Source organism: Netta rufina (assembly GCF_964035555.1).
Source record: "Netta rufina genome assembly, chromosome: 2".
Classification (NCBI taxonomy): domain Eukaryota; kingdom Metazoa; phylum Chordata; class Aves; order Anseriformes; family Anatidae; genus Netta; species Netta rufina.
The window spans coordinates 148,335,181-148,407,269 of NC_140124.1; the positions used below are offsets into that span (position 1 = coordinate 148,335,181).

The 72,089-nt window shown below is 41.9% G+C and overlaps 1 protein-coding gene across 1 annotated transcript; it reads right to left on the reverse strand.

Moving 5' to 3' along the window:
* Nucleotides 1–38,999: 38,999 nt before the first annotated feature.
* Nucleotides 39,000–45,551, reverse strand: LRATD2 (LRAT domain containing 2). The gene is made up of 2 exons (XM_084281332.1): nt 45,453–45,551; nt 39,000–45,083 (listed from the first exon to the last, which is right to left on the reverse strand). The coding sequence occupies exon 2, from the start codon at nt 45,076–45,078 to the stop codon at nt 44,176–44,178; it is 903 nt and encodes a 300-aa protein (XP_084137458.1). The 5' UTR covers nt 45,079–45,083; nt 45,453–45,551; the 3' UTR covers nt 39,000–44,175.
* Between the last annotated feature and the right edge of the window lie 26,538 nt (nt 45,552–72,089).

Genomic DNA, 72,089 nt, shown 5'->3' on the forward strand with positions numbered 1-72,089 from the left:
GTGAAAGGACAGTATGGGCCCAGGCTCCAAGATGCATCTCACTGGAACAGAAAAAAAATGTTATGAGACATAGGTTATTAATTCTTAATCTCTCTTACAGGTTCCAAAGACAGTGTATGCATATCTCTTTGCACTCTCTTATTTGCTGTGTGGTTACACCTGTAAATGTATTGGGTTTATATGGCAAGGGTTTGGTAGTGGGGAACTGCAAGCCCCATGTCAGATCAGAGACAGCTCCAGCTGCTCCAAAAGATCTGCTGCTGGCCAGAGCCGAGGCATGAGTGATACTGATTGGGCCTCTGGAAGAGCTGATTTAAGAAAAGGGGAATACATGTGCGGTGCTATAGCAGCTCGGAGAGAGGGGTGAGAAAATTTGAGAGAAGCAGCCCTGCGGCCCCCCAGGTGAGTGCAGCAGGAGGGCAGGAGGTGCTCCAGGCACACAGCAGCAGTTCCCCTGTGACCTGTGGAGAGGCCCCTGGTGGAGCAGGCTGTCCCCCTGCAGCCCATGTGTCCCACATGGAGCAGATCTCCACGCTGCAGCCCCACCATGGGTGGAGGAGCCCCTGGTGGAGCAGGTGGATGTGGCCTGGAGGAGGCTGTGGCCCATGGAAAGGGTGACCATGAAGGAACGACTGAGACGAAGTGTCAGGGACTGACTGCAGCCCCCATTCTCCATTCCCCCATGACACTCGCTACTCAAGGGGAGAAGGTGAGGGGGGGTGGGGAGGAGGTGAAGGTGTCTTTTTTTATTGTTTGTTTGTTTGTTTGTTTCTCAGTGCTCTAGCCTGTCAGTAATAGGTAATACATTTTATTAATCTCTCTATGCTGGGTCTGTTTTGTTTGTGACAGTAATTGGTGAGCAATCTCCCTGTCCTTATATCTACCCTTGAGCCTTTTCCGTCATATTTTTTCCCCCTTTCCCTTTGAGGAGGGGAAGTGACAGAGCAGTTGTTGTGGAGATCAGATGCCCAGATGGGTAAAACCACCACAGTAAATAAAATCACTCTAACAGGACCAGGAAGGCTGGTCCTCTCCAATACCTGCCTACAAGGTAGCTGCTCAGCCAAATGAACTTCCCATGATGGTTCCTGGTGCAATAGGCATAGTGTTTCTTGAACCCATGACAGAGTGCTACAAGTGAGATAAAACCATTGTTTTTTTTTATCGTTTTGTTTTGTTTTGTTTTCCTTTATGTAAGGTGAGTTCCTCATTCACTGTTAGAATAATTTGCTCAGTGATGTGAAGCTTCCCCTCTGTTTAGTTACTTTGTAGATTTAAATAGGATGAAGTTTTCATCCAAACTATTCCACTTTGATGCAAAGGAAATATCTATAAAATAAGACTTTGAGAAACAGATTTCTCCCCATTTTGGGCTATTCCTATTCCAGGTTATTGGGGCCTCAGGAATTGATGCACTGACTTTGGCTAAGGCTGGTGCCAGATATCACTGTAAAATACTGTCCTCTCTCTGCTACAGATAGGAAAGAGAAACAAAGAATGCTTCTCCATTCTGCATTCTGACAGGGTTATTCACCTAATAATGACTTTACAATGCCAGGGAAGAAAAAACTTCCCTGAAAAAAAAGAGGGGGAGATTATTGCCTTCATCTTAGTAGGCCTTGACCTACCTAGAAGTCTAACATTAGAAGGTTAACCCAAAGTCATCAATCAGCTTATCATCAAGTAATTAGTCACTTATTGAACATGGGATCAATTTGATGACCCCAGAAATTATTGCCTCGGGATCTATTTTTGATACTTTGATTAAACTTACTTAAGTATGACAAGAATGGAAATTAATAAAGCTAGCATTCTAGAGAGGACCCTGGAGCGCTACATCATTTTTCAGCACAGTAGCGAAAGCACTTATTCTTTTCATAAAGCTAATTAAAGTAAAATGCAAGAACTTCAATTGTTTCCAAGTAGTTTATTTCTCTAAATTGTTTTTATGCTTTATAAGGTTATGTCTTTCTCCAGGTTTGTTAACCAAGCATGGGCAAAACCAGAAAGTTGGATCTTGAAATTCCTCAGATATATTAAAAATAATGAGAGATTTAAATGTATATTCTTTCTAGTTACCTTTTGAACTGTTATAATAAAGGATTTTGATCTTTTGGGATTTTGTATCTAATTTTTCCCACTACAAGCAAGAACTTGCATGACTACAGGAGACAGTGCTTATGTTATCAAGCCCCACATAAAGGCAAGAATATAAATGGAGTTAGCACTGGTGTCGGCAAACATTTCCACCAGTGGAGGACTCATGCATGTGTAAAATGAGAACTACAGACAAGAAAATTCTGGTTTCCCATGCTGCAGAGAAAACAGAATTTCACAGGATTCCATTTCACAGGACCATTGAAGTTACACACATATTCAGAAGTGACCTTATGCACCTTCGTCACCTTTGTTTGATATATTTCTAATATGTTAATATATGAAAGAGGAGTAGATATTTTATTTAGGTTTTGTCTGAAAGGGAAAGTAATGTATTAAAATGTAAAAGCAGATTCTTACTGTTCAAAGCCTTTTGGAAATGTCTGGAAACGGAGGACGGAATCCGTGTCAAGAAAGCAATGCCTGTGTGACTGTAAGTAGTGAAGACTTGTACTAGTGAAAACCCTTTTTTCTTTTTCTTTTCTTTTTTTTTTTTTTTTTTTTTTTGTAACATATTTGAGGAGACTTAGAAATTAGTTGAGTGAATCCTTGCTGATATTAGACCTTAGCTCTAAATATTTGCCAAGTACCTTAAAGCCTTATTTTTAATGGGACCCTGATTTTGTTCATTATAACTACACATCAGCACCTTCAGTTTTAGTAGAAATTCGGGAGTAAATTGCCATGTTGCTTAAAATTGCTTAAATGCAATCTCATCAAGCTGCAAAGACTGCTTGTCCACAGCCTGACAGCTCTGGTTCTCAGATTGCTTTGGACTTGTCCATTTTCTCTCCTGCTTAGCATCATTGCTTCGCTGACAGCCACTCGGATGTGCAGCTCCCATCGTTCTGTCACCTCTCTAACCAGACAGCAAGTGCTAGCATTAGTCTCTGCACTGAAAGACAGGTAATGTGACATCTTATTTTCACTCTGTAGGGAATACCTGGGAAAGGAATTGCCTTTCAGTGTCATCTTGATTGTTGTCTGAGCCATTTCTGTAGAAGGAAGAGGATTTTGATCCACATTAGGACCTTCTGAGGTCAGATAGAAACCATGGTTCATGACCATGGACATCTACGTGGGCTCATTTCATTCTCCTTGTTTCAGATGCTTTCAGGGAAACAGCCTCAAAAGGATTTTCCCACCACCCATACTGCTGTTTTGAAACCTGTGTGCTTTGAGCAGCGTCTTTATTCTGCATTTTCTCCATGGTGGTTGTATGTCTAAAGATTATTTTGGCATTTGACAACAGAAGTGGTGAGCTCCACAGTGTGAAAATACAAGGGGTTATTTAAACAGACTGCCTGGTGCCTTCTTCTTGTCTGCCACTGACCCCTGCAATGTGCTTGTCCTTGTCTGTGCAGTCACTTGTCCCTGACCCCCAGCACTCCGTTAATTAAATACATGTAATTGCAGAACTGGGGGTGATCTATAGGGTTGGCCTTAAAGAAAAAAAATTAGTTTCAGTCTTGACATGGAAACTGATGTCTTCGGGGGCCTTATTAAGATTTCTCAAATATTTCACTTCATTTGCATTGAAAAAAATACCATAAGACTAGTATATACTAGAAAATACTATGGGACTAGTTTGACAGTTCATGGAAATTCTGAAAACTTTCTTCATGGAAGTTAAAAAATTACAATGAGAGAAAAGGCAAAACATGCAGAATGAGCAACAGAAGGGTCAGAAAAGAAACACATCTTGGCCCTTTGAATCCCACCTTAAAAACTCCTTTACGCTTTACCAGAAAAGACAGTGCCAAGAGTTAGGCTGTTGCTGTGATGCTCTTTGTAACAGTGACCATCACAGTGCCACAGAAGCAAGGTTTTCTGTCCCTGTCTACCACATCTGTAGTCTTTGCTGGTGAATTGAAACTATTTAGGGCATCAAATACCTCTGTATGGTGTTCTGCTTTTGTTAAAGGATTTTTTTTTTCTCTCTTGAAATTGGCACAGCTGGCTATTTTACTTCTTGCTTTTACCACCAGGACATGGGGCAACAGGAAAGATGTCTCTCCTGAGGGGGGTCTTTGGGAGGGCTGGGGAAGCTGGGATCAGGCCAGGTGATAGAGGACATGTAATCCCAGTTCTTTAACACTTTTTCTTTTGGAAAGAATGTGCAATCTCCAACTCATTAGCCCTGTAAGGATCCACATAGTTTACGTTAAATATTACAATTTTCTTCCTTTTTTGATTCCTGATTTCAACAGTTTGTTGCTTAGAAATATATATTTATTTTTTTTGCTACTGTGTTCTGAAAGGGCTTAATTTGGAAGTTTTTATATATATGTATTTTTGTCTGCACCAGATTCCCATTAGACCATTATAATGTCCTGTAAAGTCATGCAAAATGCAATTCCTTTGATAAAATGTTTCATAGCATGCGCTTATAAATACAGGTACTCTAATTGCCTCTCTAACTGTTGTGACAGTCATAATACTCTTACAGAGCATTGGAAAGCCAACTCTCTGACCTCTTCCCTTAAACTGCCTGAACAATCCTATTAAGAAAAGCAAAATCTTGGAAACCTTGGATTTTCAGAGTTTTTCAGACATGCTATGGTGTTGTGACCTGGGACGGTCACAGATGGTGTATCAAGAGGGTTAATGTATGTTTATGAGAGAATTAGAGATTGCTAGGGGGAGTCCACTGGGCATAGCAGGCAGTGAGGGATAATTCTTGTTGATTCCCAGTGCTGGTAATCAGCTCAGTGTGGAGGTTTGCACCCTGAGAGGAGCCGTATCCTGGTTGGGTCTGGTTCAAGAGAACCAGCAAACAACAGGGTCAAAGAGAGCATGGTGCTAGAAGGTGACACCAAGGCTTGCTCCTTGACAGACCTTGCCAAAAGCTTTCAAGCATTATGGGAATAAGTGGCTTGAGAGGGTTTTCTTGTTTTTGTTGGACTGTTATGTGCTTTCTTGTATTTTTTTTTCCTCTAAATAAAAATTTTGTGCAGCTAAGCTGAATTATTACAGGTTAAGCAAATCCTTTTCTTCTCCCTGAGGAGAAGTAGTGTACCAGTGCTTGAAGTAAAACCAAGGAATGGCAATAAATTGGGAGAGCTGGAGTCACAGAATCAATCCTGGAAGGAAATTTATTTAGGAGTAATTCAGAAAAGGGTCTGCAAATCCTGCATTCTGTATGGCCTTGCTGAGAGGCCAGGAATCATGTCTCCAATACCCCCATGTGATAGACCCAGCAGAGCACTGGATTCAGGTCCAGAACCACCCGTGGCTTCAGTGGAGCCAACTCCAAGGAGTCAAGTTTAACAAAATCAGACCATAAATTTCAAAGAAAATGATTACGGTGTTTAATCAAGCTCCAGATTTGAAACATAAGCTGAACTGTATGAGCAGAGTTAGTCTACCAACCTCAATGACCTGCATATATTTCATCTTTACCTACATATTTTATGCTAAAGGAAAAATGAGTTTACCAAGCATTTTTATTTCCACAATGTCATTCTGTTTTCCAGTTCATTGGAAAGAAAACACCCTGACTTAAGAGTGTGTTCCCCAGAACAAGCAACACGTAAAGCAACACAAAGCTATACAGTGCATGGAAAATGATATTCTTTCATGCTGTGCCTTGGCTTTCTCTTTTAAACAATGATTGATGGGTTTTTGATTGAAGTTCAGTGGCTTGATATCAAAGACAGCAGCTCATAAAATCAGAAAGAAATTATGACTGTGTATTAGTGGCTGGTTATTATTTAAAAACAAAGCCTAAAACATATTGGTTACCCCTTCATCAAACACACTCTCGTGGGTATTCTTTTATGATTGTTCCATTTTCCGAGTCTCACAAAACAATTTAAAGTTAAGCATAGCAGAGCTTATTCTGCTTAAGATATCAAGGGAATTTACATAATGACTAATTTAAAAGCACATGCACAAATTAACTAAATTCACATGTAAAGGAATATGCTTCCAAAGTTAGCACATTTTTTGCTGGCTGGGATTCAGTGGATAATTAAAAAACCTCAACCCTCTTGCTGATCATCAATCCAGAAAACGTGTAAGTAGGTTTATAGAACAAAAGGCGAAGGCCCTGCTCTTGGCACCCTGTCTAGACAAGGAGTTGACCTTATTTAAAGTGTTGCACGGGGCGACAACTCCTGGGACTTGAAATCTATGAAAGTGAAGAGGCTAATTGCTTGAGATAGATCAGAGATGTGTGAATCACAGTGTCCAATAGAACAGATATCCAAAATTTGTATGAGCTTTGGGAATATTTTCAAAGAGAGAGAATAGAACTGAAGAACCTAGGAAAGAAAGCTGCATAAACTCACTTCTGCAATTGTTGTCCTGTACCTTTCTTGCTCAATCTTGCTTGTTCTTCTTGTGCTGTTATATGCTGGAGCAAATCTTTGTACAGTTGCGTTGTGAGCCATACTGGGGAACTAATCCAGTCAAATGCTAAAATGATTATTTTTTTCTTTGAATCATTTTCTGGACAGATCAATTCCTCAGTCTAACTTTCTGTTGGACCATCAAAACATCCTGCATTTGCACAGCTCAAGGAATGATGCTAGGACAGGCAGGAATAGAAAATAAATTTATGTGTAACTATGCCTTTACTGACCATTTAATACATCATACATATAAACCCATGCTGAGAAATATGTTTATTTATTTATAAATTTGCTGTCTCCTTATCTTTCAAGCTGACTTGTAACTACTTGTAATAAACTGGTATAAGGTTTAATTCTTTCCTTATCTCCAGCCAAAATGTAAAGGCCAAGATATTCAGCATACTGAGAGAGGAAGAGAGACTTTAAAAAAGCCTGCTAGTTACCTCATATCTCAATAGTTACCTAAGTAAACTGCTTATTTGATGAGGCCAAAACTGTGGTCAAAGTGGCTGTCACCAAATTATGCACTTTTCAATAGCATTTTAATAATATTTATTATCTGCATGACATTGTTTATTTAGTTTAAATTTTGGTCATTTTTTATTATTTTTTTTTATGAAAGCTGTGATTATAGGAATGTAAATAAAAATCTTTTTCTGCTTTTTCACTCTTTCTGTTTCAAAATCAGATTTATAATATGGCTGTATGGAAAAGAAAGTGATTATGATAATAATCACTTTGGACTCCTTCTAATTATTCTCTGTTGGGTACAGTTATTCCACTTGGTGAAAGTGTGAGTCTTGGGATGATCTATAGTACCATCGTGAAGATTAAATATCAATTGGAGAAGTAATAATGAAAAGTTTCACATGAGGAAGCTCTGGATGTTTTGATTCAGCAAAAAGCTGCAACACACAATTTCAAAATAAAATACATTTTAATACCCTGAAAAGTAATTTATTGCACAAAATAAGCACTAAAGCAGTGTGTGTGTGTGTATACATGTATGTGAAAGTACTCTGCTGATTTCTGAAGTTTTGTATTCTATTTCAGATTAAGTCTTGAGGAAATTTGGGTGATAATTTTAATCAGTATTTCATAAGGTAGCATTAGTCTCTTTGGGTTAAGTAGTAACAGAAAAATTCCAAAATATGTAGGTTTTGACTTTAGGCTACCACACACTGATATTGTGGAATAAATTGTGAATGTATTTACATTTATAAGGAAGCAGTTGTTCCAGACTTTTGAGGTTTTGATTCTGTATCTTCTGAGTCACTGTCTTCAATAATATTCTTTCTTTAGAATCAATTTTTGAAAGCCTAATCTTTACCTGGTGTTCACCCTGTGCCTTCAGGTTGCTGCCTTATTCTCCGTATATATCTGTAATAAGAATTTTTGCTTACAGGGGAGATTGCTTCTTTTGTAAGCAAAAGGTATTAGAATTAATGCCCACCCTTTGAGAAGTCAGACAGCTTCTGATTTCAGAGACTTCAGTTCAATTCTCTGCTCTGTCACCAACAGTGCAATTATTTGCCTCCATAAATCGGTATTAGAGTACTTCCCTATCCACTGAAGTGGGAATAGAACAGGATTCAAAAATCTATCCAACTCTCCTTTCAGCTTTTTTTGCTACCTAATTGAATAGGAGGCTGAAAGCTAGGAGACCAGGAAACAGGAAACTCACCTCAGCTTGCCTTAAGATAAAATCCCAAATCTATTACTGATAAAATACCTTTACTTCAAGGACTTCTTCCTGCAATGTAGCTATGCTAGGTCTTCATACCAGCTGGGATCTCCCCCCTCTTTTCTCCCACCTTTCTCTGCCCTGGCTGCTGTCTTGGTTTGCATGGCCTGGGGAAGAGCTGTTTCGTACATCCTTGTATCATGTACAGTGTAGCTGGCCCCTTCCACTGGCTGAAGTCTTTGGGGGATCTACACTGCATGATCTGAAGCATCCAACTGATATATTTAAATCTGATAGTTTTTTTTCCCCTTAACATTGAAAGAAGTCAGGGCAGGAAGAGGAGCTCTGGCCTTTCCAGACTTATTCATACACGTAAATTGCACTCCTGGCTGAATTGCCCTTTCTCTCCTTTTCTCTCCATTGACCACATAGGGAACCTCTTGAGACCTACTTCCTGCCTTAGGCATCAAACATCAGATGACTACAAATTGACTTTGTCTGCTATCATGGTTACATTTTTTCTTCCCTCTCCAGCTATATTTATAGCTTTAATCATTTCATTTATTGTTTATGTAGTTTCTATGACCTCTCTCTTTGATAGTAATATGCTATTTTAGTTTTGTTACCCTGGCCATCTAGGCAAATTTTCTCATTCTAATAATTCACATCAGGTGAGCCTTCATCCACATCTGCCAATCCACACTGCAAGCTGCTCTTAACTACATCCTCCAAAGCCTCTGTGAAGTAGGAAGGGAATGATTAAGACCAATATTGAGACTATATCACTGAAATTATCTACATCTGAGATGGAAAGTGTTGTATGTTAGATGAAAATACTGTGAAGTTACAATTTCACTGAAGTCCTGCCAACTTAAAAAACACTGGGGGAGTGAGAAGTGGGCTTAAAATGAGATTGCTGAGAAAGTCAATTCATAGTTGAAGTTAATCTGAGGAATTAGAGTTAACCCTTCTTTGCTTATAAAAATGGTGCTGAAGCTTCACTGACCAAAGATCCAGGACATCCCAATTCTTGTTTGCTGGCTGGTCAACAAATTGTCTGCAGACACAATTTTATTTGATGTATGCTATGCCAATGCTGTTCCCAATTTCTAATCTGCTTGATGGTTCAATCATGTATAAAATAATTCTCTCCACCTCTCTTAGCACAGTGGAAAATTACATAGTCTTATACACTGGCCATTTTGGAATGAGTTTTGTCCATGTGTTTTAGTTACTGCTTTCTGGACATAAGCTTGTTCTTAGACTTTTTCACGTTGAGCGGACAAGCTAGGCACATCGAAGCTAAGTTGGTGCCTGGCATTAAGTGCCGCTCCTGAAGTTAGTGACTGTCAATAAAGACCATTGTCAAAAAGCCCACAAAGCAACAAACGCCTAAAGTCCTTGATTTCAAAAAGGTGTTTGCAAATAGCTATCAGGTATCTGTTATTTTATTAGGGATCCAAGTCCAAAACAAATCCATACTGTCCGTTCCAAGAAGAGCATGCCTTTGTGTTAGTTAGCTCTTTGCCAAATGAAACAAGAACGTGGTTCTTCTTGAACTCAGCCATTTTACTGTCCTTGAGAAACAGGTGCAACTTTTTCTGTTAAAAGTGATGTGTGATTCATGTCATTACATTTTGGGTAGGATGCATTCAAATGTTTCTATTTAAGGTCCAAACAATGGAAATTAGTTCCTTTGTTGCACAATAAGGGTTTACATTCTTTATGGTTTTTGCACTCTTTAAAATATGCACACAAAAATAAAAAGTACCCACATCTTCTGGTCCATTTAAAACAAAAATGAAATTTTCCTATTTTCACACACATCTTCTTATAATTTTAAGACATTTGAATGTCGGTATAAAGATTTCTTCTGGAATAGAAGGCAAGAAAAAAAAACAACTCTAAGATGCAGCAGATTTTTTTTGACGTTCCTACAGTTCATTTTTGTCTTTCATTTTTTGGTTATTTTTAGCAAGAGTTCTTTGGCATATGGTTTCTAATTCAGTAATTATTAGAAGCACATTTCTGTTCATATCAGTCTTTAACTAGAGAAGAAGTTAACCACTCTGTTCTGATTACGGCCAACTTTAGGGTCAGCATAAACCCGACACCACATCTTTCCTTTAGCTCCGTGAGACCAAACCAAAATTCTGAATATTTTAGAACCTATGACTTTATGATATTGCCGTGCCACAGCTAGATTTTGCTTCTAGCTTAAAATTTTCTTTACTGAAGTAATAGGTAAAAGGAAATCTACAATTTGAGAGACCTGTCTTGTTCCTTCAGAGTTAAATCTGATGATTGTTAGGACTACAGTAAATTTTAACTTCCCTCAAACCTGTTGAGCAAGTGATTCAAAATGATTAAGTGACAGATTTTATTTTCTTATTAATTTTATTCTTTACTAAGTGTCACTACCAACATGGATAGTTTGTAATGGTCACCAGCTGCATGATGTGATTTGCAAAATCTGCTAATTTTTGGTGGCAATGAGATGGATTTTAGCAGCAAAATCTGTTTGTAGTTCTCTGAGGAATCTTATGCACCCAAATAAGGCAATGTTCAAAAGTTCAATGTCATTTTCAAATAGCATTCTCTTTCAAAGATATATTTTCAAGCTGCCAAAATTATATTTTGTTATTTCAATATTTGTATTTTTTCAATGACAAATATTTTTTTTTGTTAAAATGTTACATCTAATATTTTACATTTTTAATCTAATGTGGGTGAAACTGAAACAAAACATGCTTGATTGATGCTAGCTGTCAACCATATTTAAATTTTTAGTTTGCAAAAGTTCCCTTGTCTTGAATTTTACTATCAATATGTGATGGGAAAAAATATTAAGATCCCAACAATCAGTTACAACATGGAAAAACAGCTAACCTGCCATCTGACAATGTTAGAAGCTAGGAAAAGTTGGTGGGTGTTGTTGTTTAAATATACTTAATCTATGAAAAGACAATAAATGTGTAATGTTATCATGGCATTTTTGTATATTCGGTGTTCTAAAGGAGAACTGTAGTTTAATGAGATCTTCATTAAAACAACAAGCAATGATCTCCTTTTCTTCTTCCTTTCCTAAATTTACAGGAGCTAAATAAAACTAGGGCCTTTCTTTGAACATTTTAAAGATTTTTCTACTCTTGGTCTGTCTGGATGCTTGCTTTTATTAATATTTTATCCAGCCTCTTTTCTTGAATTAAATTTTTGTGGCAATGTTTTAATTAAAAGAAGCTGAGAAACATAAAAATTGTTCTTCTCCAAATCTTCAATGAAATAAAGCTGGTTTTGGTGCTGTCAACCTGAGATTGGATAGTTTACTCTTGAGGTTTAATTTATATCAGTTATAATTACTGTCCCACGAGCATAACACTGATAAATATTAAGTGGAAAATAACTACTACGATTTTTCATATGCAGGTGTGTATAGTTTTCAGACTGTTTAATAATGGGTAGCTAAACAGATATTACTACTGTGTTATAAGAGCCACCTATCTGACTCAGGTTGCAACATGCTATCCTTACTAGGTCCTGTATGTCCTTCTTGCATGAGAGTAAAATGAAGGGAACATAAATATATCTGACAAAGTCATCAGGGATTAGAAAACAGAATCCAGCAATAAATATGGTAATTAGGCAATTTGAGACTTAAAGCACAGGGTTCTTTGAAAATGCAATTTCAGGACTGAGAACCAGCACTGAAATTTTCACCATTAAGGAGAATTATGATAGAACTGAAACTTTTTAATGACATTTAAACATTTTTTATTGGGAATTTAATAACTTTTCTGCTCATGCTAGGGAAATTTTAATGATGAAGCTATGTATAGAGAGTTTTCTGTGCACGCCACTCCTCCTTGCTCTGTCTGATTTCCAGCAGCTGATTTTGGACTCCTCCAACATTTTTCTTTCAATTGCAGTATGATGATGGGGGACTACTCAGTTAGCAATGAGAATATGGAGTTTCTTGATTAAAAGTAATTTTGGACGGATAACACTATAGCTAGTTTAATGGATTTAAACTTAAAATAATGTTTTACCATTTTGCAGTATTATATTCCTCTTTTTTTTTTTTTTTTTTTTTTTTTTTTGTGGGTAGTGTTTTCTGTTATGATAACATATTAATAGAGCTAATAGTCTGGATTTTTGTAAGCAGGTGTTTCCTGTTAAAGGACATATGATGTCTTTTTAAAACAGAGGTGGAATAACAAAAGATGTTTAGATTAATGCAGAATAGTAGAAAGTGTTCCTTTTCATCCATGACATTTTTCTGCCATGTCATTGTATTCCTTCTGGCTCTCTTGACTGCCGTCAGCTGCAGAACTGCTCTGCAGCCCATGGAGAAATCTCCTGGTCTTGCAAGCAATGGCAGAACTTAAATAGGAAACCTGTGTATGGCACCTTTGGGGAACGTACGATGGTAATTTGGTCTTGGTGATGAACTATAAATTCTCTGTACTGGCTGGAGCACTTGTGGGGACCATACTGAGTGTAATTGCACACTTTATACCCTTTCAAGTCATACCAGATTATGAAGGTGCAGAAAAGCCTTTTGCAACTGTATTTGTAGCAGTTTTATGCTTAATTAGGACCCATTATGGATGACTAATGAAAACATAACTAAGAAAACCTCAATATAACTTGCAGAATTATCAAAACCTGCATCGAAGGCTGGGTTGGAGGGAGGTCTGGTGAGTAATGTTCTGTGCAGTTCATCAGTTGCTGTTCCCCTGGGCTAGATTAAGTGTAATCGGAGGTGCTCCAGGCTGGGGAGCAATTGCATTTTGGTGGCGTACCTAATGTCCCATAACAACACCCCATTTTGAAAGAACCTCTGTCTCATATATTAAATGCAAGTGTTATGTATAAAACTTCTTATAAACCAACCAAACAAACGGAAGTTCATCTGGACTGTATGTACAGGTGAGGTGTGCTGTGCCACTTTTGAAATTGTGAAATTAAAGATGGGCACTGATGACATGTTTCCTAGACTCTAACTCTGTAAATAGAAAATATATAGGTGCTCAAGCAAATATTCCATGCAGTTTTAAACCCTTTCACCAGGGACAGGGTAATCAATATATCTTGTTTCCCTAAAGTATCTTATCCTCCCATCTGTCTGTAACGCAGGAGGTGGGATAGAAAGAATTGTGTGCTGGTGACAGTTAATGAATACTTTATATATGCCTCAGAGAACAAACCCCCTGGATTTTTTTAAATCTCTTCTGTGTTGCTTCAGCTCTCCAGACTGATCAGTATCTCTCAGACAAGGCTTTGTCATCAGATTGCGGCCAAAGCATATTTTGGCATACTCAATACCAACAATCTGCTACTCTGCGGATAAATAAACATTTGCATCATTGTGTGTTTAAATACTAATCCTGAAAAGCATTATCTTCTATTTGCAAATGTCCTCATTGCTAGTCTGGGTATTCCTGGTGTCCTCAAGACAGTTTTACTCTGAGCTCCCTTTCCTGGCATATCAGAGCATACATGATTTCTGTCTGAGGAATGTGTGATGTTTTGCTTTTTTAGGTTAAAAATTCCAAACAGAACCTTTGATTCCAAATCAGCTACCTTTGCTGTCACAACTTTCATGCAAAGTCAATGCCACATTAATAAAGATCCCAACTGGACAACAAATCTACAGCTCATCTGATATTTTTGGCTTGCTCTTTCCATTAAAATGCCACTGAAAGTACATGGAACAGTACAGCGATGAGAGAAATAATTTTATTGTTATATATCTACTGCACCATTACAACTTTCAAAGGGGAAACTGCTTTTCCATTAAAAGTGATCACTCACCTAGATCCCCCAAAACCTGGAAAAAAACTTAAATAAACCCATATGCATGTTTATCTGGAGCTGGGATGTGTGTTTCCCCTTGAAATCATCGTGCCTTATTTTGTTTTTGCAGGTAAATGTTTTATAGTGGGGATAATGAACCCAGAGAGGAGAGGATCAACATCAATCCTAGAATGTATTCAGCTTCCCAGAATAAATCCTCATGAGCCAGTGGCGCTGTGATCTTGTGCTGCTTTTTGTCCCTCAATTTCAGCAACACTGCAGTTGGGCTTGCCGTATCCCTGTGTCTCTGTGGGACTGCTGGTTCATAAACCAGTGAATGAATTATATTCACCCATTTGTTTAGTTTTATCGTCTGTGGCAGATATCATATGGGAAATAACTTTGTGTAATAAGAAATTCAGGGCTGATGCTGTGTGAGCTGGAAATCACATGAATGATAGCAGGTACTCAATTTGCTGTGTGTGCATCCCAGTCCAGTTTGGTGCAAAGAATTTGTACAAATGGACCTGTTCAGATTTTGTGTTTTTCAGAAAGGGCTCTTGTGGTACAGCAGGAATGGTCACAATGCTGCGAAGTGGGCTGAGGTAATGGAAAGGCCTGAGTAGTAATGTAGTCTTGCAAAAAGATTTTTTTTTCCCTCTCTCTTTCCTTCTAGCACTTCGACTTCGGAGAGTGAAAATGCTGTGCACCGAGGGAGAGGGAATTAAATACACTGGGTTAAGGAACGTGGTGGGAGGAGGAGGCCCAGGGCGAGGGAGAAGCAGCAGAAGGCTCAGGCCCCAGGAGGAGGAGGGCAGGAGGGGCTCCAGGTCCACAGGGATTCCCCGGCAGCCCTGCAGAGCCCCCACTGGAGCAGATCTCCACCCTGCAGCCCGGGGAGGGTCCACACCACATCACGGGGACATTTCGTGAGGGAGTTGCGGCCGTGGGGAGCCCCCTCAGGTGCTCTCCCCCCTTTGCTCCTTACAAATTTTAAGTGTGTTGGGGGGATTTGGACTGGAGTTTTCACACGGCTTGGACTCACTGAATGAGATTTAATATGCAGACAGAGAGATAATCCAATTAGACATCCACACACAGGACATTACATTGTGCCATGACTTTGCTATTGACGGTAGTTCCAGTGCTGCAAAGTTGAACTTTGCACTTCAATACTCATGTGCTAAAGAAGAGAAAAACTTCTTCTAATATGATGTAATTTACAGCAATACTTGGCATATGAGACCTTGGAAGCACGGTAGCCTGCCTGGAAGCCAGAATAACTTTTTGTTTATATAATATAATTAATCCTGGGCATTTCTTTTGGTCTCCAGGCATTATTCTAGCTGTTTATCATGGGGAGAATAACACTATCCCTTTTGACCAAACCCAAATCACATAGCATTTTATAGGCTAAAACCAGAACCTTGGTTTATAACTGGAAGGTAAATTTCAAGCAGCGAGGATTGTGGATTTCTAATCTTACTGCGTCCCCAGTGAACAACTACACTTAATAATCAAGCTGCATTCTGCCTTTGCTCCAGTGCCTGAGCAATCCCAGTGCAGGGCCCCATATGCAGCGTGTTTCAGCAACCTCGCTAATTTAGTTAAACAGGTGGAGGAGCTGGTCAGTTTAAAAAACAAACAAACAAACAACAACAACAACAAAAATATTGCTGTATATGATTTGGTTGTTAAGGATGGGATTGGAATTTACAACTGCAAAGACTCTTCAATATATTTGCATACATTATGCAAATGTACTTGAAAATATATTGACATATATTACATGCAGTCTGTAATTTGTGGTACAATCCTTTACATGGGGGAATTTCTAGAGAGATGCTAGTTAAGTTTTTCTTTGAAAATGTGTATGGTAAGTATTTATATAATTAGCCAAACATGGAAGCTCTAAGGCTAATTATTTTGATTGTTTAATTTTAGTTGTGTAGCCCAGTTCTTAGAATAATTGCTGGACAAATCTTAATTAATTATTTTACTTCTTTTGAAGGTGTTATTAAAGCTACCTTTCCCTAGGGAACCTTGGTTTCCAAGAGAAGTATATATCACATACAGAAAATGTCCCAGGTGCTGTTGCAGTGCATGGTATTCAGGAACAAGGCACTGCCAGCCCAGGGAGCATTTCTCACCAGCCAGTGCTAAAGGTGTTCAGCCAAGTCGTGTGGAAAACAGCTGCTCTGGCAGTGAGTAATTCTCAAACATCCAAGTGCCTGCCTGGGCCTGGGAATGGCTGAGCAAAGAGCAGAAGCCACTGCTGCCTGAGAACATGTGCGGAGGACGTAGACTGGGGGAAGGCACAAACTGTATTTTCTGTGTAGGAGCAGCCTGAGCTGCATGCATAACTTTACTTAAAATGCAAGGTTGTGGGGAGCTTCACCAAGGAAACAATACTTTTCTCCAGCAAAGTCAACAGAAAAATATTCCAACTATTTGAGTGGTAGCAGCATTTTATCTTTTTATTTTTATCTGGAATCTTTAGGTCATCTTTAGGTCATATTTTTCTAAAATGAGGCAGTATATCTGCCCCACAATTGTTTGTTTGTTTGTGTGTGCATATATACCAAAATTTTCAGAAGCAAAATATTACAGGATCTGTTCTGTATTTCCTGTGGTAATACTGTTTCCAAGTTATTTTATGCCTTTAAATGAATTTAAATGAATTGTTCTAAAAACACAGAGCTCAAAAGTCAGTGCTATGCAGGAAGTTACACACATTGCTCACAGTGGTTTTAATGTTCATGAGACCAACCCATGGATTAAAAGTTGTGAACCTGTTAATTTAATTCACTCCACCAAAACCTTCCTACCAAAATGCAACACTGTCATCCCAAATTACCGTACAAAAAGGAAATTAACATAGATCTATTTATTTAATTTTTGATTCTCAGAAGAATCGTTTTTGTCAAAAAACAGGGAGAAAAAAACAATTTGAGGCAAGAAGCAAGCATGAAATGCTTTAGCCCAACTGGATAAAATGAGATATAAGCAACAGAAAACAGACTTATCACAGAAAATGTTAAGCAACCTTATCTCTCTTCGTTGCTTGCAGCTCCATCTGTTATACCCAGTAAAAATACTGAAACCAGAAAAGCAAACACAGCAACAATCAACTTTATTTATTAAAATAAAGATGCATAAAACAGCACTCCTAAATCAAAATGTCCTAGAGGAAGAAAGCCAATCTCACCAGGCAAGGTTTCCAAACACTGAAAGAACTCTGAAGGGAGTTGCTGGAGGCAAAGTACTGCTGTTTTGTAGGAACTGATACAGCCTGAGATGCAGAGGGCAGGAAGATTTCTGACATACTAGAGGCTTTCTATAAAATATTCCGATTTGCATTTTCTATATCAGTATTGGAGAACATGGTGATTATATTGTCTTTTCATGAAGTGAGCTGTTCTGAAAGTATACTGGTCAAAGTGGTTTGCCCTTTCCCTATATTGTAGAGGAAGAATCCATTTTGATGGTTAATCATTAAATGGAGTCCTTTGCATTTTCAGGTACAGTGTTTCCTAAAAGAAGTGGTGCCTGAAATGAAATGCCACGTATTCAAGCAGCCTTGGCTTGCAAACATGCTGACAGTTATGTAAGCGATGGCACATGAATCAACTACTGTCTTAATAACCAATGGGACCATTTTATTTACAAATAATGAAATGGCACCAGGTACATTAGGAAATGGGCTTCTGTTTTTGTGCAGGATGTTATCTGAGCTACCTAAAATATGTGTTCTGCTACATGCTTGTTGCAGATAGTAACATTTTTTTGTTCTGCGCATTCCTAGACAGCTAACCAAACTTGGAAGTCCATTTATGATGTCAATAATTCTGTGAATAAAAAAATTTTGGTTGCCTGGAAAGAAGGAGTAGGGACTTTACATGAACAGATTGATTAAGCTCCTTTCTCCAGCATTGTCGAAATGAGGTTGCAGAAATTGTAATAAGCATTCATATTTCCATTTGTGGCATCCATTGTGGATTTTCCAAATCAAGGATTTGAATCAAGTCAAAACTTTGCCCAAAGCAAAAATCAGAGAGAAAAGACAAATACAACACTGCATTTGATTTAGGCAACTTCCCATCTTCTGATCAAAAACAAAAAAGAAAGGTCTTCCTGCCAGCCACTTCACACCCAGGCATGATCAGTGGTTTTATAAAATACAGTGCATAGTTATGGTAAAGTTTATGGCCATCTGCTTAGCTAAAGCAAATTTTGCATTTTTTTTTTTTAATTTTTTTTTTTAGAAATATGTACCAAAAGAAATGTATATAACTTAAATGTTTACAGGACTAGTGCGTGTTGATGTTTGTATTCTTGCACAGGAAGTTTTTAAAAAGAGGCTCTGAAATGATATGAGTTCCAATACAACATGCCAGAATACACTGAATTGCTTAGCTGCGTCACCAGCTGTGCTTGTGTGTGTGGATATGCATACGTTTCTGTCCAAAATAATTTAGAAACAGGAAATAACAAGGGTTGACGCACTGCTCCACCATACAGCTGAGCAGCCCTGATAACTTTGATCAACTTCTACTAGGTTTCAAGGTAGGACCCCCATGTAATCTTGCAATCAGGTATCAGCTCCCCACACCCACAGCATGTCTCTGAAGACGTTGTGCTTCCTCTAGTCTTCTGGCACTGGCCTGTGGTCATCATACAAAGACATCACAAATCATGTTGTGAATGAACTCCAGCCTGATTTCCCTGTGATATCATCACAGCTTGAAGAGGTTCTAAAGCTACCTCAATGCTCGTAAACCAAACAGCATCATGGCACAGGGCTGTGCTCTGACCTTCTGGCGGTTTCACCCTGATGGGCGGCCAGACTCCACCACACTGCTCTATCACTCCCCCTCCTAAAGGAAGAGGGGGAGAAAATACGATGAAAAGGGTCTCAAGAATTGATCCCTGCCTCTTACTAAGACTACAGCAGTGAGAAATAAAACTAAACTAAAACCACCTTCCCCTCAGCCACCCTCTTCCACCCCTGAGCAGTGCAGGGGAATGGGGAATGGGGGCCGTGGTCAGTCCCTGACACATCGTCTCTGCCACTCCCTCATGGTCCCTCTCTGCCTCTGCTCCCCATGAGGTCCCTCCCACGGGATGCCGTCCTTCCCCAACTGAGCCTGTGGGGGCTGCCCACAGGCAGCAGCTCTTCAGGAACTGCTCCCACACGGCTCTGTCCCACGGGGTCCATCCCCCAGGAGCAAACTGCTCCAGCATGGGTCCCCCACGGGTGCTGGCAGCTCCCCCCAGACCCCCTGCTCCTGCGTGGGCTCCTCTCCACGGGCTGCAGCTCCAGCCCGGGGCCTGCTCCTGCGGGGGCTCTCCATGGGCCGCAGCCTCCTCCAGGCCACATCCACCTGCTCCACGGGCTGCAGCGTGGAGATCTGCTCCATGTGGGACCCATGGGCTGCAGGGGGACAGCCTGCTCCACCAGGGGCCTCACCACAAGCCGCAGGGGAACTTCTGTTGTGTGCCTGAAGCACCTCCTGCCCTCCTGCTGCACTCAACCTTAGGGGCTGCAGGGCTGCTCCTCTCATATTTTCTCACCCCTCTCTCTGAGCACCTATGGTACAGCAGTTTTTTTTTGTTTGTTTGTTTGGTTTTTTTTTTTTTTTTTTTCCTTTTCTTAGACCTTCTCTCACAGAGGCCCACCTAGTGTTGCTCACTGGCTCGGCTCTGGCCAGCAGCAGGTCCCTTTTGGAGCTGTGTGGAGCTGTCTCCAATCCCCTGCTACCAAACCCTTGCCATATAAGCCTAATACAATCCTGCAGATAGCCTTATTGTTAAACAATTTTCATGCTCCTTAGCCTGGTTTATTCCACACTAATTAGTGCTCTCCCAGAGGTAGCGCTGGCATGGTTTGGGGCCAACATGGAACCACAGATGTGGGCTTGACCACCTTGTGCTGGGTCCATGAGCATGGAGTAGGGGATTTAGTTGTACGTATGTATGTGTGTTGTAATGCCACATACTGTATTTCCCAGGGCCAGAGAATGGCCCCTAGCCCATTTTATTCATGGCTGTATGATCTGAACAATTTGAGGCCAACTTTTTTTACATACAGCTTTTTCATCACTAAGCCATAAAACTTTAAATAAAAAAATAACACCTTAAGTAAAAACTTGAAAAATATGTCATTTTGCTGCTTTAATACTTCCCCTCTGCATCTGCATGAAAAAATCCAAATGAATTTTTACCTTTCCTCACATCAATACTTGGGCTGAATTTATTCCCATTAAAACTTAAGGAACTCTTCTGTGTTTTGGAGTGAACAAAGCTAATGAATAAGTTGTTTTGTTTTGTTTTGTTTTGTTTTTGTCTTGTTTTGTTTTGTTTTGTTTTTTTTTTTTTCCAGGGTTGCATATATCATTTTCAGCTCTAGGAAGATACTGATTGAGAAATGTGATTTCTCAAAAAGCCTTTATGCCCATAAAATTGGGTGCACTCCTCATGTCAAGCACTGTGGATGGTCCTTGGCAGCAAAGATCTGTTTGAACTTGCACAGGTCATGGAGGTTGTTGAGACCATCATTTCTTCTCCCCATTTCAAATGTAAAAGCACATTTTTCTCATGTGCGCCTGATGCGCCAGAGCTTTACAGATAACCCTGCTGCCCTGGCTTTAAGAGTTCATTGGATGTGTTTGATGTCTTTTTGTTTCCTTTTCCTGACTATCGTTGATGTCTGGTCACTATAATGAATCAAAGTTCTGTGAGATCAGTGATCCATGTAAATCTTCTAGGAGTTGATTTGATTGAATGATTTATATTTTTGTGCACTCACCTATATATAGCCAATTCCAGTTGTGTAAGGATTGGTTTAAACTTGTCTTTTGCATCCATATCAAAGACAAACTTCCCTTTAGGTGTTGATGAGCCCATGGTAATACTTTAATATTGGTTCAAGTTGGTTCAAATTGGTTCCTTCCTTTTCTACCACGTTTAACTTTGATTTCCTGACACAATTAACAGCTACAGTATGATTTTAATTTGCCTGTTGTGATGGGATGAACACTAACCCATTTTCATGGATAGCTTTTACCAGGGTAGGAGGCAGCATGTATCTGTAGGTGCCTGGTTCAGCTTGGTACTGCTGGTATGAAAGAGTAATAATGAGATAAACTGCAGCTCCTTTAGAGCCTCCATTAGAACTAATTAATTTCATCATTGCTTTATTGGCTCCTTTTATGTACAACACAGGGTATACTGACTCTACTGTCTTTCCTTCTCAGAAAATACCCCCCCCCCCTTTTTTTTTTTTTTCCTGTGTTCTCTGAGGGTGGAGACCACCCTTAAGGCAGATGCTAGTTAGCATCTTCCAGCTACGGTTCTGCTCTTGATGGCTTATGTGACAGTGCAGATAATTCACATTTACAAGTGCATATAAAATGAACTCTTGCACTAGAAACAAAAGGACTCATGGTCTTGGTGAGCTATCTTTATGCTTTGCTTTGTTTATTGAGTCAGTTTGCATGTCCCTGAATTCGGATGCTCTTTCTGTCATTGCTAATCCAATGTCTTTGGGTCAAGTTCTGTTTACATATGTCATGTAAAGCTTTTGGAGTCCTCCACCTCTAATACTATACAGCTGCAATGAAGCGTGCTCTCCAAGAAATTTCTAAATACATACTCATTCTGCTTTTTAGCTCTGCCAGGTATTAGTCTCCAGTTTCATCTCCTTTTTCTGTTACGAAATTTGAAGATGTTTACAATGCTGCCTTGTTTTGGGCATGGAATACTTTGCCAAGATCTTTTACAGGTCTTGTAGACTTATGGTTCCTGGTTTCGGAGATTGCAACGAGACACTTCATAGGGCGTTAACTTTTACTGCCACAGATAGTGAGGAAAATTGCCTTCTGTTTATCTTTATCTGTAATCTTATTTGTGAGAAAATAGTGGCTCAACCTTTTTAACCTTCTGAACTTCTGTATGTGTTCAGACAGCTGCAATGTTTCACTGTCTTTCTTTTCTTCTCATCAACCTGTTCATGAAGTGTTATCTTCTGTTCCCAAATAGAATGTCATTCTTCAGATTACTGGGACTGAATGCAAAATAGATAATATTTAATCTCCGTATGAGTAACAAACACTTTGATCTATCACTGGTCAAAGTGAGTGCTGGATATGCAACATGAGAGGTTTTTTAAACAATGGATCTAGTTTGGGGAATGTGAACTATCTATTATTTTCTTTGTACTCTGAGTTTCTCCTTGGGCTCACAGTAAGTAAATCAGCTTCACTGATCTAATGATGGAAATACCAGTACAAAAGAAGGCATTGCTGCTTATATATGAAATTGCCAATAGATTATAGTTAGGGTTATTTTTTTTTAGTCAACAGTTTTTGTTAATTTGTTTTGATACTCTGTTTATATAATTATACCTAAAACTAGCTAAATATCCATGTTATTTTGGGTTTTGTACAACATAGAATATCACAGATCAGATCATCTGCAAATGTAAACCAAGAGAGATTCAGCGGTGTCTGAATCTCCTACAGAGCACTGTCTACAGAGCACTATTGGTTTATTAATCAATATATCAACTAGAGATTTGTCACTTTATATGTAGAGGTACATTCATACATAAAATAACTGTAGGTAGCCTTACATATCCTATATGTCAGTGGTCATTGGGTTGTAAAGTTCCTTACACTCAAAGAGGAGAGTTGATAGATGAGGTATGAGGAGTAATTGTGCAGAACAGTGCATAATACTGAGCATTTTCACAAAATGTTGAATACTGACAAGGGATGTGTATGTAGTTGTACATTTATATATATGTATGTGTGCAAGTATATCTTTAGAGTGATGGTGTGCCTACATGTACGTGTGTGTTATGCAATACATGCATAATATCAAGTAGAACATACAGCAGAACTGGGGACATGAACAGGAAAAAAAAAAATGTGTGAAAACAGCTGTCTCCAAAAATCCCCTTGCTTCTCCTGGCTGCAGGTTGCCAATGTTTCCTAGAGACTGCATAAGCTACAAGGCTGTGCATTATTAAAAAGGAAGGAACATGAATCCCTCATGAGGATTCAACATGAATGTGCTCTTTAAAGAGAGAGGTTGATGATGCCTATGCTTGAATGTGTTATACATGTAAATCTGCACGTGGTAAAATCTGGCACTTTTCTCTACCTGTACAGTACAACATGCACGGAGCAGTTCTTCAATGCTTGCAAAACATCTGCAGAAAAATACCTCATTCAATTTAATTCTTCACCTTGCCAGCATTATTGCATTATTATATGTTAAATACAATGTGCTCTTCAGCTTTCTTCCTGAACCCATCAGCAAGCTCTACCAAATACTCCACTGCCCATATGTATTGGAAGGCATGGGCTATATTGTAGAATACATGACAAAAATACTGTAAGACCATCCAGATCCTCCATGCAAGCAAACAGGGACTTTAGCATTTGCCATATACAAGGATATTCATGGCACTCCCCTGGGCTATATACAGAGGAGGAAGACAAGAGATTGGGGAACATAATTTAAAGATGCCCAGCAAATCGCATTCACCACAGTATACTATGGCACAGCTGTAACTTAGCAGCCCACTTTTGTGGTGCTGTTTAGCATGCTGCTGAGAAAATTACATAGCCATTTTGAGCCTGCCAGAACTGAAACTTTCCTTTTATGACTGAGAGGTGTCTTGACCTGCAAGATCTGTTTGTGGCTAGTGTCACTGCTCATCATGTGCAGGTCCAATTGTAAAAGTGTTTTCTGCCTGGCAGTCACCAAGACAGCGGTTCCGCTGACTAATCAGTGAGTTTCTGAAATTGTTTTTTAAGTGTGTATTTTTTTTTCTTTTTTTTTTTTCATACTTTTTTGTGCTCAGAGATTAAGCAGAGCAGAATGACAGCCCTTGATCTGCTCTCTGTTCAACATGAGGGAGGCAAATTAACACAGACGTGGGTGGAAGAATCAAGAACTGAAGTCTAAATCAAGAGGAAAGGGAGGTTTTGAGATGGGCTGATAACAAGTGATACAGCAGGTTATGAACAGTTAGGCAAGGAGGATGAAGTAGCGCCAGAAAGCCCATCTCCCCTTGGTCAGTGAGCATCTGCATTTGTTGATTTTGGCTTGATACGACCACCCCTCCCTCCTGCCTTGCTAGGAGACCTCCGACCTGCTGCCTTTACACCTTGCTTTTTCCACTATTACATGTAGATGTGATGTCTTAAAGCCACTGAGCACCTCTGGATGTGATGCCATGTTTATACACTGTACTAAACATCTCGGTCCCCCCTATAAACTGATTTACCTGGAAAAGTAGAGGGAGAAGAAAAATAGTTCATCAACATGTAGCTAATGGGCTACATGAATAAATTAGTATCAATAGAGAGAAGGTGGATTTCCAAGTCTGGAAAAACTGAAATACTCCAGGTATGAGTTTAAAACCTTAATAAAGACAGAAGGAAATGCATGAAACCAGCTTCATGGAGTGAGGGAGTTAACAGAGAAGTAACTCACTAGTGACACAGAGATAAGCCACTTAGGCTGTCAGCTCATGATGTATTCATCAAGTCATCTCAGATATACTCAGAAAACCTGTACTTCTTAGAGCGTTTACCACCTATGCAGTCTGTTTTGGCTGTTTTTTCATCTTCTCCTAATTTCAGAGAAGTTACAAAGAATCTACTTCAGTCTATGACCTGGCTGTTTATTTTGTAGCTAAGAGGTCGCCTTTATACTTGAACAGCATCCTTACCAATCTGATGCTCTTCTTTTCTCAGGCACTAAAGCTTTGGCGTAAGACAACCTGAGTTGAAAGTTCATACTGAGGAGAATGACATAATGGGCAGCATAGAAGCAGGAAAAAAAAATGTAGTATCTTTTCCCATGACTAGAACCACATTTTGTTTATGGTCACTGGAAGTAACCAGCACCACTCAGTGGTAGTAGTAGTGATGACTCTTCAAGCATCCAAGTACAGCTGCTAGAGTGTAAATTTCTGTGTAGACACTACAGGGTAAATTGTCATGGTGCCTTTAGTTTTCTATAGCAGATACAGGCTTACTCTGCAGTAAAACTAAGTGAATGTACGGCTACTGAATAACTCAGAGCTGTCTTCTTTCAGAGTGTAAAAAAGATGGGGAGAGCTCCAGCTATGGCTAGTGGAAATAGTATCTACACACACTCTTAGTTCTATATGTAATCTTCTGAATGGACATAATCTCTGAAGCCCAACAGTCACACTAGCACGAAAGGATGAGGGTGGGTTTTGGCCAGTGCAGCTATGGCTTTCTTATGTTCTGCCTCCCTGCTACAGTCACTCAGTGACAGCAAATGCAGTCAGAGCTGCTTAAAAATCACTGGTTGCCACACAAAAACTAGGGAGTGTGCTCAAGATGTGGAGCTGACACTTCAGGGGTGTATGCGTCACCTAAAATTCGGTGCTCTCTGTTAGCCAGCCTGCTTTGGATTTATAATTAGAATGTGAGGGGAAGATAGCAACCACACTGATGTAATATTAACCACTTTTATTGGGATAAAATGTTGTGCAGCTACAGAGCTTTTTACTTAGGAACCTCAGCCATCACCGGGAATTTCTTTAAAACCTGTGATCTGCATTAGGTAACTGGATAAGCATTTGCAGTAAAATAAGCCCAGCATAGTTGATGTGAATGGTGTTTCTGATGCAGGGAAGAACTGCAGACACAGAGTTTACCTGTTTAGTTATATTTGGTAATATTCAAAGATAATGAAACTCAGTGATAACAGTCACACTATGAGAACTGTAATATAAATGTAATATAACTACAAGGTGAAATGCTTTGTGTTTATCAGATTGAAAGGTGCAGTAGCTCCAGTCCAAACTTGTCTGTAACCAGCATTCAGTGGGATATATTTATTTGCTAGCATAACTCCTGCAGTGACCTCCAAACAAGAGCCAAAATAATATTCTCCATATTCTGCATGTGGGAGGCCAAGCCTCCGTCTCCAAGCATTGAGCAGGGTGTGTTTGTCTCAGTAAAGTTCATGCATTTTGCATTGGTAACAGTAGAGTTTCATTCCCCACCATGCTCAGAACAGAGCTGCAATGCAAACACCTCAGAGCTGGAGAAGACCGATGTGCCAGGGCATAGCCCAGCCTGGAGGAAGAAATCTGTCTGGTCTAAGGGCGTTGCAAAGGATGACCCTGTGAAAGGTGGTACACAGGAGCACACAGGGAGATCCAAATGCTGATGAAAGGGAGGCTTCCACAAGTCCCTTAGCTGGTCTGGGGAGGGCTGAGATCCTGGGGGCTGTACTTATTTATGAACTGAAGATGTGACCACCTATCTCCCAGATACAATATTTAGTGTGCTAAACCATGTATCAATTCTTTAGCCACTAGCTTCTATTTAAAGCCCTATAATCTTTATTCTGATATGCTTTATTCCCAAAGCCTTACTCTGAGATGATGTAAACCAGTGTAAGACAGAAGCAGCTCTTTTTTGCAACATAATTGTAGAAACAGTGAAGGAGCAGAATCAGAATTAGCTCTGCCAAACTTCCATGCCTGGATTTATCTGATGTAAGTGTGAGCAAGGGTCCTTGGGTTAGGAGTGCAGCTTGTTGGGGACTGTGTGCATATGAACACACACTTGCATATACAAATAAATATGGATGTATCCTATACACACAGAGACATATTTGTTTATATACATATATATAAACCTTTCCTTGTGTATGTGTGCTTTTTTGTGTCTGTGTATACATATGTATTTATATGGAGAGAAAAAAAAGAGATAGAGTACGTATTTGACAATGATTCAGTTCTCCTACGAGCTGAAAAGCCCTCTGGATGTGCTCGCCTTTTTTTACTAAGTACAGAGGAAACCTAGGGAGACTGAAAAAATGCTATTTTTAGTAATAAATTTCCTAGCCTGTGCAACTAATACCATTGTAACTTATTACACTGAAAGTTATTTGGAATTTAATTAACTTGGCTTTTAGTCCTGATTGTTTGCTTTGTTCTTTCCTGAGCAATGAAAATGAACTGTGTACTTTCACCTTTATTATAAATCAGTGTCCAATCCCTTTCACTATTACGTTCTCTTACATGTACGTAGTGGTGCTGTGTGAGAATATAGACATTTCTCCTGAAGTCAACAATCCTTTTTGTTAGCAGAAAGTAATGAATAAATAAAAATACAGGTAGACCTTCTGCTGTGCAAAACAGTGGATTTTATATTATCTTTGTTGATCAGAATTAAAAATAGTCCAGTTCAGTTCTGCTTTTAAAACTTGTCATTAAAGATTTCCTGGATGTGATCTCAGGGCGAAGATAGTTTAAGGTCTACACAGAATATGTTGTGACTTTTCTTTCCACTAAAATGGTTCTCCTGGTTGTGGCTCAATGACTCTATAAGTCCAATGCAAACAAGTGAGTCCACACCACCCAAACCTTCAACTCCAGCCAGTCCAGACTAGTTTTTTCACTTTGTCAAACCCCAAATGCTGAAGAAATTGGCTCGCCTTTCTGCAACAGGCAGTGACCCCAAGTAAACAGACAGAGCTGTAAAAAGCAGGTCAACATAACATCTTCTAAATGCTCTTTCTACATAACTGGTTATTAACATTTTCTGCTCTTAATTTAAAGCCTGCATCAGAGATGACAGCTTGTTCAATAAGGAGGAACATTTTCCCAGTTCTGCCAACAGGTGTTGTTGTTTAATGTAGGAAGATTGTATTGATAAAACATTGCCTAAACTGATGCAGTATCTACCGGTTGATAAAGTTATTGTAGTAGTAATTATCCTTAAAAGAACAGTAAAAGCATAATTGCTTTTAGTGACTAACTGACGCATGAAAACAAGGGTTTTCAGTTTCCTGGTTCCTGAAGAGGGGAAGAATGTTTCAGGGCTCCCTACAGCCAGTGGAATTCATTGCAAGAGCCTAAAGACAGCACTTTGCTCTCTGCTCCTTATTCATAGCACTCAGCTTGTTATTCAGAAGCTGGTATGTTTCTGGAAATATCTATGGATGAGCATTTCAATTCTGCTGAGTTTTAGTCAGGTAAACTGTGTTGAATTTTATATCTGCTAATACTAAACTGAGACAGCCAATTTCTCCGAAATCTGAATGTTGGAATTGCTTCTTGATCTCAACACATAAGTGATTTTTATGTATAAATGGCAAAATGCTTCTTACATTATCCATGGTGACACTTCATGCAGCCACTGGTCTGCTGTAGAGGACAAGTGTGACATTTCCCCAGACCAGGGCTTTATTTCTGCAAACAGTGCTGCCACTTACTTGCTCCGCATTCTGCTTTCCAATTTGCAGGTACTCCTTCTATAAGGAATGAGAAAGAAGAAATCTCAACTTCAAGATTGTGCTGGACTTAGTACACATCACTGCAGAACCTTTGACAGATGGAGATGAAATAGTGAATGCTGCTATCAATAAATAATTGTATCTTCCAACTGCCCCTTTTTTTTAGTGGTAACTTCTATCTGGCCTCAGCTAGAAAATGCCACACAAGTTTGGCTCTGCTGTATTTTTGTTTCCCATCAGAAATGCTGAGGTGTACTTTGGTGCTTCAGTGGAAATCCAACTCAGCATTACTTGAGAAATGCTGTGTTTGTTAACTAAACAGCTTGTACTAGTTATCACAGAGTCTAAAAGGATATCGGACTTTTGAAAATTTATTAAGGCAAAACCAACTGCTTGAGATCAATGTCCACACTGCAAACTTCATTCATTTTGCTTTTACATACCAGGGAATGTGACTGATTTTCTCTATCTCCGTCTCTTTGTGTCCACCTCAGTAGGATGTATCATTTGCAGCCAAAAGAGAATAAAGACCAGTGAGTGCAATTCAAATACTTGCAATTCAGTTTTGTCATCCTTTCCTCAAATTTAAAAAACATTTTTATTAACATAATACTTTAAAATCTACAACATAAATTTCAGCCCATTTGTAGGTGGGCTCCTTTATTAAAACACAAAAACCTAACTGCAGTATCCTATAATAACGGTCCTAAGAGTGGCAGGGAAATTACTGTAATTTCCCTCCTTAAAAAAATGGGCAAAACCATCCACAAATTCAAAACACATTTCTGTGAAAATATCAAAACTCCTTTTTTTTTTTTTTTTTTTTTTTTTTTTTTTTCCATTCAAGTGTTCTATTTCCAATGGTAGCATTATATACCACTTATTCTCATTACAGCTCTAGGTTTTCAGGAGCTACATATTAGAGTTTAAAAATGTCAACCACAAGTTGTCTATAAATTAAAGAAATTATCTCTATAATTACATTTCATAATACAGTGTGAAAAATCACCCTATTTTCATATTTAAAAATAGCATTCCAGGCTGCCACAACATCAGTGGGTAAAAAGTGTACAGGACATGAACAAAGCTGCCAGGCTGCTGGGACTACGCTTCCTCAGTCTGCTTCCTTGCACTTTAAATGTTAACATTGCTTTAACCTTCATGCTTCTGGAAAAGTACATGAGGGATTTGAAACAGCTCGTGCCCTCCACAACCACATCATGTCAGTGCATTGAACTCTTTGTTTTTCTTGTTATCAAGTGAATGGAAAAGGAAAGGGTGAGTAAATGAGCCCTCCACTCAGGTTTGGACACTAGGGAAGGTGAGAATGCATTGCTTTGGGAAGAGTTAATCCCTTTTAGCCAGGTTTGGCTGGGAGCGTGGCTCACTGCGTCATGGTGACTTCCCTTGCTGGCTGGAAAAGTTTGCCACTGCTGTTTGCTTAGGGCTGTGTCCAAAAGCATTGTCGCACCCTGTCAAGAGCTGCAAGTGTCGGTGCTGGCTCTCAGTGCAGCCCGTAGGGACTGACAGGGAGCACAGAGCACAATATCCCAGCAAGGCGGAGCTGGAACAACAGGAAATGCTGAGACCAGGCTTTATTAGCTAATTGTTCATTTACAGACTTTTGATTTAGGAGCATTTTTTTAAGGTCTTCCAAAGGAATGGTAACTTCTGTGGCATGTTAAAGGGTATTCTTTCAGGCACTTTTCCCTCTCTAATAGACTTATGAATTTCCCAACAGGTTGGTGCATACTTAGCTCTGAAGTTTGTTTTGTGTAACAAAGTGGAAAACAAATTTGCCTAAAATTAAGCGCTTACAGGCCAACCCACATTCTTAAATAAGACCCAGATATTGCAAAAAAACATGACCTCCCTACTGCTGTTGTGCTTTTGTTTCTGTTTCAGCACTTGCAGAGCCAAATTCTGTGTCTACAATGGGCCTGTTTTTCAAAGGTATGCCATGGAGACAAAGGTTGAAATCTAAATCACTTCACAGCAGTCTTCAAGTCTGCCTCTCTCTTCTGAGGTTGTAAATGTGTCTAAGCAAAAAGCAACAGTTCACCTATCTGTAAACAATGGGTTTGGGTGAAATAGCTTAAATAACTGAAAAATCCTTGTTTAAAACAGAGAAGGAAATTCTGGTTCTGGGCACCAGCCTGGAATATTTTGGGGCTGGATTAGTATGTGGGATGTAAAGAAATGAAAAGGCAGACCATGGCTTAAAAATGTCATTGCGTAAACATGCATGCATATTCTCTCAGGCCCTGCCTTGTGGTTCAGTAATGCAGCAAGCAATGATAATGATACAATTTCATAGCTGCACTAATCCTGAGGGATGCACAAAATGCTTGACAAACTGATGTTCTGTATAAGCAATAGGCTGGGCCTTTCCTTCTCATCTGTAGAGAAGCGGAAGAGATTATAGTACAAATATAGCAAAATCTGTCTGGTGAACTCAGAAGCATGTGGAAACAATGCATTCCATTCAATGAGCACATTAAAATTTGTATTAATAAAGAAATTCAGACAACTTTATACTTAATTAGCAGACAAGCTAGAATTGTTCCATATTGTTTTCGGGGAAGCAGAGTGCTGTAATAGGAAACAGAAATCACCTACAAGACAGATAGACCATTTGTATGCATAAATCTGTGATTCAGAAGAGAATAAGAAGGTCTCTGATCTCATTATATGGGAGAGAGAGAAAAATCCAGCCTTGGCAAACTTCATTTATGAACCTTGTTGTCAAGCTCTAATTTCCCCTACCATTTCTGTTGTGTATTTTTTTTTTTTTTTTTTTGCTGTTTATTTATGACTTTATGAATAGGTGTGATACTGGGTTATTAAACCATGCCATGTTAGAATCAAGAAATATTTGCCTGAGTAAGAGGTTATCATATCTGAGCAATGGGTTTTACATGGGTTCAAAGTTGTGGTCTAGCAAACTGGGCAGTGTTTTTGGTTTAAGTCTCTAAAGATAGAATGGCTTTGAGGGAGTCTTGGGTGATTTCATTCACTCTGAGAGAAATTGTCCCTTTTTCTAAGATTATAATTGGAAACATTGTCAGATAACGTGAATCATTTGTTTGGATAACATGAGGCTTACAAATAATTCCCCTGTGACCAAACTGACCAAATTCATTTATCTTCTTGATTAGTATAAGAAAAAGATACTTTTTTCTGTGCAATGTAAATTTTCATGTTACGAAGCCAAAAGTGCTCACAAGCTTAATACATTGAGATATCAGCTGTTAAAAGACAAGGACAAAATTATTTAATAGGCCATCAAAAGGTTGCAGAAAACTTCCAGTTCCTTACCATCTTTGGAACAAAGCAGTCCAAAAGGCCAAGAAAACAGAACATCTTGTGCTTTGAAGGTCCTGACACAGAAGACACAGCTGCTTTGCAATGTTATCATCTGTTTTTTTCCCCTTGACATATTTCTGCAACTATCATCAAGAGTTGTTTATAATCTCAATGACAATTTCCTATGATAAAAGAATCTCTCAAATTGTTCTCCATGGTCATGTCAACTATGATATATTCCAAGAATATGAAATAGTAGCTAACAAGCATCTCTGTTTCATATAGGAAGGGGTGCAGCAGTAGGATGCTGGCGTAGATCACCTTGCCCAATAAATGATACCTGTACTAAGGAATCTGCAAGACCATGAGGCTGAGAGTGCCTAATTCAGCACTGGTCAAAGGTAAGTATTCACACTGTGTGGTGATTCCTCATCTACCAAAAACAGAACTGTAATCCCAGGCAGAGCACACACACACACCAGCACCTCTACTCATCAGAGTAGCTGAGCCTTTTACCTCTAAGAAATCAGGCTACAGATATTCATCATGGGAGAGCACCTGTGACGCTGCAAATTCATGGATTATTCAAGATCATCCAGTTGGCAAAGGGACAGATGTTATGGGCATCTGGAACATACACAGACTGCTCATCAATGTTATGAATTTATTTATCTCCTGCAGGTTTTGCATACCTGGCTAAACTAAGTGGGTCAGACAAGAAGTTGTAGGATTTGCATTCACTGAAGGAATTACAGTTTCATAGACTTCAGAAACTTCATTTTTCTGAGGAAATATCGTATCTTGATATGACATGGTTCATGAAGGTGGCAGGGAGAGGACTAGAAGATTTATAGCAAAACCAACTTGACTCTGAAGAGGGACCAGTGTGCTGAGGATTCAAGACTCACATGGATGAAAGAGCCCTAGAAAACAGTGAAGAAGTATTCATGATATCTATGTAAATTTGGTAAAGAAGCATAGAATAAGACATTCTGATTATCTCTTTATTATTTGAAAGCACTTTTTTGTTTTTTTTTTTCATTATGTTTTTATTCAAGTGACAATGCTATTGTTCCAGTAGCTCTGTTAGAGCTACTGAGCTGTGGCTTAACCCTGCTGTTACCCTGAGAGAAGAAGGAGGAAGAAGCTGAGCTAACATGAAAGCCTGTGGAGGGACCTTTCAAGCTGCAGAAAACATCAGCTCAGGAGAGAGGGAGAGGCTGAAAAAGAAGGCTATGGGAGACCTAATTATGGTTCCCCGAGCAAAGCTGCTGGTCAGAGCAATTAGCACTGAAACTAGAAAAAGCCATAACTGAAAGGAGAACAGAGGGTTTATTTTAATTCCTCAGTGCCTGGGAGCACTTTGGATGGGAGGTAAAGCAATACTTTTGCTTTCTAAGCAGATCTTTAGAAAGGTCCAACTCATGATATACCTAGGATGCTGGGGCCACTGGATGGCCAGGGCTGCCTCCCAGTCCCAGCTCTTAATTACTTATTATGACAGATGGTGGGACAAACGGAACATTATGTATATTACATTACGTATACAGGAACATTACATATATTACATTAATTACGGAGAGTTATGGTATTTAAATATGTCTGCACAGGATATATGTGTGTTGTGTTTTGTTTTTTTTTTTTCATGCAGGCTGTGAAAGGTTGTTCCTTTTTGTTGTGGTCAGGGAGGAGCTGACAGCCTCATCAGACTTCAAAGAACCTCAGACTCCCAGTTAGTGAGAAGCCCAGAGCTCTCATGTACCAATCTGTATAGGGAGGATGCCTTATAATATTGCAGGAAGTAGTTATGAGGCATTCACTGCCATCTGATTTCAAACAAGTCACCTCATTTCTCTGCTGCAGTTCACCATTGATAAGCTATGCACAACACGTCCCCGATCAACTTGCAGTGGAAAGTCTTTTGATTTCAGATTTAGCTTGTGAGAGGCCAGGCCAGGTAACAGAATAATGTGCTTTAAACCAAAATGTGATTATTAGGGACTATTTTCCTCTGTTGAAATTAGCAGAGAAATTTACTTAATTCTTTTTGCTTTAATCAAAGCATTAAAGTGTTTCAGAAATCTCTAAATCAGGCTGTGTAGAGTTACAAAAAAGGGGAAATTCACAACTGTGCCATTTTTCTTTGCAACTTCTTTATCTCAGTGAAAGATATTTAAGCAGGCCTGTCACAAAGCACAGTGCTGTACAATGATGTATAAATTGGCATTTCTGTTAGGAGTTCTTGCCACAAGTTTTGCAGCTGAGAGGAAAGGCAGAGCAGAAGCCTGTTGAAAAACGTTGGTGTTGGTGGTTAAAACAACACTTTAAAAACCCCATCCTTTTAAAACCTCATCTTGTGTGTTTACTAGGTTGTGCCATGCAACACTTACAATCTGTGCTATATTAAAATGTTTAATTAGAAATATGAAATATGCCTTGCATTGTAGCAGAAAACCACCGTAAAATGTCAAATCACACACACTTTGATAGTCTCACGCTATCAGAGCAGTCATGCGTAAGTTCAAATCCCTTTTCAGTGGGACAATGCTCAAATTCTTTGATGAATCTAGGCCCATGCATTCAGCAGCTTCTTCCCTTTCTCAGCATGGGTTTAGTTATGTGAAGCCAGAAATGGCCTTTGTATGTTCAGACTTTGGGAGCACATTCAGCTGGAATCTAGCCTTGTGCCTAGGGTTAGACCTCTGCAGTAATTCAACTCCGCTTGTTCTGGCTTTGAACAAAGACAAGCAGGGCTATGGAGTTATGTTACTCACTACAAGTTGAGGAATCGGCTTTCCATGTGGCATTATCCTCCCACCCCTTTTCCCATAGGAACCACACAATGTAAGTTAAGCTTGTGCCTTTGCAATTATCTTGCTCTAGTGGCTTGATTCCAACACGCGGCTGTGTACCACCTCATTATTTATACCCTGCTAGCATCTTATTCAGTACCTCAGCTTCCATCACAAATGTATTGGGATAACTGCTTTTTTCCTGGATAAGAGGCTCATTATAATTGCAGCTTCTCTGCAGGGGTCAGCACCTCCTCTCTATGAATATGGTAAGGTGCTCTGAGTGCCACCTCACCTGCAAATGGTATTTTTCCCTGCAGAGTCACTTCCCGTGGGTTGCAAGCTGCTATTGAATTTCTGCAGTAATATTTTAATTTAATAACTTAATTTAAGATTTAATGGCTTTCTTTCCTGTGCTTTGTAGTATAATTAATTCATGTGATGGGAACTCATTAGACTTGGGGATCTGAGATGCATCTGTGCACGCAACGGCTATAAACACGTAAACCTAGGTTAGGGCCTATTGGAGATGGGCATGTGCAAAACTATTCAAAGAGTAGAGTATTTATCCTTAGGGATAAACAGAAACTACTTTCTTAATAGTTGGGTATGTCTTTTAATCATATCCATGGTTTGTAATAATATTGGTAATACCAACAAAAGTCTGGTTCATTGATACGTATGGTGGCTGAGCCCTAGGCTTCCTGAGCATAAAAGATACAGGCCAATACCTACAAACAATGCAGGTGTGTATGCCCAGGACTTGTGGGCACTTCTCCCCCTTGAAAACTTAGCTCAAGCAGATATTATAGACACCATGTGAGCCTTACACTGAACATACCACCATAGTACTCTTTGGCTTATGTAGAGCTGTGGTGCTGTACATATTCCATGGAAGTGATAAAGATTGTCACTGTCATTGAAAATCCTGGATTGTGGGAAGAGCTGTAACTTTGGTGTCCTACATCTCCAGGGAACACAGTAACCTCAAGGCTGTCAGCTACCTTAAGGCAGACTTTTCTCTTCCCTGTTGGCAGTTCTCTTCTGCTTTGATCTGATGAGTTAAATGTTCATTGAGACAGAAAAGGCAAATAGCTCTGGTCTTGTAACTTAATGGTGAGCATATTTGCTCCAGTTCCGTGTTCAAGACCATGTTCTAGACTAGGCAGAGAAGAGATTTGAAACCACGTCCCAGGTAACACTTGAGCTGCCCATTTATCTGCGAGCCTGGCTCTGGTTCTCTCATTTCTTCAATTTGCAGTGAGGGCTGAGGAACCCAACTCCCAGAGACAGGCTGTAGCCCGTGACACTGTGACTAGGTGTGCACAATAGCCTATCCCACAACTCTACATTTCTCTCTCCTCCACATCCCATTTGTAAGTGCACTGCTTTCTTGAGGAGCTGAGGAACAAAAGCACAGGGAAAATCAAATCAAAACAAACAAACAAACAAAAAAATAGGATCAAAGATTTTCCTTTTTTTTTTTTTTTTTTTTTTTTTTGGGGGGGGGGGAAGGGATTTTGTAGATATGCTTGCCACTGTGTACCCAGTGCTCAGATGCCCACCAGAGTGCTGTTTCCCTCTTAGACATGCCCAATGGCTGTAGTGGAAGCATTATAAAGAAGAGTGCTGCCAGCTGCCTGCCATGTGAGCCTTCTCCGTGAGTTGTGCGTGAAGACTTATTCTCCACAGACTCTGTTTACATAAGCACTGCACTCATTTCTCTGTATGCCGTCAGGGTGCCTTGATTCTTCTCTCTGGAGGCCCATCTTCCTCCGTCTGATATCTGTGGTGAGCCAGGTACACTTGTGTACCTGTTTTGCTCAATTAAACCTTTTCCAGGGATGTGAGTCATCTATTTCATGGTCCAGAACATCCTCATTTCATTTCCCCTGCCCTCTGGTTATGGACTTGATTAATACTATGTAAACACCTTGAGACTTCATTGCACTAACTACTGTACAGAAAGAGCAGAGCTTGTCCCAGAGTGCTTGTTCTGAATAGGACAAGACATAAGACACCCAGGAGCAATGAAAAATTATAACCCAGACTTTTCTATTCTCCTGAGTTAACTTGTTTCTTAACTGTCCTGGTTAATTTTCACTGATAAAGGTGATACAAGCAATGAATTCAGGCTCCACCGCAGTGACTGACCATAGGCCTTGGTAACCTAGAGTGACTCAATAAGACAAATGAATCTTACTGCCTGTTTGGCGTTGATTTCTAGCAAGCTCCAGATGCTTCTAATGAGCTCTGCCTGCTCTTCCTCATCAAAGGGTGCTTTGAGTTCTTTGTTTCCGTCTGACTCCCAGTCAGGAGGATCAGGTGCTGAAGCACCCTATCGGCAGGTGCTAGGGAGAGGCCTGTCTAACTGCTGGGCATGGAGTACAGCTAGCAATATGTGGCCAGCAGGTGCAGCAGTTTGCACAAAAGAGGACAGAATCTGAGAGGCTGCTGAGGCCCTCAGACTATTACTTCCCTGCTGCGCTTCCCTGTGGGCACTGTTGACACTGCCGAGGAGCCCTGGAACACATCACAAGTGACTTCATGGCTCTAGTGGCTAACAGCACAGGGGTCCAGGTGGTTTTCTCCTTGATCTTGCTGGTGAGCAGAAATGGCTTGAGGTGCACTGCATGGATTTTTTGGTCAATGAAACTGGAGCTGGCAACATCAGCTTGACATCAGTGACCATGAGATCTTTGATCCACCTTCTTCTGTAGCCACTGGATCCTCAGTCCACCTTCTTCTATAAAGATAATCTGAGCAGATGGTAGTGGTGGGTACTCCTTGACACAGTACTCTAAAGATTTGAACATAGTTTCAGGAGAAAGACTGCAATTTGAATTCCTCTAATGCCTGGGGATAGGGAATGATTTAAATTCCCATCCACCACTTCCAGATTTTTGCGGGATGAGGACTTTCATGAGTGCATTTGCTGGAAGTGATCCAGAGCAAAGCAAAGAGAGAACCGATAAGATAACCTCTCTGCAAAATCCAACTGCTCAGAACAGCCACTTGGGAGGGCAGAAACCTCATCACAGTTCATGTACCTGTAAATGCATTTCATGTAAACTTATTCCTGCCTCAGGTGTGAAGCTCTGAAATAAAGGGAACATAATTCTTAAAAGTTCCTCTTCAGTATCTGAGGTCACGTCCGTTCTGGGAGCAGCCACAGTGGTGTAAAGCAGGCTCCCACTTACTGGATCCCCCACTCCACAGGCACAGGCTGTGAGAGGAGACAGGAGTTACGTTGCTTCACATACTTGCAGAAACTTGTGTGAGAAAAAGGCCCAGAATTTCAAGATTCTGAAAACAAGGTACAAACAAATAAGTCAAGCTTCAGAGTTTAGTGGCCTCCGATGCTAGGTGGCACATGAGCAGGGATTTTGGGATATTGATTTAGTCACCTGTCTCACATTTTTGGTTCTTTGTGTTATTTTTCAGATCTAGCATCAGACACCTGAAAATTCAGGCATTTGCAGTGACACAGAGCACAGCTGGGTGCCTTATACATCTTGTTCAGAATCACCTAAGTCCATGCCAGAGCTAGAAATTAAATGCTATGGTGGAATCCCACCTGCGGCCCTGAGCCTTAGAAGCTGTCTTTGTTACATGACTTTTATCTCACTCTGTGAGAAGGCTGTCAAGGACAGCTTCAACCCCAGAAGAACTAAATCTCCACTGGTGTTTTCAGCAGAGGTCTGCCTTGTTACAGCTAAATTTCCTCATGATGGTTTCACTCAATGTATTCTTGCTTGAGCTGACTTGGTGCTTTTGCATGAGATTCACCCAACCTTTTCTGGCCAGGACCTCAGGGAGAAGTACAGTTCATTTGTTGCATTATGTTTTTGTAGTCGTGGATGAGCACATGGTAGACAGCGTTGACAAATTAAGAGCCATTACTCCCCAGATATAATGTCTTACTAAGATAAATGACCCTCATCACACTCAGTAAGAAAACTGTTTGCCTGGTGTGACTAACTCACTAGTAGGTAGCACGTTTATCCCATCCCACCCCGGAGTTTTCATGATATAAAACATCACACAAACAGAACAGTTTCACAGATCTCCAAAAACTCCCCATGAGTTCTGATGTTCTCTCGTTTCTCCCTCTCACAGACACTACATCTGTTCCTTTAGCAGTTGCTGGCAGACAAGACAGACCTGGGTGCCAACTAATACTATATGATCTTCTACTGAATTCATTTTCCACTTTCAAAATTAAATTATGGGCCAGATCCTCATCAGATTTAATACAGATATTGCCTATTAAGCAGCTGATGGTCTGGCCTTGTACGGAGATTATTTATTGTCTTTCTTTGGGCAACAACACAACTGAGGAGTTAGATTTTGATCTGACATATGAAGCCAGTGAAAACATTGATTGTTTTGTGCCTGGTGTATTCATCATGAGAGAAATCGCTACAGTTTTCCAAACAAGATAGGGAAAAAACACAACATTAAAAAAAAAAAAAAAAAAAAAAAGGAAAAGAAAAGAAAGATAGAGTGAAAAAGATACTATAAATCTTTTATTTCTTTTAGTTACTATGCAATACCCTTCATTTTGAAGGAAATGGTACAATCAATGATCTGTACTTCTTTCTCGGGAAAAGAAGAGATATTTGCACTAACAATTCAACATTTACTGACAAAAGACAGCTTACAGATAATGCTTGTGGAGAAAAAATCATATTTTGTGATTACACTGACTATTGTGGATGATTCCAAGAATTATTACAATATTAGAAATTTTAGGTGTGTATTTAAAGAAAGTTTTTAATTCAATAATAATGCAAAAGAACCATCTAAACCACTGATGTTTGAAGCTACCCTGATTTCTTCTTATCCACAGTTACAAAAGAAAAAGAAAAGTATGATCTGGAAAGTCTAAGCCCATTATACACTACAGCTGGCCTTATCACTGCACATTAATTTATAAGAGTAGCCAAGCTAACACATAAGTAACAGTGGGTTTCTTACAAGTAGAAGCTGCTGTTGAAAATGATGCATTTTCTACCTTTACTTAGTTACTCATCTCTGATTTGTTGTATAAAATTAAAATTTGCTTTCAAAAAATATTTGTTCCTACATGGCTGTTAGAATTGTGGTTGGCGTGGTTAATTGACAGAAAAGCAGAGGTGGCAAATTACTCAACGACAAGCTTCACCAACCCTTTGGTGAGACCCAAAGGAAGAAAGAAGGAAAAAGAAAACCACTGTTATGTTCAAAATCTGAAAGAGGTAATATGTGATTAATGTATTTTAGTACTTGTAGTGGAATATCGAATTTAAAAGAACAAAATGTAACAAGCATGCTTGGGGTTTCATTAATACAAAATAATTGAAAGTTTACTTCCATAGCGTAGGGTCCCTCAGTCTGAAGAATATACTTTTCCTAGTAAGAAAATATAGTTTTGAAGTAGCTTTTGGTTTTAATTCCCCTGCCTACCCTACAACTGTCTACTGTGTTGGCCAGCTGAGCTCTGGTGGTGTTGTAATCAATACTTTGCATTCACATAGTATCAGAGAAACCTGAAATAGTCTTCAGTTTATATCTGCGTTCACTGCCATGGAAGGTGAATGTCTAAATTGTGTTTTTAAAATTACTCAATCAAGGGATAATTGTAGGTTTTACTATAAAGCCTTTTCCAAGACATTATTCGCATCAAACATACCAATACTCTGGGGAAATAAGACTGCTCATCTACATTTCCTAAGCTGAAGCTACGTTTACACATCTGGGGCTTAGTCTTGCCAGCCTTAACATGTGCATAATGATATTCACAGCAGTCATCCTATCTGTAGCAGTACATATACCCAAATGGGTAAATTCATACAGATGCTTAAGTGTTTGCACAATCAAATAGCTTTTAAAACAAATTATATTAACTTCAAGCATTAAAAACACAAGGGAAAGTTCAAGCATGACAAGACAAAGACACCAGAAAGCAGTCACCAGCTTAGTGTATAACTACTATGTAAAATGCATCTTTCACCCCTCACTGCATCGCTGCTTCTCCTAGATTTCCAGGGGGAGACTGAGGCCAAAGTTTGGGCTGGATTCCACAAGCTTTGTTTGGACAAGAGGCCCTTTGAAAAGCAACCTTTGGAGCACTACTCATTCTCCCCTGGTGATTTGGCAATGCTAGTCCTCTGTGCTTCCAGCAGAGACTTCAGATCAAAATTCCAGCCCCTTACTCAGAAAGAAATGTAAATATATACTAAACTTCAAGCATATGAATAGTTTTTCTGATTTTCAAGTGGCTCAACTTCAGCCTTCAGTATAGGCTTATGGCTTTGCTGAACCAGAAGTTCTACAGAAGGATCACACCTGAATTTCTCTACCTTAAAGAATGAGCTGCAGAGAAGAGCACTTTTATCTATTATCTTTCCCTCTTTTTTTTTTTGATCTATGGAAAAGTCTTGAAGTATACACATACACAAAAAAGTCTGTTCTCCCAAGAGATTTTTTTTCGTTAAAATCAAGCTCTAGAAATTGCAGTCTAGTCTGCAGACAGTAACTGAATAAAGCCAAATAAAAACAAGAAGATAAGCATTGTGATGTGCTCCTACAGCAATCCCACTTCTCGCATCCAGCTCATTATGGGTCCATGGCTTTAAAAACCAGACTGCTTAGAAATGTTTGCAGTGCTGTTTAGTGGCACCTATTAAATAACACTGCCTAATCAACAGGTGGGAAAAAGAGACCCACCTGTTAAAGATTCAATGCCTGCATCTTTATCTGTTGGAATTAGAAATCCCTGTAAGGAGGTAGCCCACTTTCAGAGGATCTGAGAAAACAAAAAAATCCTGCTCCCTCCCCACCTCCCCAAGTTGTTTGCTTTGCCTTAAAAAAAGAAAAGAAAGAAAGAACACTTTACAAATAATGGAATTGCAGAAGGCAGAATAAATTCCTAACCATAACTTGAAGTTTAAATATTCCAAACAGCAACATTTTAAGTGCTAAACACCTGAACTGCATGTGCTGGAGGAGTGGATAAGGTTTTATAACACAGCTGACTGCAAGCCAGACTGCTGTGTTGTGAGGAAAGCTCCCTTGCAGCTCTCCATCCTAACAAGGCTGTGCGAGCTCTGGGATTCTTTGCTAAGGCCCTTATGGGAATTTACCCCCAGAGGCATGACCGGTACAGGGAAGCACCAAGATCAGCACAAGACATGATTTCAGTTGGTTAAAGAAGCTTTGCTCTCCATTCTCAAGCAGATTTGGTCCTTTTCTTTTTTATTATTATTAAACAAAGGAAAAAAAGGAAAGGAAACACCAGAAAAAAAACAAAGCCAGACTGTGCAGGATATCTCAGAAGGAGAGAAATGGCTATGTGTCATAGTTCTGATGTTTCAGACACAAGGGAAAAATATTTTCACAACTAGTTTACTGTTTAGTACCCTGTAGATACATAATATTTGACATTTATAGCAGTTTCTATACTTTATGACCTAGAATATACTTTAGATCACTAATGAAAAATAAACCCATTCAGAGGACTGGAAAATAATGTGCATAACAACTTACTTTCAAATGCAAGGTTGTGATGGATTTTTTTTTTAAACTTTCAAAAATATCTGTAAGAAAATATTATTTTACATACATATATTACACAGTGAAATAAACTTCATTATGTACAAGGTTCCAGTATGAAAGAAACAACAGCCAGACATTTACTTATGGTCTAGATAACCTCAGTTGTCTCATATCAGTCAGTACAGACTCTTTCATTCTTTCAGACTAATACAGTGATCCTTTCAGCAGTTCAGTAGTTGTATTAAACCAATGTGCAGACATCCACATATTAACCCTATTGCAGGTAGATGGGGGCAGTTACTATGCTTTTAAAGCAAGGTTGCACACCTGCTTGACAGCCACACTAACATGGGTATAACTCAACTATGTGTTGAAGAAAAAACCTCACTAGTACAGACACCTGAGCTATAGCATTCTAAGGGAGCTTGCTGTTAAATTATCCTTTGGATTTGGCCATTTCACAGCCCAAAATGAGAACAGAGTCATTAAGGAGAGAGAATATTGTGTATTTGCATAACCCTAAGAGTTGCTTTTTCCACCCGAAGCAAGGATTAAATAGCCTCTCATTGCTTTTCTTTCTAGCTTGTGTCTTAGGTAGGAAGCACAGCACAGATCTGTTTGGGTTACATTGTCAAAGTGGCTTCATAGAGTCCCAAATAATCAAAAGCCGGTATCTACGTATTCTTAAATCAACAAACTTTGCTCCCAGGGGGTGGAAAGGACATGGAGTACTTTGCTATTTGTGGTATAACTATAAACAACCACAGGGAAGACAGTAGTAACTATGCTTCAAGTTTACATCACACTTAATTGCTGTTATTTAAATGAACTCAAGCTTATCTTCAAGTTCACCTCTTCGCTTTTGTGTTTTTAAGGGGAAGGAATTTTGTGTTATAAGCTGCCTCCAAATCAGTGTTTGCTTACACACTTCAGATCCCAGGACAAAGACCTGACAGTGCTGCCCATGCAGGAGGCCAGCTCAACAGCTGAAAACAAAGTTCAGGGAACATTCGAGGCAGGCAGCTCCACATTCCCCCCATCTCCTCCTCTTAACAAGGGACCTGCACAATGACTCTGGAGGTATGTCCCCTCTTTTAATGCTATAGCTCAGCTGCATACCATAAAAATTAGCAAAAAAGGGAAAACAAAGTCCCTAATGAAGGGGAAATTGCTTTGTGGTAAGAAAGGGAAAGGAACACCCTAACCCCCCTGCCTGCAGTGCCTTCCATCTTTGCTTCCTCCCATCACAGCTGGGTTTGGTGCAGAACCTGTGACATGCTCACAGCCAGGGGCACCTGGTCAAGAGGCCTCTCTCTTGGGACATGCCAGTGCATGCAAACAACCTGCTTCTACTGCCAGTGTGTACCACAGATGTCATCAGAAGCTCTGCCATTTGCTCTCAGGGAAGCCAGGCAGCCAGTAACAAGCTCTGGCGTAGCTCAGTACCTGCCTCCAGGCGTCCCAGCACGCACCAATGCACAGCCTCCGTAACAGGGGCTGCAAACTTCCTCCTTTCCAGAAGCGGTCAGCAATAAATAAACCTCCTCTGTCCTCGACAGAAATCACATACTGATAGCAAGTGAAGAGCTTCCCTCAGACCACCTGCAAGTTCTTATTAATTAAGAAGGCACCAGGAACATCAAAGCCATTTTATTCGTCAGTGATTTCTTCCTTACACCTTCTGGTGGGGGGGGCTGGCTAGCAATTCATGAAGCCTTGTACTGAGCAAGCAAGTAGCTTGCTGCAAGACCAACAGGAGCCACAGCTGAGGAGAAACAGGGGCAGAGAAAGGAAAACAACATCCTCACGCTTCTCAGCTGCCAACTGAACATGCACTCAGCTACATGGCCACATCCTGGAAGTTGCTGGCTCCTTAATAATAAGAAATACTTGCAACTTCTGCTGATAAGTAGATGTCAAAGGCATTTAGCATCCTGCAGGGTTAGGCTTTCTGACAGATGGGTGAGGGAAAGGCTAACACAGAGGAAGGGTAAGAGGTGGGAGTACAGGAGGGTAGAATTGCCCTGAGTTTTATCCTCTACAAGTAAGTCAGTGGTTTTACCATCGAGCACTGAAGGAGTTAAGCACTAAAGCACAGACACTTAATCAGCTTTCCCCCTTCCTTTCACATGTGATTGGAATGAAGCTGCACTGAAGCGGCCCAAAGGGCTTATAACAGCTCAATTTCGCAGCCTTCAGTTTTAATCCCCATCACCCAGCCTAAAGCAGCATGGTGGTGCTGAGGCTGCTACTCCACAGCAGTCCGAGCACCTGGATGGTGGTGATGGTCTTCATCCTCCTCTTCATCTTCTTCCTCCGCGGCCTGCAGGTGGCTGGAGAGCTCCTGGATCACAGCAGCCCTACCAATCTGGTCGTTCCTCCTCTTCTCCATAATCAGATCCTCCAGGCTCTGAAACTCCAGCGTGTGGCTGCGCTTGTCGCCCAGGCGGATCTGCAAGCGGTAGGGCTGCTTGCCTATGCGCAGCTCCCCGCCGATTTTAAACTCCCTCTTGCCGTAGCGGCACCAGGCAGCGAAACACTCAGAGTTTCTCCAGCTCAGGTCCCGGTCCTTGCAGCCCACCTGCTCCAGGGCGTTGCGCACCACTGTGGCCGGGCTGAGGGGCTTGTAGCGGTACAGCTGGTTGGCGATGCGGCCCCGTCTGCCCTGGCTGGCATCAGTGAGGAAGCTGTTCACCACCTCCAGCCTGTGCAGGTGCACGACTTGGAAATCCCCAACATAGACCACCCAGTGCGGGTACTGGGCCTGGCACACAAACTCCACCAGGTCACCTGGCTTGCATCTGTTCAGTAGGTTCTCTGGGGTGTAAGTGCTCAGGTGTCCCCGGCCTCCTTCATCACCCTCCTCTGGCAGGATGTCCTCCTCAGAAAAGCTTTTCTGGTAGATACACTCATCCCGGTAATAGACCGAGCACTCCACCTCGTGCAGCTGGGGATCGTAGGGCTGCAGGGCTGGGTGCTCCCCCCCAAGGTCGTGCCCCGACTCCTGCTGCTGCTCCAGCTCGTCATCATCATTTGAGAAGATGTACGAGACCCCGATCCTGGGTCCTTCATCCCTGTCCACACCCGCTGGGTCAGCCGTGGGAACTTCTTTGTAGTTCAAGTGGGTCAGCTTCTCCACCTGGTTCCCCATGCCCGCTGCAACGACAGACACACAGCGGGGCTGTGAAAGGGGCTGAGCATCCAGAGGGGCTGCAGGGGGGTTAGGGCACAACCCCCCGACCCCACCACCTCTCACTATCGCAACACAGCCCCTGCAAGACCCTTCGGGGAGGGAGATGAAGGCTGTGGCCACGGTTTCCCCTCACCTGCCCGGGCAGGAGAGGCGGCAGCACCGCCACCTGTTAGCCGGCAGCGAGGAAGAGGAAGGCGCCGGGAGCGCAACGGGCACAAGGAGGGAGGAAAACACAAGTCCGGGATGGGGACGGAGGAGTTCATCCCCCCCCCAGGTTTCAGCCTCCCCCCCTTCCTTCAGCCTCCCTCCCCGCCGGGATCCTCCAAACTTACCCTCCGGGGAAGGCTGCGCGGCGCCGGCAGCGGCTCTAGGGCGAGCTGGGGGTGGGCGCGGAGCTCGGCAGGATCATGGCCCCCCTCCAGGACCCTCCCGGACCCCCCCCCCCCCCCCAACAGCAGCAGCGCCCCAGCGCCGCGCTGCCGGCACCCGGGGCTGTGCAACAAGCGCCGAAGAGGCACGGCCAAAGGCAGGGAGGCTGGCTCGGGCTGCGGACTCAGCCCCCAGCATTTAAAGAGGCAGCTCTTTTTTTTTTTTTAATTTCCCTCTCCCCTCCCCCCCTCCCCCCTCCTTTTTTCCTCCTCCCAGCACCTTTTTTTTTTTTTCCCTTATTTTTTTTTTTTTTTCTTTTCCTCTCTCCTACATGCCGAGCGCTTTACTCCCCGCCGAGGCTGATGCGCGAGCGGAGGCTGCTGCTGTTGGGCTGCGGGTGCGTGTGCAACACGCTCGCCCCCAAACTCACACGCGCACCCGGCCCCTTTAAGGGAGCGGTGCCACGAAGCAACCCAACCCTCCAGTTTGCAAGGGGGGGAGCCAAACTGGGAGCCGGATTGGGAGCCGGAGTTTGCTCGGGACGGCGCTGGGAGGAGGTGGAAAACCCCAAAAAGCAGCGCCGTGGGAATGGGCACGCTGCGCCCCCGGGGGATGCGCCGGGAGGTGCCTCCTTGGGGCAGGAACGGGGAAGTTGGAAAGGGAACAAAAATCAAAGAGCCCGGCTCTCCCGGGCTGACTTAGCGCCTTAGATTCATTCCTCCATGAGCGGAGCGTGTAATTAGTTTTATTAATTTCTTTTCTTCCCGACTCCAAGAGATCGCTCGCTTTTTCAATATAGGAGATTATGTTTCTTTCCCCCTGGAAAGGCATTATCGGAACCGGTGGGAATATTTTTTCTTCCTGCGTTTTGGAGAACACAAAACAATACTCTGCTTTTTCATTAATACCTAGTTAGTCTACTAGGTGGGTATTCTTACTCTTTTAACATGCATTGGTAAATTCGTGCTATTAAAACAGACTACAGAGATAATTTATGGAAGCAGAAGTAATGTCTTTAATTTTGTCTCATTTATTCCCTTTGTCTGTTGTCTTGTAATTTATAAACCCAACTGCACACCGCTGTTTTGAGGGTTCACTAAACAGCAGCAAACCAAGGAACAAATACGGTGCTGCTGGGTGCTGCCCACAGACCCAAAGATTGCCATTTCCATCAGATTATGATATCAGATTCTGCAAATATAGAAGTTCCCTTGGGGTTGGAGGGATGCTTGTGGTGCTCAGCCTGGGATGGTGAGGCAGGGATGCAGCCTCAGCACTGCTTCATGTGACAGGCAGCTGGATGGGGACCTTTTTTGTTTGGAATTCACCTGGTGGCTCTGTCTGCAGGAGCATTTCAGAGAACTAAAAAGCACGTCAAGGGTGTGCCTTTGAAGTGAATCTCCCAAATGCCCCACGCGCACGCACTTTGTTTTTCATGTCAGAGTGGTTTCAAACAAAACATACACGTTCCTTCTGCCTTCAGCTAAACTAGATGTGCTCCTGCACAGGATTGGACTGAGGTTGGTTGGGTAAACCTCCAAAATGTGTTAAATGTAGATGTCATTTTTTAGCACTGCCTCTTTCACTCTACAGTTCCTCTCCTCCTGTGCTGCACTGTTTGCTGATGTAGATATAGCTGCTCTTGGACAAAAGAGGGCCCTGCTACGTAAGAGCTTTGCGAAACTGCTTCAGTACTTAAGGATGTGTAAAGATGAGAGTCTCCTAAAAGGGAAATGTGGATTGGGCATAGATGTGACTTTTTCATGTTCTCCTATTGGTGTTGAAACCTGTGTCTCAGCACCATACCTTGCTATCTTTGGAGCAGTTTTATTTCACAACTAAAGCAGTTTGACAGCCCTGCGTCGAAGGCAACATTTCCTTTACAGTCTGCTGCGATGTGGGGAAAGTTGTGCCTGTGCAGGAGCACAAATTCAGCACTGCCCAGAGGAGCCACTCGTGTGTGTGTGCACATCCGCACATATTTGCAGCTCTCGATCTTTTTCTTCCCGTCTGCTTCAACTCACCCCAGTGCTTAATTTTCTGCACCTTGTCAGCTGCTTTGATCTCTTTGATCTCTTTGAGTTTCCTTTCAATGACTGCTCCTCAGAATCCACATTCTCTGATCAATCTCCTGCTTTCTAGGATCAGAAACCTTGGGCGAGTATTTTTGTGTCATAGAGCCCATACATAATTGCATACTGTACCCTGCAGATAAGGCCTTGGATGGGAAATCCACAAAGGACTTTTAGTGCCTATATATCACCTGGGCTGGAGCCTAAAATTATGATGCTTAAAACTTCTGTGTGCTTAACTCCTAAGCCTTGAAGCAGCTAACCTACACGGGCACGAGGGGTGGGGGCTGGTGGCAGTGATGTGCTACCTTGATGAATATGCTTTTAAAGGGAGCATTGACCTCTTGCATGGCCTTTGAAAAAAGGACTTTGGTGCTTATCTCCTAAAGATAATCCAGTCTGTGGGTGTTGAGTACAGGGAGGAACCGTTGGGCAGTGCTGAGCTGGAAGCCCAAACTGCAGGCAGGACAGGGTTGAAGACAAACCTCTGACCTTGCTATCAGAAGTTACTCAATTAGGTGACTCTTTGCTCAGCAAGCTGGTATTTGTAAACCAATTTTGGGATATTCAGCTCTGGGCATGCCACAGAGGGAAATAAGAGCCGTGGACACCATTTACAGCTGTGCTCAAACACCTACAGAAGTGAATGGGGATGTCCATGCTTAAATAAATGTAACTTTCTGGGGTCGCTCCTAGGTCCCCATTACTTGCTCATCCAGATTGCATAACTATTTGTTCCTTGCAGATTCTCTTTTGGGGTGAATCAGGTCCCTCCCAGACAAAACCCAGGTGTGGTTTTGGGGCTGGTTCATTCCAGGGAACTGCCCCATCTGAGTCCCTGCAGAGTGCAAGGAAGCAGGGGTGAATCTGCATGAGGCCTGGCTCCCTCTGCTCCACACAGCCCTCCAACACTTTCCCAGCTGAGTTTGCACATCCATATGCTCTCAAGCTATTGCTGAGTGCAGCAACACATATCTCCCATTTCACGTCGTAAAAATACCACTCTAGTGGGTTGCAACATGGCTTGTAGGATATTTTAGATGCTTCAGATTTTGATTCCCTATAACACACACTCTAAATAGTAGTCTCCCTTTTAGGGCCGAAAAAAATGCCACAGTGCAGGGCTATCTGGAAATTCAAAGCTGCATTGCTATACAATCCAGCGATGTATACAGCCCACAGCGGTGGCTTTACCTCTTGGCTTGGAGACTGTGGATCACCTATGGAGCAGGTGCATTTAGCAGTCTCTATGACTGTGTAGCTGATATGATCCAGGGACCGCTCTATTGCTATCTCTGATCTCTTTAAGCTTCAGTTCTGTAGTTTTAAGAATTAGGTGTCTAAGTTGTGTTGTTGCTTGAGTGCTATCTTACATATAACCTTACACACACCTTACATCCAGAGCTTTAAAAGGTGATGTTGATTTGAAATCACAATTCAGCTTTACTTGGATGTGAAATGCTGTGTTGTCATCATTATAAACATTAAAAGATATTCACTATGAGAAGAAAGAAGTCTTATTGTTGTATGTTTATGTTTTGTTCTTGTTGACCAGCACTCCTGAGTAAGACAAGGCTTAATACCTCATTCTGTAAGCATGCTGTGTTTTGCAGGTATTCACCCGGTTGACAGCTATGACACCCTTGAGTTATTTAATTGTTTCCGTTTCTTTTTTTTTTTTTTTCAGTAGAGTTTTACAAGAACTGAGATAAATTATGCTCCATTTATCGTGTACGCGCTGTACTGCCACATAGCCCTAGCAAACTAGAGTGCTTACACACTACAGTGGAATTAGGGGCACTGAGGAAATGAATAGCATCATAGTGAAGTCCATGGAGGTTCTTGTCATGAGTTTTTTAGAACTCCGTCATGCCCCTAACTGAGGGAGGTGTGTGACCTGAATGCTGCTTGGTAGATGGTGTTCCTCCATGAAAACTGGAGCCCAGTCCACCAAGGAGGTTTATCTTCAGAACTGTAACGTCTGGTTTGTCACCTCTTTGCCTTCCACTGGAAGTCTCTTCCCTGAATAAGGCACCAAGTTCTTGTAAAGCTGGGAAATGCCACTTAAAATGAGACTCATCAAAGCCAGCACGCCTGAGCTACCTGTCAGGGAATAGAAGAGAGAATTAGCATCCTGACGGCTGTTGCAAAGCGGTGCTCCCTTCCACTCACATTACACAGCCTAATACTCTCCCAAGGTTAAGTGCTTTAATGAGGTTGGCTGTTCCTCACAACAGTGCCACATCAGTTAATAAAATGTGTTAATATTTCAGATTGCTTCCTTGGGGTATGAAAGACCAAGGCTGAAGCCTCTCATCTCACTGAAGGAACTTGAACCGGTATCTCCCAGGAGAGTACTGAAAGCCACCAGACTGTACACTATTTCTGAGCAAGTTGTGCTCTCTCTGTCCCACCGAAGCTGTTCGGCTTTGTATGGGTTCATTAAATATCCATTCAGTCAGTCGGAAAAAAAGAAAAGAATGACAACGGCTCTTAGATCAGATGCAGGAAGCGGATGAGATTGCTTTGAGGTCCCCTCTAATAAATATTCAGATGTCTCAACAATCATGGAATGTCTTCATCAGGAGTCATTCAGACAGACCCACCAGAACGATTGGAAAGTTTTGTTTTTAGGGCACACTCAATGGAGAGTTTTGTTCGTGTCTTGAACGGGAAGAGATTGAGCCTCTGGGTCTCACATATTCTGCATGACTGGTGTAAGCCAGATTGTATCAGATATCAGCTCCCCTTTGTTCTGTTGTGTTGGAGCCACACTGGTACATCCATTGGATTGGACATCACAACTGACCTGGACAGGGGCACATGTTTGTGATTTGTTTTGGGGCTTATGTGTGAAACAAGCACTGACCTGTTCCTACTGTCACTAATCACTGACTCTGCATTTGTCCCCAGGAGAAAAATTTGGAATTTAGATAACTGTAAAGTTACCTTAAAATGTTGTCAAATATCATGAGAATCCTGGTATTTCTAAAATCTGAGATTTATGTTACTATTTAACATAATATAAGGCATAATGAGTATCTGGTGTCAGGAAGGTGACTACCTGAATTGAGACTTTAATGTTTTGTCTCCAGTTACCTATAAACTTCTGGTGACATCAACAAGAACTTGGCATCTACATGCTTCTAAACATACAATCTCTGCTGCTCAGAATAGCATAGCATGGGCCACCGTGTATTCAAGACCTGAAAGTAAGGGGAGCTACAGATCAGAAAGAAATCCACATCTTGTAAAATGAGAGTGGAAACTTTAATTGCCATGTTTATCACATCAGCAAACTCTGATTTTTCTAAAACTCTCTATGGAAGCTTATGGCTCTGTTAACTCCTTTCAACATTGTAATTTGTGACTGAATGTGATCGGTGGCAAAATGAATTGCTGAGTTTGCCAAAGCCACAGCAAATCCAAACTGTATCTCGAAAGAAGTTCTTCCACTGAGATTTTAATTGGTGCATTCCAGCAAATGAAAACGAAGTAATTCATATGTCAGTGGAGGCCTATATTCATAGGAATCACTATCGTACTGGCTTAAGCAGCAGGCATACCTTAATTAAAATGCAGTCAGTTTTTTGTTTCATTTTGTTTTGTTTTCCAAAAAACAGCAACTATATTTCTAACATACCCTAAAAAGGAAGGAGGTGCAGCACACGCATCATGCTGGCTCAGGAACTACTCATCCCTTGTGTCTCTGATTTCCCTTTCATGCTGAGCTTCTCCCCGAGTTGCCGCTCCTTTAATGTGTCTTTTAGTACGTCACAGGCCTGCTGGCTGCCTTGGTAGCACAGACCATCCTTTCCTCTGCAGCCAGGAAAAGGTGGGGCTGCTGTGTGTGGTGGAGAAACCTATCATGATTAGGAGTACCTGAGCAGAAGCCACAGAAGTGAACACACCAGTCCTTCAGACAACCCTAGGATATGTCTATGCACTCCTGTGTCCATTTTAAATGTGGAGGAAGAGGGGAACCAAGAAGCAAAGGGGCTCCTTGTGTGGCTTCGGCCGTGTCAGTGCCAGAACGTGAGGCTGATGGTGTCAGAGTGTGTGGCCATCCACAGGGTGGTGATCTGGGGGGTCTGCTCTTTTTATTTTATCTTTGTCTGACTGCTGATTTGAGCCAGAAGTACTGGCCATGACTGCTCCTGACAACCTCTTCAGCAGGCCTGTGGCAGGGTAGAGGAAGAACAGGAGTCAGCCAAATAACTCATTTTGTCATTCATTTGTTAGACTGGGAAACAGGAAATTTATCTTCCTCGGGCAATAAAAAGCAACAGAGATATAAAACCTCAAAACACCTGCGAAGGTGATGTTTAGTGCTCTTTTCTGGACCAGCTCCAATCCAGTGGAGCAGGATTCAACCCCTTGCTGGTCTGCAGGGCGGTTTGTACACAGCCATCTGCACTGGGAAGGCCTTGGGCTAACAGGGTTAGCGGCGTGTGGGTGGAAAAAGAGCAGCCTTGCCTTCCGTGTGAGGCTCACACAAGCCTCATATCAGATTTCTTGTCTCCTACAGCCCTCTCTGATGATGGATGCACAGAGCTGAGGGCACCTGCATGTCACCTGGGTGTGTTAGGAGTATGCCTATGGGATGGGGACTTGCTGGATGAGGTGAGGAGGGCACATCCAGCTGAAGGATCTGCTCTGGGGCTTTAACCTTGAGACAGGGCTTGGAGGAGCTCAAGGGCTGGAGGTTGCATCAGAGGCAGCTTTGCATATGCCCTGGGCAGCCTCTGAGGCACCAGAGAAATTGGGTGACAGTGGCGTGACACCCTTGAGAGAGCTTTAGCAATGAATTCAGACTTCTAAAGAAATGAAGTGGGTGGATCTACGCTTTCAAGCCTCTGTTCTCTGTGAATAGAAGCCACTCCTACCTTTTGCACTGAAATGCTGCAAAGATGAATAAGCATTAAGGCGCTCTTATTCCCGGCTAACGAGGCCCACAGGGGCAGAGAAGCAAACTGGTGGGTAGGTGCCAAGTCTCTCTAGGTGCTGGGAGTGTCACAACATGAATCAGACTGCTGATGTCCACTATGCCTGGGGAGGTCCTTGACTCCTTGCCCAGGCCTGCCTCTCAGAGCGATGTGCAGCATGCACATCCTGCAGCAGCATGCATGGCAAAAGCCTTTAGCCGAGGTGATTTTCTGTTGGTTGCAAGCATCCTTCTGCTGCAAGTCAGTAACAATGCTGCTGAGACCTTGGAGGCTGCAGGAGACCCACAGAGCCTGGGCAGGCTGGAGCCACTCAGTTTGATTTGTTCATTACTGCCTGCAACAAGAACCATTTTATACCTTGGTGAAGTGCGAGGCTGGAGACAACCTGCTCGGCTCTGTAAACAAATAGCAGGCAAGTGGCAGCCGTGTTAAACAATTTCTGCCCCTTTGCAGAGGTCACATGAGCATGAGGAAATGCCACTGTGCTTCTTGTTTAAGGACGCATCGATATTACCCTCGTCTTCCACTCAGCCCTTTCAGTTTGTGCTTGTGGGAGGAGAACAAGGAGCAGATGGTAATTCCTTCAATCCTGTGAACTAGTGAGATGAAAATCATATTCCTAGTAGAATCTACTGTCAAGGAAACTTCTGGCCTGCTGGAAGGCTCTGCTGGTTTGGATTTATAAAGTGCTCTCTGGATAATGATGAGTGTGCTCATAACAATGACTTTAATACCTGTTAGAACTGACAGCTGTATGTGTTCGCCTTTCTGGAGACAGATGTTCTCCTGCCTGGTTAGGTGAGTCAGTTCCAACTGGGGAAAGAGGACAGTGAGCGATGTGCTGTTCACTGCTATTTCATTCCCTTTTATTTTCCTTTTTTCCCCTCTCTTTCCTTCCTTGGGCTGTCTCCTGGGCAGGATTCTGACACGACCGCATCAGCTGCTGCAGGGAAGCCCCTCGGCCATTCCAGTTCATCCTCCTCTGCGGGCTGTCAGAGCACAGGAGCAGCACTCAGACCAGTTTGATGATTCTTTTCCTCCTCACATAGGACACCAGCTGCAGCCTAGGCTTGAAGCTCATGCTTACAGGCAGCACTTAATTTCAAACAGGCCCTGTATATGCTAAAGTTGTCAGCTCCTCACCAAATCCTATTTCTTGGCTCTTTCTGTGCAGCGTGGTTTTCTGTTGCTCTGATTTAAGTGTTTTGTGGTTCCACATGAAGGAGATAACAGCATGAGCAAAGCTGTGGGTGAAGATAAATCATCTGTAGGGGAAAATGTGAATGCTCTGTTTTTTTTGGAAAGCAGCAAGGCCACCATGCCAAGGGACCAAAACACTTACTATAGTAAGTCTCTGCAACAATCAGCTTAAATCTAAACTGCATCAAATTCAAAACGATTTCCATGCAAAATCATTTTGTAGTGCAGCTTTTGTATTAGAAGGAGCAATATAAAGATACCCCTCCAAGGAAGCTGCATATTCTCACTTTTTTTCACCTGAAATGCCCTTCAGCTTATGTTATGAGCTAAATCAAATTCCTGCTTAAGTTGGGGAAAAGATTCCAACTGACTTTAGGAACAGATGAACCAAATTGTATGTATCCTGCTCTCTGGGGATGCACTGATTCAATAGTCTAATTCTACTAGGTATTACCCATTTCCAGCTTCTGCAGTCTACTGATCGTACGAGTATCTAATCAGTGTTAGTTTGCTGGTATAGAGTAGAGGATCAGGGAAAATATTTTCCACAGTCTGTGCCATTTCTTTGTTCAAAGGTCTAACAATAAAATCCAGGTGAAGGTAATGTCTTCAAGATAAGACGTCATTAACACTAGCTTGGTTGCAACAGGAAAAAATGAGAAATGAGTCTGAAAAAAGACTGAGAAAACGTCTGAGAAAATAAGTGCCTCCATGACTGTGTCACATAGAACAGTGGTGTTTATTAATTAAATCCAACACTCCTTTTCTGTTGTCTTTGTTTTAAATTTCACTCTTATCCATGAGGAATTCTAAAAGTTCATGGCCTTTAGAATCTCTGTCGCACCTCCTTTTATAAGCATAGGAGGGAAACATTACCAGTCAATGTTTCCAGTGCAGACTAAATGAAGCCATGTAATAGCCATATTTCAAGCGTGCCCTTTCAGCAAAAGAGGCCACCTGCTTCCTGGGCTGTATTAATATGAGTGTAGCCAGCAGGTCCTGGGAGGTGATCCTTCCCTTCTTTTCAGTGCTTGTGATATTGAGTCTGCAGTGCAGCTTCAGTCTGGGGCTTGCCAGTACAAGAAAGATGATGACAGAGGCAGCAGACACAAGTTGGAATCTGGAAAATTCTGATTTTATATAAAGAAATATTATTTACTTACTTTTTTTTTTTTTAGATGTATTTTCTGTATTTTCTTTATTTATTTACCAAGAGGGTGATCAAATGCTGGAATAGGTTGCCCAGAGAAGCTGTAATCTCCACCTTTGGAAAGGTTGAAGTCCTGACTAGATATATCCCTGAGCAATCTGATCTAAGTGGATCTGCCTTGAGCAGGGGGTTGAACTGGATGAACTCTGAAGGTTCTTTTTAGCCCAAATTATAGTTCTGTGGTTCTCACAGGACACAGGAAATCTGCGAGCTAGTCAATCCAATTTACAGCTTCCTTTTACTCCATCCTGGAGTCTGATTCAGTAAGAACTAGATAAAATCTGCTGTTCAGTTTGAAACTCCATGAAGAGGTAAAATGTCTTGATGCTCTTCTTGCCTAAATGCTTAAGTTTTGATTTTCCTGGACTTCTAAGGAAGAGATATTTTTTCTACAGTTAAATGCCTCTGTTTGGGGATGCCTGTGAAAATAAGTTTTCTTACCCTTGCACGTATACTGGGTCATCTGAATAGGTGGCACATCACAAAACCGCTTCCCCACTTCTCCCTCAGCTCTTCGTACTTTGTATGACTGTGTGTGTGCACTGTCCATGGTGAATACCATGCTCTTAGTTACTTCGCAGTGGTACCCAGGAGACCTTGTCCTTGCTCCGTGACAGCAGTGACACTTGAGCAGTGACACACTTCCCCTGGGAAAGTGCTTCATGAATTCTCAAGAGGAAGATTCATCCCCATTATTAGTAATGATGGTCCAAAGTCTGAAAACCAAGCCAATATATGGAATTAAAATGACTGCAGTGTCAGGCCTTATGGAAGACGTGCGTTAAACATCCCAAATAAATTCATAGCTTAAGGCCGGAGGTTGCTCCCATTCTTTACTGATCTAAACTGAATTGTAAGAAGGTTCTAGCCATGTAAGCAAGGCTGTGAGATCTTGCACCTGAAGGAATACAGTCTCTTCGGTAGTGTTGTGTTCAATGCTTGTGAGGAAAGGCGACTGGGTGACATCTGCACTGGAATGAAGTTGCTGACTGCCATGCATGTCTGGGCTCTTGCAGCTTTCTTGAAGCAGAGCCCATATTCATTCCACAAAAGAGGCTTTGAAAGGTTGGTTGCTGAGGTTTTAACTTTTCCAAAAAGGTTTCTCTGTTAAAAGCTCCTGGTTGGAAATACCAAGTCCTGTTGTTGCTAAGATTAAGGTATTTGTTTCTTAGAAATGGCTTACAAACAGAGACCAGTACATGGATTATTGCTCCTTCTTTAGCCAAGTGGAGCGAAGGTGCTTTGTGCTTCCAGTAGGATCAGTTTTGCATGTGATTTTAATAATGGCTTTGGGGAAGGATGGGTCAGATCTAAATTTTTATATTTGTAATTCTTATGCAAAAGAAAAAAAACAGTGCTTACCGCTTACATTTTTTTAAGAGTGTTTTAAATGCATAAAGCAAAAACAACTATTGTGTTTCAGTAGAAATTTATAATGTGATTTATTTTTGAATACTAATGAAAAAAAAAGCACCATCATCAGATTTATGGGTTTTGCTTTACTGAAACAGGATTTTTTTTTCTCTCCTCATTTCTGTGTTGTTTTTTTCCCCCCTAAGGTTAATGTCATCAGTAAAATAAAATCTGACTAATTAACTCAGCCTTGGAAATACTGTAAATCCCTGTCAGGAAAACAGATTTATTTATTTATTTTTTTTTTGTCTGTTGCTAGACAATGACCTTAGTTTTGACCTGGAAAGATCATGCATGTAGTTTGTGAATGAAGTCAGTAACCATGGTGTGGTAGTTCTGGCCTTATTATGATATACACATCACAGATTGTGTCTAATAGCACATGGTGGTTTTATGGTATCTGTAGCTACTGAGCCAAGACTCTGATGTTCGATATCAGCATTCTCGGTATAGTTAAATGCTGCTGCCGTGTAATAGGGTCTGTTTATCTCTTCTCCAGCTTCCAAATTGCTGTGTCTTGGGTCAGTGCCCTAAGTTCATTTTTGTAAATTCCTGACCAAAGTTATTAACTCTTCCCTTTAATAAAACAGGATGAATTAGTGCTGTATTATCCTCCATTCTGGGAAGCATCACCACAACTTCTATCTCATCACTGGCTGACTTATGCAAGGTTTCAGCTGAAGGAGGTTGGTGGAATTACTTCTGTAGGGATATCCAGTCTTTTGTTTAAATGAAGAGAGGAGTCTTTTACTAGTGTTCACAAATATTGCAGGGTTGCTCTTTATCTTTTGAGACCTGGCAAAAGCTAGAACCATGGCTGTGGAAAATGGATCTACCTTCGTTTCCCCCAGCCTCAAACACATGTCCCTGGCTTGGATTTGAGATATTCTTACAAAAAAAAAAAAAAAAAAAAAAAATATATATATATATATATATATATATATATACACATATAAATAAAAATGCAATAAATAATGGATATTTGGATTCTGAAAAGCTCAGGGGTGCAGCAGTGATGCTTCAGGCAGCATCCCCAGTAGCAAGCTGACCTCTTTCCTCTCACTCAGTCCTTCATGTACCTACCAGACTCCATATGCTACAATATTTTTCAGTAACGCGAAAGGGCTTTTGTGTCTCTGCCTGGAGGGAGCCTACTCTAATGCCTCTTTCCATACCTTTACTCTCCAATGTTCTCATATTATGCCTGATGCAAAAAAATGGCAATATTTATGCAAGGTCTTTCCACCAGCAACACCAGACTAAGATGTTGCTGAGAATGATTGTATAGCGCTCTGTCCCCTTACTTTTTCAAACAGTCACTGTTGCCTACAGCCACTTTCTGTATTTCGTGTATATGGTGTCAGGTGCCAGGAAAAGAGCTAAAGCACTGAACTTCTTGCTGTATTTCATCACCATACAGTTTTATACTGCTCCCTGTTTACAGTAGCTTAACTGTTTTTTTTTTTTCCAGCATGCTTTGTTCCCCTCTCATGCACTTGATGCTAGCAGTGAAACATGGATTATTCTCAATGTTTAGCATCAAATGCTACATATGGAAGTAATTTATCAGCAAGGTAATAGACTGGATACCTGTGGAAATTGGACTCTGAGGCCCCATCATTCTTTGGAAAATGCCAGCCATAGTAGGTTTTGCCTTCCAGTGGCTGTCCACTATCGATCGCCTTATTCAAATATTATGTTCAGATTGTAAACAATGACCAGTTTCTCAACTTTATGCTTACAGAGGTAAAACTAAGTCAAGCCTTGATCATCAAACTCACTTCTGTTATTTCATATATTGCCTTATTCCTTTGCCCTTACATTCTTTATTTGTTTTACTCTGTGCAAGAAAAGTGACATCTCTTCCCAAAAATTTTATCTGTGCAAAGTACTGCCATAAGAAGTCATCATCACTAAGATACTCTCCTGCAAACCATGGAAATCATTGTTTCTGATGTGGGATATGTCAAGCCTAGAACATTCTGATGTAACAAATGAGATAGATAGGCACCTGGGACAGTCGTACAGTACTATTGGATCTCCATGTCATTTGTAGCTTGTGCGATTGTTCTGTGGCTGAGAGAAGAGGGTGGCATTGTTCTGGGTAATTTTTGATTATGGCACCTATGGCAAGCAAAAGGACTAATTACTACCAATGTCCAGTGCTAGATAACCACCCTTTGGATGTTTCTTTCAAGGGAGGATTACGTGCTGCATTAAAAAACATTCTCAGAGAGGTCATTCCGACAGCAATCTATCTATCTACCCCTCTAACTGGCAGTGTTTCCCCCTACCTTCTGTTATTTTCTCAGCTCCTCACCAAAGTCTTTTGGCCCGTAAACACTGGTGATGCTCTTTTTTGCTAGACTGCTGGCCCACTGAGCTGGAGATCCATAAAATTCATCAGGCAACATCAGAGATGTCAGAGACAAAGTCAGCTGGAGGAGCAAAGACACTAAGAAATTTGAGATTTGCTTCCCATGACCCCATGAAGCTTACAGAAGTGCCTGACTAAATTGCTCTTTACCTTTATTGCTTTATATACTTTTTGTCTGCCTGTCAGGGCATTGTCTTTTTCTTTGAGAAAATGAAGAACAGCAGGCACTGAACAAAATCAAAGTGGTTGATGATAATCTCAGTCAACTGCTTGGAGACTGCAGTCACCAGTCACAGTCAGGTTGGTCAGTTGGAAGGGAGGTATGGGGCCTTCCAACTCAGACAAGCTGGTACCAAGAAGCTGGAATAAAGTATCCGTGAAGTGATCCAGGATAGAATTTACCCCTGAAACATGCCAACCCTATTTCAGACTGGAGTTATTTGATACCAAAAGAGGCATCACAGACAGTCCATAAATATTTTGGATCTAGCAAATTTAGGAGGCTACTGTGACATAAATAAAAAGAATTTTGAGGGTCCTGAAGCAAGAAAAATTGGCAGAACTCCTCCTGACTTCAGCAAGAACAAGTTTAGGCCTTGAGTTATTTGGCTCATAACTCTTCGGTAATATTGAAAGAAGAAGGTCTGGGATTTTTTTGATCTAAGATGTTATTAATGCCCATCCGGGATGCAGTTTAATCTTTAAAACAAATACTGAAACTCAGAACACATCAATTGTTTGGATTCTGAGCTCTGTGTTATGCTTATTCTTGGACAGGCAAATTACAACGAAAATAATCATTGTCAGAATACTAATGTGATGTAAACTAATGTTGAGATATTTATTCAATGGAATGCAATTACCAGCAATACTCTATTTTCTGAACAGTGTGACTGTAATCCAATTTGGGCTGTTTAACCCCTGGTGATTGTTTCCGTTTGTATTGTGATAGGCTGAAAACAGGCAGGATTGCTGGGGGCAGCAAAAGGGAGAGTAAGGGGAAATAGCACCACATGTAATCTGAGATCTTAATGACTTTACTAAATCTACATAACCACAGGGCTGTTCATCATGGTTGTGCTGCTAATTGAATTTTAAAATAAGGGTAGATCCTACACTCACTTTCTCCCAGTATCATTTCATTTTCTGATGAACGCTTAGTCACCAGCTTAAAACAAGAAATAATAATAATAATAAATCCTTGATGGTTTTAACTTAAAGTTTCATTAAGAACCTGGATTTTGTACAAGGCAGGATTCTCAGGTACATGTGGGAAGTGACAGAGGGTATAAAAGCTGACTTTCATGACCATCTTCTCTTGCAGAAGTGTTCTTGACTGGAGGAGCTGCAGCAGGATCCTGTGGGGAGAGGCCAGCAAGCTTCACTCCATCACAGAGAAGGGGTCATGGGAAGGACAAAGAATGGAGACCTTGCTGCAGGCCATTTCTGAGGACTAAACACCTTCATCTAGATGCTGGTACATTTGTTAGCACAGAGGAGTCCCCCTGAAACTAGCACAGTGTCTGTGCTTCTGAAACTAGCGCAGGATGTGTTCTCAGCACAGACAGAAGTATTGAGATCTGATCAAGAAACAGAAGAAGTAATTGGGAAATCTAGTTTTAAGTGCAGGGAGATATTTTGTAAGCACACAAAGATGAACAGGGAAGACCTCAGTGTTTGTCTGGTGCTAATGGTGATGGTAATTCTGGCACTGAGCTGAGTGCAAGCACATGCATCCAAAAGGCTTGAGCTGGGGTAAGGCACGTTGGGGGTCTGGAATAGACTCACTCTCCCCAAACACCAGCCAAAAACACTGAGGGCTGAGGATAACTGTCACTGGAGGACAAGGAGAATGGGGATAGTTTTCAAATACCTGCACACAGCTGTGATAGCTGTTCAGTTTGGAAGAGCCAAAGAAATTGGCATTCAGACCTTTCACTAGTACCACTTCATAACCCCTTAACACCTCCAGTGAAATTAGTTTACAGATAGTTACAAAGACCAAAGGGACCAGAGGTGCAAGGTTTCATCACAGTGGCAGGTCAGTATGGAAGATGCTAGCACAAGCACACTGCCAACCTTACCTGTCTGCATGGGGCAGGGCTCTGGGTGTATTTAGATTTCTCCCTCCCTGCTCACCATAACTGAATACCTCAGTGGAAAGCAGCAAATAAAGCAGGAGAAATAAGACATGATGGAGGCTTTGCTGATGGTTTTAGACATTTCTTTTGAAGGTCTGTTGATAAGATGGATCAACACTTGATTACCAGGTTGGTTATGTTTACAGAAGAATGGTATCCTTGGGAATATTGGGATCCAGTACATACCCTGGGGTTGCATTAGCAAATGAGTTGTGCTTTGTATCCCCTGTGGCTGGGCCCTGCCAGAGATATGATGCCAGTTCTTGAAAGCTTGCTAACGTAATCACCCACTGCTGTGGGAGCTGTAAGTGTCACAGCTTCCCGTGCAACTCATTTGCGAGTTTAGTATTATTAATGATGTGTTTTTCAGCAGAGACCTGAGGCCCCAGCTTTACTATGGTTAGCACAGTATAATATAGCATAAGAAAACTAGGCATGGCCAAAGAAATGCATGACTAAGGCCATGGCTATCCAAAGGGAATATCACCAGGACAGGAATCCTTTAAGGAGAAACCATTGAATTTCAGCTCCCAGACTATAACATGCAGAAATGCAGTTATCCCAAGAGAAATAGTCCCTGGATCACAGAATCACAGAATCACAGAATTTCTAGGTTGGAAGAGACCTCAAGATCATCGAGTCCAACCTCTGACCTAACACTAACAGTCCTCCACTAAACCATATCCCTAAGCTCTACATCTAAACGTCTTTTAAAGACTTCCAGGGATGGTGACTCCACCACTTCCCTGGGCAGCCTGTTCCAATGCCTCACAACCCTTTTGGTAAAGAAGTTCTTCCTAACATCCGACCCAAAACTCCCCTGGCACAACTTCAGCCCATTTCCCCTCGTCCTGTCACCAGGCATGTGGGAGAACAGACCAACCCCCACCTCGCTACAGCCTCCCTTGAGGTACCTATAGAGAGCGATAAGGTCGCCCCTGAGCCTCCTCTTCTCCAGGCTGAACAAGCCCAGCTCCCTCAGCCGCTCCTCGTAGGACTTGTTCTCCAGGCCCCTCACCAGCTTCGTCGCCCTTCTCTGCACCCGCTCGAGCACCTCGATGTCCTTCTTGTAGCGAGGGGCCCAAAACTGAACACAGTACTCGAGGTGCGGCCTCACCAGAGCCGAGTACAGAGGGACGATCACTTCCCTAGCCCTGCTGGCCACACTGCTTCTTATACAAGCCAGGATGCTGTTGGCCTTTTTGGCCACCTGAGCACACTGCTGGCTCATATTCAGCTATCAACCATCACTCCCAGGTCCTTCTCTGCCAGGCAGCTTTCCAACCACTCATCTCCCAGCCTGTAGCTCTGCTTGGGGTTATTGCGCCCCAGGTGCAGGACCCGGCACTTGGCCTTGTTGAACTTCATGCAGTTGACCTCAGCCCATTGGTGCAGCCTATCCAGATCCTCCTGCAGAGCTTTCCTACCCTCGAGCAGATTGACACACGCACCTAACTTGGTGTCATCTGCAAACTTACTGAGGGTGCACTCGATGCCCTCATCCAGATCCTTGATAAAGATATTAAAGAGGACTGGCCCCAATACCGAGCCCTGAGGGACTCCACTAGTGACCGGTCTCCAACTGGATTTGACTCCATTCACCACAACTCTTTGGGCCCGGCTATCCAGCTAGTTTCTAACCCAACGAAGTGTACGCCAGTCCAAGCCAAGAGCAGCCAGTTTCTTGAGGAGAATGTTGTGGGAAACAGTGTCAAAAGCCTTACTGAAGTCAAGGTAGACCACATCCACAAAAGGATGGGAGCACATCCACAAAAGGATGGGAGCCTGAGTCAGGTTTACAGCTCTGGAGTATTTGCACTTTTTTTTTTTTTTTTTTTTTTTAATGTGTCATGTAAGCACAAATCTTAGGTAGAAAATGGCAGGTGGGTTTCACCCACATATGTCATTGGTACATCTGTCATCCTGCCATGGTTAAAGAGAAGCAGAAATGCAGTGGGAAAGAGCAAGTGAGAACAGCACAGTTAGGATGTCGGGGGAACAGAGTGGCCCTAACTCCCAGAGATGCTGCATATGAGAGATTTGCCAGATCAGACCCTTAGCATTTCCAAGAGTCATTCAGGCATAAGAACATAAGCTGTCAGTGAAAAGCACATGCTGCAGCTATTATTTTTCAAGTCCCAGTTGAGCTCTTTGCTTTTTCACTTTTACTTTTTAATATAGTTTGTCTTGTGAGTTTGCATGAGGCGTTCCTCCCCAGTCATTTACCACAAGTGCTGCAGGGACTCCTGACATAATGCAGCGAAGCCTCGTGGTATTGGTGAGCTGAGGAAGGAGACAGTTGTGCTTCTTACAACACTTCTTACTTAGGCCCAATTGGATTTAAATTACATGCCACTGGGGGCTCGGTACAAGGCATCTGTAATAGCAGAAACACCTGCAGAGCAGAGTTTCAGGATGACAAATTTTCTCTCTCTGGACTAGCTTTTTCCCTCATCTAAGCTGGATGCTCTTCACTGACTTGCACAGTCCACATTATTTACACTGGTGTAAATGAAAGGGGAAGCAGAGCTTTTGTCTTCTTCACTAGGAAAATGTTATCCAGTGAGTGTCTGCAAACCTAACCTGGCCGCATGCTGCCCAACCACCTCCTCTTCAAAGTGTCGTCACCACTAAGCAATCTGCTTGGCTTTGAACAAATTGAAGCATATGCTTTCTGTGGAAAGCTAGACCCTCTTCACCACTTCTTAGAGCACTGAGCTTTGAAAAGCTGATCTACAGCAAGGCTGAGTGTCTGTTTCTATTCGATACGTGTAAACTTTGAAATTAATCGTTGTTTCGCCAGAGCCACTTTCCACTGGTGCTAGACCTTCATCATTCCTGCAGGTCAGTGGTGTGGGTTTCACCTTATGAAGATTAAGTGCACAGATTTTGAGATTATGTTTTTGGCTATGAAGAGAAAGCCCAGGATCAAGACTGTGGGAGACGTACCTCCCCGGGTGCAGCCTGATGCTCATGGGACTCAGATTTCTTCTTCCCTTGATATGCTTTTATCCCACACGAGCTAAGAAAGTGTTGTTCTTGATTTAATACACAGGAAAGTTGACTTGATTTGATTTCTGTGTCTGGTCCCACTTGTTCTGACATGAAGTTTGATCCTCAACTTTGGCTGTAAGATAGACGTGGACGAAACCTATGATCTAGCATCTTTCCTGTGTTCTTGTATCAGTTATCTGACTATAAATGCTTGTATCTTGTGTAACAACCATCTTTAGCCTGAATGACTTGAGATGACATCCCATACTGGTTGGAACTGGGCCTACTTTACTCATTACTGCAGCCATGTCAGTGCTGCAGCATTTTTGTCAGCTGAAGCCCTTGACCGTGGTTGCCATTAAATGGTCAGGAACAGATTACTGTATGCATGGGAAGAGGCAGAGGATTTTATTTTATTTTTAAGATTTTATTTTTGCACAAAAAGGGAACTTCAGAGTGATTTGTTGCCCAATAACTCGTTTCCTTATCTGGCCTGCACTCACCATTTGGGAAAGTCCCTAGAATAATACTAAGGAGACCTGCCATGAACAGACATGTAATAGGCTCCCAGTAGTGTCATCTAGGGTATGAAATCATCAATGGTAGACAACAATTGAGCAAGATATTTGGTTGAGAACAGGCCTACAGTACCTTGGCATCTTTCCTAGCCATGGGACTAAGCATTCAATTTACTGTTGTCATTAGCCCTGGCACATTCACGATTCTCTTTCTAGTTGTACCCCCTTCTCTATTTTTTTTGCTCTATCCATGTGTCGTTGGTCATCACAGCCCATGACCAAACACTCTTTAGAGTCCTTTCTGGACAGTTCACATGGCTGAACTATAGAGGTAAACAACCTCAAATGCTTTTCAGCCTACAACTTTGTTTTGATTTGCAATGATGAATTCCTATTTTTAGGATTAAAAATGGCTAAAATCCTCATTTGAGGGTATGGTAGGAGCCCAAAAGCCACATTTGGCACCCAGTAAGATCTCAGAGTTTTGCAAGCCAAGCAAATTTTGCAGCTGGGCAAGCCAAGAGCCCTGCAGAGGTTTAAATGGGAATGTGTGACAAGAGAGCAGATAGAGAAAGACGTTCCTAGGCACAACGGAAAAAAATAAGAAATACATCAGTAACATTTCAGATTGTTGTAGTGGTTTAACCTTGGCAGGCAGCTGGGCTCAACACAGTCACACTCCCTAGGTGGGATGGGGGAGAGAATTGGAAATGAAAATGTGAGAGAACTCATGGGATGGGACAAAGACAGTTCACCAGGCAAAGCAAAAGCCACACACACAAGCAAAGCAAAGCAAAGCAAAGCAAAGCAAGAAATTCCTTTGCCCCATCCCACCAGCAGGCAGGTGCCAGCCACCCCCAGGCCAGCAGGGCTCACCATGTAGCGGTGCCTTGGGAAGACAAACACCACTGCTCCCAGTGCCCCCCTGCCTCCTTCTTTCCCCCAGCTGCCATTGCTGAGCATCCCCGTGGCATGGGATGTCCCTTTGAGCATTTGGGAAGTCCTTGGCTCTGGGTGAATGCTACTCTGCAACATCTGAAACCGGTGTGTTATCAGCATTATTCTCATCCTAAATCCAAAGCACAGAATCATACAAACATCTATGAAGAAAATTAACCCTCTCCTAGCCAAAAACATGACATTGTCCATGCAAAAGCTCTGTAAGGTAGAATAAGAGATGAAACTTTGTATAGTGTTCACCATTACCATTGACTAAAGGTTTATTCTCTCCCTCCCACACCAGTTGGACCACCTTTAGTTGATTTGATCTCTCCCTCCACTTCCGCTCTTTCTGTCCTGAAGTATGATCTTTGTCTTTAGCTGTATGACAAAGATGGATGAAATCTATGACCTAGCATCTTTCAAACTCATACTTTCATATGTGCTCCAGGCTATATGAGGGAGCTCTCTCCATCTTCACCAAATATCCTTATGCTCCAAGCACAGTTCCTGTTTGTCCTTTCACTTGTAACTGATGTGTGTGATACTGCAGAAACAGCTGTAGGCATAGTGTTTCACACTCGCTTGGTGATTGTATTGAGCAAAGAAGAATCCCATATTTTTGCATCTAATGGGACAGAATACCCCCCCAGCTCCTCCTGCTGAGGAAGGCTAAGAGGGACATAATAATAAAGAACTACTGAGCATTTGTGCATATCTATTCTTTGATACACACCTGTTTGCTGGAGATGTGGCCACAAGCTTCTGATATTTTATGTTTTGGCACTGGAGCACTTTTCATTGACCTTCCCTCTAAGGCCCCATTCATAAACTGCTTATGGAGTGAATAAGCCATGGGGATGCTTTAATAAATGGTTCCTCACATAAAGTTTTATTCCCCAATAATAATTAGCTTATTAGTAAATCCCTAATGGCATTACTAAGGAGGTCATTATCATTACCCCTATTTTATATCTGTAGAAACCGAATCAGAGAAAAGGAAAGTCACCTGCTAGATAAGATTTGTGGATGTAGACCCCTAAGTTAAGGCAAATGCTTTATTCAGTAGGACACACACAGGACACATATTAGGTACTTGAAAGAAATGGTTAATCAACTGCTGTAAACATAATGTACAGTAATATTTTCTTGGAAAATGTTTAAAACCATCTAGAATACAGCTACTTGTGGCTATGATTGGATGTCAAAATCTAATAGCACCAAATGTTCATAGAGACTGTCTTAATATACACATAGCAAATTGCTGCAGTGTTCATCTGTAGGAATCTGCTTAGCTTGTGTAACATCAAAATTTTTTCCATGATCCCCCAAATTTTTAAAAAGAAACTGGCATGCCATTTACTAGTGTTTTGTTGTTTTTTTTTTTTTTTTTTTTTTTTTTCCTCAAACATGTTCTTTTAATTCAAATTATTCTAGATCATTTTGAAGACCAAGTACGCTTGATTATTTTCTTTTAACAATCCATCACTGGACACGGAAAAATCTGCTGCTGTCTCAATAAACAAAATGCAAAGTAGAGGTAGACCAAAATAGATATCATGAAGGCTACTGCAGCAATTGCATCGCACAGCGCTGTATGTAATATAGTGAAGGGCTTCTGTGTGCCTTTTTCTGGCAGCAATTTAAGTGAATTTCTAGGAGTTACGGATTCCCATCCAAATAAACAATGATTCCATGCCTAACCTTATACAGGGGACCTAAATACTTTTCAAAGAGAAGGGAGAAGTTTTGACAGACAGCGCTTTATGCCAGTATTTAATGATGATGCTTAGACTGCAGCTCCTCTAAGTCGGCTCATGGCTCTGGGAATTGCACTATTTTAAAGATAGTACAGCAGAATTAATATAAATTCAGTACATTACTGAATAGCTCCTCAATTCTCTGTGTAAAGAATGTTGGGAAAAATAGGTGTTTAGCCATGGAATCTACAACATCTAATGTGCAAGATGTCCACCAAGGGTCTGCCAGGCCAGCCAAGAAACAAATTAAGAAAGGAGTGTGTGAGACATTCATCTGGTCTTATCTGCCCTGGGACTCAGAGCCTGAAACAGTCTTAAGCTAAGGTCACGTATTTGGGAGACTTAAAATACTTCTGCCCCCACTTTGCCTGCTGACCTAGTGGTTATAGCATGCATGCAGGAGGCAGGATATTAAGATTGTGGTTCCTTCCCACCCAGCTCTGTGGCTTCTGCAGCCCATGAAAATGCCAGGATGAAAAAGCTGGGGTGGGATCCGGTCTGAGAGCAGTGGAGTGACTGAAGATATCACCAAGTCACCACATGGACAGGAATTCACTGCTGCAGCGGGAAGAAAAGTGCAGAGAGGACAACCTCTGTAGCAGCCTGCACCAAAGCTCCCATCAGATTCTGGAGCTCTCCTTGCTTCCCCTAGATTCTTATTTTCCAGGTTATAGATTTTTATTTATTTTATTTATTTTTTTTCTGTCTTTCAATCCAGGCTGCCTAATGAGGAATGTGTAAAGAATTGTGGGGGCAGTGTAGATTCCTCAGGCTGTCCCTTGCCAGCTGAATATGCAGAAAAGCTCACACACGATCCGTGCAGCTCAGGGGAGCTGGTTAGAGTAGGGTTGTGTGTATGAAATGGGCATAGTTAATGCCTGCGAAGTAGCTTAAAACATCTGAGGACAACACAGACTTGAAGCCTCCTGGTCTAGAGTGCTACAAAAACCTTCAGGACTCCCAAGGGGAATTTTACTCCCCCTTGGTGCAAAGACTGTCTGTAAATTGATGCCTCCCAGGTGAATTTTTGCCTGTGTGAGTAACTGACCACCCCCTGCAACACTGAACAAAGTGCAAGGCAAATACCAGCACTGGGAGTGTGACATGTAGAGTTTGACGTGCTGGTAAGGAAGCCACACATCCCCGTAATTACTTAAAATTCCAAGCCTGGAAACGAGGTGCTGAGGGTTAATTAGGCTCATAAGCTGGGGGAACAGAGAGACCTTTGGGAGAACCTTGCAGACAAGCAGCAAAGCATGTGATCTCATTTGAATTTTCCTATTAGGCATCCCTCAGAGATCTCAAAAGCATCCCACCATCACCGCCTGAAACTTTGTTTAGGTTGCATGTTTGCAAACACAAGGCATCTCGATTAGGTTGTGCAGCTGCTGCATATGCTTTAAAACATCAAGCCGGTGATTATTTATGACAAGCAAATAGATCCTCCCCATCCTCCTTTTGTTTGTTAGCACTAATGATAAAAATACACTGAGACTCTCTCCTCCTGTCTCCCGCAACAATCTCCTGTTTTTCCATCAGCAGGTTCTGGTGCTGCTGGTTTGAGCTGAAGAGGTTGAGGTTGGCACTGCAGGATACATGGCACCTCTTGCGTGAGGATTTATAATCTCTGGAAAGGTTATGACAGGAGCCTGACCTGTGTCTTTGTGCAATCTGCAGCTCCTGTTGATTGCAGGGGGCTTTTGCACAAGTCCTTGGTGTTTTCCTTATGTCCATAACTCAGTGTATTGTTTTTATCCTCCCTCACCAGTTTTCAACCCAAGTCACAGCTATGTGGCCAGCACAGCACATTTCTGTCCTGCAGCCTTCTGGTTAGGGGAGCGGAGATCTTCCCAGATACACTGAGACCAAAGGGCAGCTACCAGCCTTCACCAGGCTTTGCTGAAAAGTGGAGGAAACACAACAGGATGGGGCCATAACCTAAGAACTGTCACCAATCCAACTCCTGACCTCTCTCAGTCCCTTTTCCACTGCTGGCTGTAACAGCAACTGGATTCAAGGCAGCAGCTCTGGGGGAGCACAAGGGGTGGGGTGCTATTCCTTGGTGCTGTGCCCAGCTACAGCAAGTGTTGCAATAAAAGGGTAAGGGAAGCCCTACCTGAGCACCCCAACCCCTCCTGCCCCAGACCTCCACCTGCTTCTGCACATTAAAAAAAGCCTCACTTGCAAAGGGAGCAGATCCCGAGTGTCAAGATGGGAGCAAATAATCTTTAAATCCATGCAGGCACAAGTCATGCTTGGAATAACTCGCTGTGAGGCTTACAGTGAATGTGATTATCGCCACAGTCCCCGTTTCTTGTGACGATGGCATCAAGAAATTCACCTTCTGCCTTTCAGGCACCGCCGTGATCCTAAGTACCAACCTTCCCCGTGGGCTGCAGGCAGCCCCCGTGGCGCAGCAACGTCACGCTCACCGCACTGCTGTACTTCCATTACACGTCTGTAAGTGAAATCAAACCTGGGGGATTTCTTCCTACTGCTCTAGCCCTGCAGCCACACCGCAGAATACAAATGCCGGGCTGACGCACGCGCTTGGCGCTCGGCTCGCTGCCCCAGGGACCATCAGCGGGCTGCAAGCCTTGAAGGGCTGGAGGCTCGTTAACACCAGGCTTTAAATAACTGTGGTGCTGGGGGAGCGGGTGCTGTGTGTAGCTGCGGTGTGTATTTATGTGTGTGAGCGCGTTTGGTTTGACAACGGGAGTGAAAGAGCACTTGTTCCTTTGCTTCTCAGGTAGCAGCCCTATGGAAAAACATCAAGGAGGGAATAGGAAAGAGCTTTGTGTTGTTTGGGGTTTGCTTTATTTTGGTTTGTTTTTGTTGTTTGTTTTGTTGTTCTTTTTTTTTTTTTTTTTCCTTGGAGATATTGGACTGATTAAAAAGCTATTTTTGCTAGAAAAACAAGAAAAAAAATATCCAGCTATACGTGGCAGGGATAAAAGCATGCTTGACTCCTCCAATGAGTACAATAACATTTTATATCTTTGCTGCTTGGCCCAATATTGTATCACAGGCATCACCAGTGTTGTGCTTCCCAGCATGCCCTAGCATCCCTTCAAAAAAGCATTCGCTGTAGCAGAAAGTCCAAGAAAAGGCTTACTCCCTTGAGGATCAAGAAGAAAGCAACAGTGAAGAAAGGTACAGTAGCTATTAATATTAATGCTAAAGGAAGAGGGGGGAGAGAGGACACGGGAGCAGTGAAAAAAATGACTACTTATGGCTTTGATGTGTTCATTTCCACAGGACCGGTGGCAGCACGGAGAATACGGAAAGCAGATAAAGAGGAAAATGAGGAGGTGGAGGTGAGCAGAAGGCAGCTCAGAAAATTGCACAAGCTGTGGGGAATTTTTGCATCTAGCCGCTCACACACCGCAATGGGAGTGACTCTGCCATCTGCATCTCCTCTGAAAAAAAAAAAAAAAAAAAAAAAAAGGAAGGGAGAAGAGGGACAGAATGGAGACAAAAAAAGAAATCCACCTGTTGTGCCTCTTGTTTTGGCTGTGGTAGGATGGATCCATGCTGAATGCCTGCTGTGGGAGGGGAGGGAAGCCAACGGAGGTATTGTTGTGTCTGAGGAGGCACTGCGCGTGAGTCCTCTGCATGGCTCTGTCCTACTGACACACTGGGAAGAGGAGGGAGGAACTATTTTAATCTCGTTGAGGCTGCTGAAGAGTAAAAATGGAAGTAATTAAAGGCCCTCTTTAGTCTCACTTAAATCCCTTAGTCTTCAGGCCAGAGTTATTTTTGTTTCACTGCTTTAATGGTGTTTCATTGATGTTTAAACTGGGTTGGATTTTATTTATTTATTTATTTATTTATTTATTTTTAACCTGAACTTAGGAAATGAGCCAGCACTTTCTGTGGTGGTGCACTCACTTTGCTGAAATCTTTCCTGCAAAAGGTTGTTCGGGTCCCAGAAGGAATTTTGTTAAATGCCAGCATTTGAGCAGCTGGGTTAGAATCATAAAATGATAAAATGGCTTGGGTTGGAAAGAGACCTTAAAGATCAGCCAGTTCCAACTCCCTGACATGGGCAGGGACACCTCCCACCAGATCAGATTGCCCAGGACCTTGTCCAACTATCCCTGGCCTCCAGGGATGGGACATTCACAGCTTCTGCAGGCAACCTGTTTGAGTGCCTCACCACCCTCAGAGTAAAATATTTCTTCACAACTATTATCTAATTATCTAACCTAACTCTACCATCTTTTAGTTTAAAGCTGTCCTTAAACCCTTGCCCTATCACTACACTCCCTGGTGAAGAATCACTCCCCGTCTTTCTTATAGGGCCCCTTTATGTATTTGAAGGCCATGATCAAGTCTCCCCTGAGCCTTATGCAGTAGAAGAGGCAGGATTGAGTCCCAGTGGGAAGTGGCTCAAAGCTAGACTGGAAATACAGTGACTCCTGCACATTTGCTAAGGTGGTTGCTTGATGCATAAAGACCGTAGAGTCTTATTGTCCGCTATGTTTTCACAAGAAAAAAAAAATATATATATATATATGTATTTAGTGGTTAAGAGCAAGAATAAAACCCAGAACAAGAGCAGGAAAGGTTTGCTGTGAGAGGACCACTGCTCACTGCCCAGCTCACCCTCAGTGAAGGCTGACTGTGGCTATAAGAAGTGACAGCAGCTGCGTTCTCCTTTTGCCATGTTAATCCCCAGTGAAGCACTCCCCATCTTGGGACACTTTTTAACCTTTCTGATGTCAGGTTCACCTGTGTGACCACTGCAGGCTTTCAGGATGTCACAGGAGGTCTGATCCCAAGTCTGCTGAGCCTGTCTGCATCTACTTGGCTGGCCCCTGCTCAATGCAGGACTTGGTCCACGTCTGCATCCTTGTGTGGCCTCCTGACAGTTCAGGGTGTCATCAGGAAGACGTGATGGGCTCTTCTTCAGCACAGGTATCTGTCCTGGACCTCACCACAGATCCTGCAGGGCAGTAAATATAAACAGCAAAGAACACAATGTTTTTTTGCTTGGTCGTTGTTTTTGTTTGTTTGTTTGTTTGTTT

Excerpts from the sequence above, each read along its gene's own strand:
- LRATD2 (XM_084281332.1), bottom strand. The coding sequence starts at position 45,078 with ATGGGGAACCAGGTGGAGAAGCTGACCCACTTGAACTACAAAGAAGTT.